The sequence below is a fragment of the Salmo trutta genome, chromosome 1, assembly GCF_901001165.1.
Source record: "Salmo trutta chromosome 1, fSalTru1.1, whole genome shotgun sequence".
Lineage (NCBI taxonomy): Eukaryota > Metazoa > Chordata > Actinopteri > Salmoniformes > Salmonidae > Salmo > Salmo trutta.
Genome location: NC_042957.1, coordinates 23,888,665 through 23,960,753, shown reverse-complemented (window position 1 = coordinate 23,960,753; position 72,089 = coordinate 23,888,665). Strand labels below are relative to the sequence as shown.

The 72,089-nt window shown below is 42.3% G+C and overlaps 1 protein-coding gene across 7 annotated transcripts; it reads right to left on the bottom strand.

The window, feature by feature from the left end:
• Positions 1-20,654: 20,654 nt before the first annotated feature.
• vegfab (vascular endothelial growth factor Ab) lies at positions 20,655-43,754 on the bottom strand. Of its 7 annotated transcripts, none has more exons than XM_029749454.1 (10): positions 42,970-43,754; positions 41,152-41,197; positions 40,495-40,635; positions 40,022-40,218; positions 35,887-35,963; positions 29,285-29,317; positions 24,249-24,323; positions 23,310-23,396; positions 22,289-22,432; positions 20,655-22,046 (listed from the first exon to the last, which is right to left on the bottom strand). In XM_029749454.1, the coding sequence occupies exons 1-10, from the start codon at positions 43,072-43,074 to the stop codon at positions 22,025-22,027; spliced, it is 927 nt and encodes a 308-aa protein (XP_029605314.1). In that variant the 5' UTR covers positions 43,075-43,754; the 3' UTR covers positions 20,655-22,024. The 7 variants fall into 7 exon arrangements, with proteins under 7 accessions (XP_029605314.1, XP_029605318.1, XP_029605327.1 ...); XM_029749506.1 differs by lacking the exon at positions 20,655-22,046 and adding an exon at positions 23,612-23,654 and having other exon boundaries at positions 22,324-22,432; XM_029749458.1 differs by lacking the exon at positions 23,310-23,396.
• Between the last annotated feature and the right edge of the window lie 28,335 nt (positions 43,755-72,089).

Genomic DNA, 72,089 nt, shown 5'->3' with positions numbered 1-72,089 from the left:
CATGGGATCATTTACACGCAGTGTGAGATTTATAAAAATGAAAGTTTGCTTGAGAATGTGCATACATTTACACAGAGCCATGGCCACACACACACACACACACACACACACACACACACACACACACACACACCTGGGTCAAACTGAGGGAGTGGTCAGAGAAGAGTAATGGTACTTTTCAATGAAATCAGCAGAAGACAGAGGTGATTTACCTAGAAGCACGTTGTCTGGACCACTGCACACGGTGTCGACCAAATAAGCACTGCAGGAGCTCCTTTACGGTAAAATCCTCTCCTACTTGCTCCTCATCTATATCTATCCATCCATCCTCACCTCATCCTCCATACTGTGCATGGTCCAGGTGTATTTCCTCCATCTCAAATAATGAGTGTCTCTAAATGATGAATGAGATGCAAGAGAAAAACAAAAACCCAGCAGAACTGCATCCCTCTACAACTGAAGTTGTGCACACCTGTTGCAGAAAAAGGTTTGTTTGCATTTGTTTCATTGTAAAAGCCAACAACTTATTGTACAATTACCTCCTAGAGCAGAGCAGCACAACAGCATGAAGTGGGTCGTTCTTTGAAAAGAGTGCCCTTTGATATTTTAATTAGAAATTGTGCATGACAATAGAATTTTAAAAGCCTGTTATATTAAATGAAGTGCCATATAATATAGACCACATGGGTTTTTGTATGAATAAAGGCTTGCTAAAGTGCCAAAATTCAGCATTTTCACATGTCCTTCCATCAACTTTGTCACTTCTAGGAAGATTTTAACCCACTTAATTCAAAAATGTCTCCAAGTTTCACCATCATTGTAAAGCCCTAGTTATTTTGTTTCTTTGACAAAGTAATTTCTGAAGATTATTATTTATTTCATGTGATTAGGGATTCATTTACATCTGTCCTTCATTTTAATGTCAACTCTGTTATGTGAACTGAACTCTCATTTTAATATGGTGAAATCATTCCTTTTGAAAGAAAAAACACATCATAACAAACATTGAACATCTAGTAGTCAAATCATAATGTAAAAGCAGGTGAGCTGGCTCTACTCTTTTTTGGCAATTTCAATTTAGCAATTACATTTTGGGGGTGAAGCTTGCATTTAATTGCCACTCCTTGTTGCACAAAGCAAGCTTCCGCTCCCCCTAGGGGATTTATGGCTGATTTAAAGATGAAATCGTCAACCCTGTTACGGTCAACCCTGTTACGGTCAACCCTGTTACTTTAATTGGCACTTAATAGGCTCTTACTATAGTCATTTCATTTTTTATTATTTAACTCTTGAGACGGGAAAACATGTTTTTTTCTGAAGTTGAACATGCTTTTCATGTCAGAATGTTAAAATTAGGTGAAACCAGAACCGTATACAGTACCAAAAGTTTGGACACACCTACTCATTCAAGGGTTTTTCTTTATTTTAATTATTTTCAATATTGTAGAATAATAGTGAAGACATCAAAACTATGAAATAACACATATGGAATCATGTAACCAAAAGAGTGTTAAACAAATCAAAATATATTTTATATTTGACATTCTTCAAAGTAGCCACCCTTTGCCTTGATGACACTCTTGGCATTCTCTCAACCAGCTTCATGATGTAGTCACCTGTAATACATTTCAATTAACAGGTGTGCCTTGTTAAAAAGTTAATTTGTGGAATTTCGTTCCTTCTTAATGCGTTTGTGCAAATCAGTTGTGTTGTGACAAGGTAGTAACCAAAAAAGTGTTAAACAAATAAAAATATATTCTATATTTGAGATTCTTCAAAGTAGCCACCCTTTACCTTGATGACAGCTTTGCACACTCTTGGCGTTCTCTCAACCAGCTTCATGAGGTAGTCAACTGGAATGCTTTCCCAACAGTCTTGAAGGAGTTACCACAAATGCTGAGCACTTGTTGAGTGCTTTTCCTTCATCTCTGTGATCCAACTCATCCTAAACAATATTAATTGGGTTGAGGTCAGGTGATTGTGGAGGCCAGGTCATCTGATGCAGCACTCCATCACTCTCCTTATAGGTCAAATAGCCCTCTCACAGCCTGGAGATGTGTTGGGTCATTGTACTGTTGAAAAACAAATGATACTCCAAGCTAAAACAGATGGGATGGCGTATCGCTGCAGAATGCTGTGGTAGCCATGCTGGTTAAGTGTGTCTTGAATTCTAAATATATTACTGATCGTGTCACCAGCAAAGCACCCCCACACCATCAAACCTCATCCTCCATGCTTCATGGTGGGAATCACACATGCAGAGATCATCCGTTCACCTACTCTGCGACTCACAAAGACACGGCTGTTGGAACAAAAAAATCGCAAATTTGGACTCATCAGACCAAAGGACAGATTTCCACCGGTCTAATGTCCATTGCTTATGTTTCTTGGCCCAAGCAAGTCTCTTCTTATTATTGGTGTCCTTTAGTAGTGGTTTCTTTTTAGCAATTCGACCCTGAAGGCCTGATTTCTTGAAGTGTCTTGTATAGAACCCAAGATGGCGTAACAGTCAGACGTCTTTGTCGTGTCCCATGTATATATCTTATATATCTTTTTTCTTCAAATATCTTTAAAAAATATTTTTCTAAACCTCAACTTCAAAATACTCTCCTGCAACCCCTCTCACCCAATGTGGTGTGGATCTGCTTTTTTCTGAAGTATTTTTCTTTACTTCTAAATTGGAACCCCCAACAGAAGCTAGCCAGCTAACTAGCTACTAGCTAGTAGTCAGCTAACCACTGCTAGCGGTCATCAGCTAACCTTTAGCTCAGAAAACTCTCGCCAGTTTGCACAACGCGATTCAAACCAGGGCATACCGGACCTATTTTCTCTCTATATCCCCAGATTCCCACCGCAAGCTCTGAACCTTTTCACCTGGATCATCGCAGCTAGCTAGCTGCAATCCGAGTGTCTACTCCTGGCTAACGTATCTGTCCCGAAATAAGTGCCAATTAGCCTGGAGCTAGCCCATGCTAGGCCCATCTCCCGGCTAGCTGAAGAGGTCCATCAGCCACTCCTGGGCTACAATACCTATACCTGGACCCCTCTTACTGCCGGTACGAACCCACGCCGATCCTTCACGACTGGACTACCGACGTAATCTGTCCCCTGAATGCCCATCTGCTAGCCTGCTAGCCGCAGCCTGCGGCCTAGCTGTCTATAGCATATCGGACTGTTAGCTGAATTTCTTGGGCCACTATACCTATTTTGCCAATTGGACTGGACCCCTTTACCACACGGAATCCTACTAATCCATCACAACTGACGAGGAGGCTCCGCACGAGGACTTCCTCTGTCGCGATGCCCCTCTAAGGCCCTTCTGCTAGCTTGCTATCCCCGGCCCGCTAGCTGTCTGAATCGCCATGTCTCCAGCCAGCCTCACTACTCACTGGACCCATATGATCACACAGCAACGCATGCCTCTCCCTAATGTCAATATGCCTTGTCCATTGCTGTTCTGGTTAGTGATTATTGTCTTATTTCACTGTAGAGCCTCTAGCCCTGCACAATAGGCCTTAGGCAACCCTTCAGTTCCAACTCCCACACATGCGGTGACATCACCTCCACTGTATTCACATCCTACCATACCTTTGTCTGTACATTATGCCTTGAATCTACTCTATCGCGCCCAGAAACATGCTCATTTTACTCTCTGTTCTGAACGTACTAGACGACCAGTTCTTATGGCCTTTAGCCATACCCTTATCCTTGTCCTCCTCTGTTCCTCTGGTGATGTAGAGGTTAATCCAGAACCTGCAGTGCCTAGCTTCACTCCTATTCCACAGGTGCTCTCATTTGTTGACTTCTTTAACCATAAAAGCCTTGGTTTCATGCATGTTAACATTAGAAGCCTCCTCCCTAAGTTTGTTTTATTCACTGCTTTAGCACACTCTACCAACCTGGATGTCCTAGCAGTGTCTGAATCCTGGCTTAGGAAGACCACCAAAATTTCCATCCCTAACTATAACATTTTCTGACAAGATAGAACTGATAAAGGGGGCGGTGTTGCAATCTACTGCAGAGATAGCCTGCTGAGTTCTGTCTTACTATCCAGGTCTGTACCCGAACAATTCGAGCTTCTACTTTTAAAAATCCACTTTTACAGAAACAAGTCTCTCACCGTTGCCGCTTGCTATAGACCAACCTCTGCCCCCAGCTGTGCCCTGGACACCATATGTGAATTGATTGCACCCATCTATCTTCAGAGCTTGTGTTGCTAGGTGACCTAAACAGGGACATGCTTAACACCACGGCAATCCTACAATCTAAGCTTGATGCCCTCAATCTCACACAAATTATCAATGAACCCATAAGGTACAACCCCAAATCCGTATACAAGGGCACCCTCATAGATATCATCCTAACCAACTTGCCCTCCAAATACACCTTTGCTGTTTTCAACCAAGATCTCAGTGATCACTGCCTCATTGCCTGCATCTGTAATGGGTCTGCGGTCAAACGACCACCCCTCATCACTGTCAAACGCTCCCTAAAACACTTCAGCGAGCAGGCCTTTCTAATCGACCTGGCCCGGGTATCCTTGAAGGATATTGACCTCATCCCATCACTAGAGGATGCCTGGTTATTCTTTAAAATTGCCTTCCTTACCATCTTAAATACGCATGCCCCATTCAAAACATTTAGAACCAGGAAATGATATAGCCCTTGGTTCACTCCAGACCTGACTGTCCTTGACCATCACAAAAACATCCTGTGGCGTTCTGCATTAGCAACGAATAGCCCCCGTGATATGGAACTTTTCAGGGAAGTTAGGAACCAATATACACAGGCAGTTAGGAAAGCTAAGGCTAGCTTTTTCAAACAGAAATGTTCATCCTGTAGCACAAACTCAAAAATGGTCTGGGCCACTGTAAAGGCCATGAAGACTAAGAGCACCTCCTCCCAGCTGACCACTGCACTGAGGCTAGGAAACTGTCACCACCGATAAATCCACAATAATTGAGAATTTCAATAAGCATTTTTCTACGGCTGGCCATGCTTTCAACCTGGCTACCCCTACCCCGGTCAACAGCCCTGCACCCCCCACAGCAACTCGCCCAAGCCTCCCCCATTTCTCCTTCACCCAAATCCAGATAGCTGATGTTCTGAAAGAGCTGCAAAATCTGGACCTATACAAATCAGCCGGGCTAGACAATCTGGACCCTCTCTTTCTAAAATGATCTGCCGAAATTGTTGCAACCCCTATTACTAGCCTGTTCAACCTCTCTTTCGAATCGTCTGAGATTCCCATAGATTGGAAAGCTGCCGCGGTCATCCCCCTCTTCAAAGGGAGACACTCTAGACCCAAACTGCTACAGACCTATATCTATTCTACCCTGCCTTTCTAAGGTCTTCGAAATCCAAGTTAACAAACAGATTTCCGACCATTTCGAATCCCACCGTACCTTCTCCGCTATGCAATTTGGTTTCAGAGCCGGTCATGGGTGCACCTCAGCCACGCTCAAGGTCCTAAACGATATCATAACCGCCATCGATAAGAGACATTACTGTGCAGCCGTATTCATCGATCTGGCCAAGGCTTTCGACTGTCAATCACCACATTCTTATCGGCAGACTCAACAGCCTTGGTTTCTCAAATGATTGCCTCGCCTGGTTCACCAACTACTTCTCTGAAAGAGTTCAGTGTGTCAAATCGGAGGGCCTGTTGTCCGGACCTCTGGCAGTCTCTATGGGGGTGCCACAGGGTTCAATTCTCGGGCCGACTCTCTTCTCTGTATACATCAATGATGTCGCTCTTGCTGTTGATGATTCTCTGATCCACCTCTACGCAGACGACACCATTCTGTATACCTCTGGCCCTTCTTTGGACACTGTGTTAACTAACCTCCAGACGAGCTTCAATGCCATACAACTCTCCTTCCGTGGCCTCCAACTGCTCTTAAATGCAAGTAAAACTAAATGCGTGCTCTTCAACCGATCGCTGCCCGCACCTGCCCACCCGTCCAGCATCACTACTCTGGACGGTTCTGACTTAGAATATGTGGACAACTACAAATACCTAGGTGTCTGGTTAGACTGTAAACTCTCTTTCTAGACTCACATTAAGCATCTCCAATCCAAAATGAAATCTAGAATTGGCTTCCTATTTCACAACAAAGCATCCTTCACTCATGCTGCCAAACATACCCTTGTAAAACTGATCATCCTACCGATCCTCGACTTCGGCCATGTCACTTACAAAATAGCCTCCAACACTCTACTCAACAAATTGGATGCAGTCTATCACAGTGCCATCCGTTTTGTCACCAAAGCCCCATATACTACCCACCACTGCGACCTGTATGCTCTCGTTGGCTGGCCCTCGCTTCACACTCGTCGACAAACCCACTGGCTCCAGGTCATCTACAAGTCTTTGATAGGTAAAGCCCTGCCTTATCTCAGCTCACTGGTCACCATAGCAGCACCCACCCATAGCACTCGCTCTAGCAGGTATATCTTGCTGGTCACCCCAAAGCCAATTCCTCATTTGGCCGCCTTTCCTTCCAGTTCTCTGCTGCCAATGACTGGAATGAACTGCCAAAATCACTGAAGCTGGAGACTCATATCTCCCTCACTAGCTTTAAGCACCAGCTGTCAGAGCAGCTCACAGATCACTGCACCTGTACATAGCCCATCTGTAAGTAGCCCATCCAACTACATCATCCCAATACTGTATTTATTTATTTATCTTGCTCCTTTGCAACCCAGTATCTCTACTTGCACATTCATCTTCTGCACATCTACCATTCCAGTGTTTTATTGCTATATTGTAATTACTTCGCCACCATGGCCTATTTATTGCCTTACCTCCCTTATCTTACCTCATTTGCACACACATTATATAGACTTTTTCTACTGTATTATTGACTGTATGTTTGTTTATTCCATGTGTAACTCTGTGTTGTTGTATGTGTCGAAATGCTTTGCTTTATATTGGCCAGGTCGCAGTTGCAAATGAGAACTTGTTCACAACTAGCCTACCTGGTTAAATAAAGGTGAAATAAAACAATTAAATAAAAATTCACACAGTCTCTGAACAGTTGATGTTGAGATGTGGCTGTTACTCTGTGAAGCATTTATTTGTGCTGCAATCTGCAGTTGATTGCCAATTACTGAGGCTTGTAACTCTAATGAACTTATCCTCTGCAGCAGAGGTAACTCTGGGTCTTCCTTTCCTGTGGTAGTCCTCATGAGTGCCAGTTTCATCAAAGCGCTTGATGGTTTTTGCTACTGAACATGAAGAAACTTTCCCATTTTTTGACATTTTCCGTATTGACTGACCTTCATGTCTTAAAGTAATGATGGGCTGTCATTTCTCTTTGCTTATTTGAGCTGTTCTTGTCATATTATGGATTTGGTCTTTTACCAAATAGGTATATCTTCTGTATACCACCCCTACCTTGTCACAACACAACTGATTGGCACAAACGCATTAAGAAGGAACAAAATTCCACAAATTAACTTTTTAACAAGGCACACCTGTTAATTGAAATGCATTACAGGTGACTACATCATGAAGCTGGTTGAGAGAATGCCAAGAGTGTCATCAAGGCAAAGGGTGGCTACTTTGAAGAATGTCAAATATAAAATATATTTTGATTTGTTATTTCATAGTTTTGATGTCTTCACTATTATTATACAATGTAGAACATATAAAAAATAAAGAAAAACCCTGGAATGAGTAGGTGTGTCCAAACTTTTGACTGGTACTGTATATATATTTTCTTTACAAAGTTACGCTTTTCAAAACGTACTTAACGGGTGGATTGACCCAAGTACTGAGTTCCATTAGTGTCTGACTCAAGGAATGTGTCTCTCCAGTCCTCTCCCTTCCCCGAGAGAGCTTCCGTCAGATAAGACTGTGTGCTCTGATTAATCATGTAATGAAACGCTTGTGACACCATTCTAAAGGAGGGTTATCCAGGGAAAGTGGGCCACGGTGGAGATGAATGTGTAGGCCAAGAAGACTGGGATGAGATTTATTGCTGTCCAAAAGATACCACTAGGTCTGGGGTCTCTTTTGAGAAAAGAGAGCCACGGAAGTTTTTTATCACTGTCCACCACCAAACACAATTTTGAGAAATTCAGGAGAAAGAAAAAAAGAAGAATACAGACAGAAAGACAGGTACACTCCGAGTGGGACAAGTGATCTATGAATAACACAATAGACAAATAGGGTACAATGAGTGTTCCCAACCATTATAAGTGGATGAGCATTGACACTGGGGAAACGCTTACAAAAAATGTACCATGATATTTTTTTCATTGTGCTACCATGGTACAGTTTTTGAACTATTTTGTTTTTTTGGTCACTACCATGGCAGGAAAATATCATGTTACTGGTGCAAACATCATGGTATTTTCCTGCCATGGCAGTGACCAAAAAAAATATGATATTTTTGTACAAGCTAACATGGTACAAAAATTAACCATGGTAGTACAATGAAAAAAAGACCATGGTTTTGTTCAGTTAAGAAAAAAATCTTATTTACAATGACGGACTACCAAAAGGCCTCCTGCAGGGACGGGGGCTGGTTTTAAAAATAAAAAATAAAATAAAAATATTGGACAAAACACACATCACAACAAGAGAGACACCACAACACTACATGAAGAGAGACCTAAGAAAACAACACAGCATGGCAGGAACACATGACAACACAGCATTGTAGCAACAAAACGTGACAACAACATGGTAGCAACACAACATGGCAGCAGCCCAACATGGTAAAACATGGTACAAACATTATTGGGCACATACAACAACACAAAGGGCAAGAAGGTAGAGACAACAATATATATCATGCAAAGCAGCCACAACTGTCAGTAAGAGTGTCCATGATTGATTCTTTGAATGAAGAGTCGGAGATAAAACTATCCAGTTTGAGTATTTGTTGCAGCTCGTTCCAGTCGCTAGCTGCAGCGAACTGAAAAGAGGAGTGACGCAGGGATGTGTGTGCTTTGGAGACCTTTAACAGAATGTAACTGGCAGAATGGGTGTTGTACAGTGCCTTGCAAAAGTATTCATCCCCCTTGGCGTTTATCCTATTTTGTTGCATTACAACCTGTAATTTAAATGAATTTTTATTTGGATTTCATGTAATGGACATACACAAAATAGTCCAAATTGGTAAAGTGAAATGAAAAAAATTAAGTTTAAAAAAATGATTCAAAATAAAAACCAGAAAAGTGGTGCGTGCATATGTATTCACCCCCTTTGCTATTACGCCCCTAAATAAGATCTGGTGCAACCAATTACCTTCAGAAGTGACATAAATGGTTAAATAAAGTCCACCTGTGTGCAGTCTAAGTGTCACATGATCTGTCACATGATCTCAGTATATATACATCTGTTCTGAAAGGCCCCAGAGTCTGCAACACCACTAAGCAAGGGGCACCACCAAGCAAGCCGGCACCATGAAGACCAAGGAGCTCTCCAAACAGATAAGGGACAAAGTTGTGGAGAAGTACAGATCAGGGTTGGGTTATGAAAACATATCCAAAACTTTGAACATCCCACGGAGCACCATTAAATCCATTAAATCCATTATTAAAAAAATTAAAGAATATGGCACCACAACGAACCTACCAAGAGAGGGCCACCCACCAAAAATCACAGACCAGGCAAGGAGGGCAATAATCAGAGAGACAACAAAGAGACCAAAGATAACCCTGAAGGAGCTGCAAAGCTCCACAGCGGAGATTGGAGTATCTGTCCATGGGACCACTTTAAGCCATACACTCCACAGAGCTGGGCTTTATGGAAGAGTGGCCAAAAAGAAAGCCATTGCTTGAAGAAAGAAATAAGCAAACACGTTTGGTGTTCGCCAAAAGGCATGTGGGAGACTCCCCAAACATATGGAAGAAGGTACTGTGGTCAGATGAGACAAAGATGTTGCTTTTTGGCCATCAAGGAAAACACTATGTCTGGCGTTAACCCAACACCTCTCATCACCCCGAGGACACCATCCCCACAGTGAAGCATGGTGGTGGCAGCATCATGCTGTGGGGATGTTTTTCATCGGCAGGGACTTGGAAACTGGTCAGAATTGAAGGAATGATGGATGGCGCTAAATACTTAGGAAATTCTTGAGGGAAACCTGTTTCAGTCTTCCAGAGATTTGAGACTGGGACAGAGGTTCACCTTCCAGCAGGACAATGACCCTAAGCATACTGCTAAAGCAACACTTGAGTGGTTTAAGGAGAAACATTTAAATGTCTTGATATGGCCTAGTCAAAGCCCAGACCTCAATCCATTTGAGAATCTGTGGTAAGACCTTAAAGATTGCGGTACACCAGGGGAACCCATCCAACTTGAAGGAGCTGGAGCAGTTTTGCCTTGAAGAATGGGCAAAAATCCCAGTGGCTAGATGTGCCAAGCTTATAGAGACATACCCCAAGAGACTGTAACTGCAGCAAAAGGTGGCTCTATAAAGTATTGCCTTTGGGGGGGGGGGGGGGGGGGTGAATAGTTATGCATGCCCAAGTTTTCTGTTTTTTTGTCTTATTTCTTGTTTGTTTCACAATATAAAATATTTTGCATCTTCAGTGGTAGGCATCTTGTGTAAATCAAATGATACAAACCCCCCCAGAAATCTATTTTAATTCCAGGTTGTAAGGCAACAAAATAGGAAAAATGCCAAGGGGGGTGAATACTTTCACAAGCCACTGTATGTGGAGGATAAGGGCTGCAGTAGGTATCTCAGATAGGAGGGAGTGTGGCCTAAGAGGGTTTTATAAATAAGCATAAACCAGTGGGTCTTGCGACGGGTATACAGAGATGACCAGTTTACAGAGGGGTGGCAGGTAACCTAATGGTTAGAGTGTTGGACTAGTAACCGGAAGGTTGCATGATCAAACCCCCGAGCTGACAAAGTAAAAATCTGTCGTTCTGCCCCTGAACAAGGCAGTTAACCCACTGTTCCTAGGCCATCATTGAAAATAAGAATTTGTTCTTAACTGACTTGCCTAGTTAAATAAAGGTTAAAAAAAAAAAAAAATTGAGTGCAGGGATGTGTCTTATAAGGAGCATTGGTGGCAAATCTGATGGCCAAATGGTAAAGAACATCTAGTTGTTTGAGAGCACCCTTACCTGCCAATCTATAAATTACATCTCTGTAATCTAGCATGGGTAGGATGGTCATCTGAATCAGGGTTAGTTTGGCAGCTGGAGTGAAAGAGGAGTGATTACGAATGAGGAAAACAAATCTAGATTTAACCCACTAGCAGCATATGTGAAACATAAAAGCAAGATACACTATGTATGTGGACACCCCTTCATTGATTGCGACAAACATTGGCAGTAGAATGGCCTTACTGAAGAGCTCAGTGACTTTCAATGTGGCACCGTCATAGGATGCCACCTTTCCAACAGGTCAGTTCATTGAATTTCTGCCCTGCTAGAGCTGCCCCGGTCAACTGTAAGTGCAGTTACTGTGAAGTGGAAATGTCTAGGAGCAACAACGGCTCAGCTTCAAAGTGGTAGGCCACACAAGCTCACAGAATGGGACAGCTGAGTGCTAAAGCTCATAAAAATTCTGTCCTTGGTTGCCACCGAGTTCCAAACTGCCTCTGGAAGCAATGTCAGCACAATTACTGTTCGTTGGGAGCTTCATGAAATGAGTTTCCATGGCCGAGCAGCCACACACAACCCTAAGATCACCATACACAATGCCAAGTGTCGGCTGGAGTGGTGTAAAGCTCACCACCATTGGACTCTGGAGCAGTGGAAATGCCTTCTCTGGAGTGATAAATCACGCTTCACCACGGACAAGTCTGTGTTTGGCCGACGCAAGGAGAACGCTACCTGCCCCAATGGATAGTGCCAACTGCAGAGTTTGGTGGAGGACGAGTAATGGTCTGGGGCTGTTTTTCAGGGTTTAGACTAGGCCCCTTAGTTCCAGTGAAGGGAAATCTTAACACTACAGCATACAATGACATTCTAGATGATACTGTGCTTCCAACTTTGTGGGAACAGTTTGGGGAAGACCCTTTCCTGTTTCAGCATGACAATGCCCCTGTTCACAAAGCGAGGTCCATACAGAAATGGTTTGTCGAGATCAGTGTGGATGAACTTGACCGGCCTACACAGAGCACTGACTTCAACCCCATCGAACACCTTTGGGATGAATTGGAACGCTGACTACAAGTCAGGCCTAACCGTCCAACATCAGTGCCCGACCTTACTAATGCTCTTGTGGCTGAATGGAAGCAAGTCCCCACAGCAATGTTCCAACATCTAGTGGAAAGCCTTCCCATAAGAGTGGAGGCTGGGGACCAACTCCATATTAATGCCCATGATTTTGGAATGATATGTTCGACAAGCAGGTGTCCACATACTTTTGGTCATGTAGTGTAGTTATTCCCGATCTATTATGATGGTCTGTGTCCCACCGTTTTTCAGTTAAAGTGACAAAACAATGTAGTAATTTATGGTACTCACATAATGTAACATTGACTTCTCGCTCTGTAATGGCAAGTCGTAGGCTTAGTACCCTCTTAAACCCCTTTAGCTCATAGTGAACAACCACAACACACATGGTTATGGTCTTCAACCTTAGGACCTGGATAGGGTATGGTGAGAACAATGAAGGAGTCTGAAACCTTAGTTTTAAAATAGTTTATCTGGTGCTTCTCTCTTCAATACAGTTTTCAGTTGGCTCTCTCTCATTCAACTGTCTGGGCTACTCTTATACAATTCTATATAGCAACACACACAACAAAAACATATATTTTTTTAAGTTATCTTACCTCATGAATACATTTACCAGTAATTATCAACGTCTCCCTAACAACAGCAAGTTCCAATGTTTCCTTTTGTTTACACTGGTCGTGTTCGTAAATTCAGTCTGGATTGCCATCCTGCGCTCAGTGTGCGCTCGTAAATTAAGAGCGTTGTCAGATTGTCCTTGTATATTCAGAGCGCACACTGGACGCTCTGGCCGAGGAGTAGGATTGATCTTTTCGTAAATGTATCAGTTATTCTGCGCTCTGGCACACTCAGACGAGAGTGTTCTGAAATAGGAGTAGATAGCTAGAGTGATTTTACGAACGCACCGAACGTTTGTTGGTCCTGTTGCCATGACTAATCCGTTACATGTAAGGGATTACAAAAAAAACGTAACTATAATCTGATAAATTACCAGCAAACATATTGTAATCAGATTACAGATACGTTTGAAAACTAAATGATTTCTTCGAGGATTACTTTAAAATTCAGAAAGGATGTTTTCGAAAAAAAATATTTGACACTTCTCTGTTTTATCAATGACATTCAAATCAGTATTGAAAAAGGCGCACATTTCAATTTGTTCCACCTGAGCGAGTCTGACCACAAGTCAGATCATTATGATGACACACCAAATGTGTTTGATGGATCGCGGGAAAAGAGCAGGAATAGGCTTTTGTAGGCTACAGTCCAAACTGTCTCCCAATGGAGCAACTGCTGTCGGCATCCAAAGATGATCCTATTTGAATAAACGCTTGGAGGTAAGGATGACAGCAGTGGTGTAGTCTACGGTGATACGGATATCACTTATTATTGATATCTATATAGCGCACTGATGTGAATCACACTGCTGCTCTCTCATTTACAGTGGGGGAAAAAAGTATTTGATCCCCTGCTGATTTTGTACGTTTGCCCACTTACAAAGAAATTATCAGTCTATAATTTTAATGGTAGATTTATATGAACAGTGAGAGACAGAATAACAACAAATAAAATCCAGAAAAACGCATGTCAAAAACGTTATAAAATGATTTCCATTTTAATGAGGGAAATAAGTATTTGACCCCTCTGCGAAACATGACTTAGTACTTGGTGGCAAAACCCTTGTTGGCAATAAGAGGTCAGACGTTTCTTGTAGTTGGCCACCAGGTTTGCACACATCTCAGGAGGGATTTTGTCCCACTCCTCTTTGCAGATCTTCTCCAAGTCATTAAGGTTTCGAGGCTGACGTTTGGCAACTCGAACCTTCAGCTCCCTCCACAGATTTTCTATGGGATTAAGGTCTGGAGACTGGCTAGGCCACTCCAGGACCTTAATGTGCTTCTTCTTGAGCCACTCCTTTGTTGCCTTGGATGTGTGTTTTGGGTCATTGTCATGCTGGAATACCCATCCACGACCCATTTTCAATGCCCTGGCTGAGGGAAGGAGGTTCTCACCCAAGAAAAACACCCCCAAAGGATAATGTTTCCACCTCCATGTTTGACAGTGGAGATGGTGTTCTTGGGGTCATAGGCAGCATTCCTCCTCCTCCAAACACGGCGAGTTGAGTTGATGCCAAAGAGCTCCATTTTGGTCTCATCTGACCACAACACTTTCACCCAGTTGTCCTCTGAATCATTCAGATGTTCATTGGCAAACTTCAGACGGGCATGTATATGTATTCTTGAGCAGGGGGACCTTGCGGGTGCTGCAGGATTTCAGTCCCTTACGGCGTAGTGTGTTACCAATTGTTTTCTTGGTGACTATGGTCCCAGCTGCCTTGAGATCATTGACAAGATCCTCCCGTGTAGTTCTGGGATGATTCCTCACCGGTCTTATGATCCTTGCAACCCCACGAGGTGAGATCTTGCATGGAACCCCAGGCCGAGGGATATTGACAGTTCTTTTGTGTTCTTCCATTTGCGAATAATCGCACCAAATGTTGTCACCTTCTCACCAAGCTGCTTGGCGATGGTCTTGTAGCCCATTCCAGCCTTGTGTAGGTCTACAATTTTGTCCATGACATCCTTGGAGAGTTCTTTGGTCTTGGCCATGGTGGAGAGTTTGGAATCTGATTGATTGATTGCTTCTGTGGACATGTGTCACACTCTTCTTCGTCAGATGATAAAGAAAAATCATTGTCGGACCAAAACGCAGCGGGGTTATGTGCACTCATCTTCTTTTATTGAATTGGCAAAGAAGGAAAAAACAAAATAAACACGTACACAAAACACAATGACGAATAACAGGCCGGTAAGGCATTAAGGCTATACCTAGCACAATCTCCCACAAACTACAAACACACACACATACCTATATATAGGACTCTCAATCAGAGGCAACTAGGAAACACCTGCCTCCAATTGAGAGTCCAACACCCAATGACCTAAACAAAGAAATACTAATACTAGAATGAACATAGAAATACAAAACATAACATAGCCCAAAACCCGGAAATAATAAATCAAACACCCTTCTAAACAACCAACCACCCCGAACCACATAAAACAAATACCCCCTGCCACGTCCTAACCAAACTACAATACAAATAACCCCTATTACTGGTCAGGACGTGACAACATGTGTCTTTTTTACAGGTAACAAGCTGTGGTTAGGAGCACTCCCTTTAAGAGTGTGCTCCTATTCTCAGCTCGTTACCTGTATAAAAGACACCTGCGAGCCAGAAATCTTTCTGATTGAGAGGGGGTCAAATACTTATTTCCCTCATTAAAATGAAAATCAATTTATAACATTGTTTTTTTTCTGGATATTTTTGTTGTTATTCTGTCTCTCACTGTTCAAATAAACCTACCATTCAAATTATAGACTGATCCTTTCTTTATCAGTGGGCAAACATACAAAATCAGCAGGGGATCAAATACTTTTTTCCCCACTGTAGCTATTTGCGCCCTATACGGATTGTGGTTGTTGTGGATGGCTGTTCACAAATCTAAATGTGCATCAAAGCCAACAATGGTTGAATTTTTAACAGTGGACAGCCAGTGAAAATGCACTCTTGCAACAGCTAAATATTGCAGATCCAAGCCTACGGAATAAGAATTGGGATTTTATTGCTCTATCTAGTTCATGCTGATCCCCAAAAAATCCATAGGCCTAATGGACACATGCTCAAACTTTCAATAGTCTTAAAAGGGGCAATCTGTAGTTGCTACATCCATTTTTGGATTTATAAATTATATATATCCATTGATTCTTGAAGAAAGTAACTTCTAAATGCCTCATGAGCTTACTTCAACTGTCACACTACATGAGAACCCAAAATATAAGTTTGTAGCTTCATAACATGGTTAAAAAATATATATATAATGGAAGGTCAGTCCTTGCATCCATAGCTCTGTCTATTAATCTGAGAGTGGTTACATTTCTCCACACCCATCCCTCAGTTTTTTACCAAAACAGAGGCCCTCAGCTTTTTACCAAAACAGAGGGGGGCCAACCATTTTGTTATTGTTTCATCTGTGGATTTGCCCTTTAAACAGCTGCATATTATCAAGATATCAAAGTGTCACCAACAAAACAGTAAACAATAAGCCTATAGCAAATGCAGCATATGGCATTCATTTTTTCACATGTAAATAGCACTTTTCAGTAGTGCTCAAAGCATGCCATTCCATGAGCGCAGCTTTTTTAAACTCGAATCAATGAGCCCAATCAGTCCTCTATGACAACAAAATCATAAACAACAGAGTAGGGCTGGCTAATAAATCCATGGTTTTGGCGTCATGCTCAGGTAAAACAATTTGGCTAATCTATACTTCCATATTTCAAAGTCCTATTATTGAAGATCAAGGTGTGTAACATTTATTGGAATGACTGAAATTCTGATAGACTTTGTTTTTTAATGTAAAGATTTAATTTAATCGTATTATTATATGTAGTAGAAAGTGATGGGTTAGAAGCCTACATAATCAATCCATAAAGTAAAATTTAACATCCATATATGGCCAGCTATGTAAACTTTAACATTGATTTATCCTGCAATAGATGTAATTCAATTGGTAACATACATTTTTCTCTTCTTCTAATACCTATTAAAAGGGGAAAGTAATCTAAAAGTAACGGAATGTAATATGATTACGTTACTGAGTTTGTGTAATCCAAAAGTTACGTTACTGATTACAATTTTGGACAGCTAACTAGTAACTTTAACGGATTACATTTAAAAAGTAACCTACCCATATACACAACCAAAAGTATGCGGACACCTGCTTGTGGAACATCTCATTCCAAATTCACAGGCGTTAATATGGAGTTGATCCCACCTTTGCTGCTATAACAGCCTCCACTCATCTGGGAAGGCTTTCCACTAGATGTTGGAACATTGCTGCAGGGACTTGCTTCCATTCAGCCACAAGAGCATTAGTGAGGTCGGCAACTAATGTTGGGTGATTAGGCCTGGCTCTCAGTCGGCGTTCCAATTCATCCCAAAGATGTTCGATAGGGTTGAGGTCAGGGCTCTATGTAGGCTAGTCAACTTCTTCCACACCGATCGACAAACCATTCTACCATAGAATGGTACCATGGTACTGCCATCATACTTCAAAGCTAAAATCACAGTACATTTCCATGATTCAGACTATACCATGGTATAAGTGAAAGTACCATGGTATGAATGAAAGTACCATAGTAGTACCATTGTACATTTTTGTAAGGGAAAAGTCGTAATTTTCTGTATTTCTGAAGAGTTACTAAAAGCAATAAACCAGATATGTATAGACAAAGTAGTAAAATAACTATGTGTTGACTAAAAGACAAAACAAAATAAAAAAAACATAATTCTGGACTTCCCATCATATTTTCCCTCCATTAGGGGGCTTGGATCACACATTAAACTATCCTTTATATAAACAATCCAATCTGTCACAGACTCACCATTGTAAAGCAACAGAGTAAAGTCCAGCGGGTCTGCTAGCTAACTTGTTAGGCTACGTTTACATAGCTAGATTGGGGAGACAAACAGATGGCTAGCTCACTCACATCCCCTGGATTCAAGAGTAAATCACAGATTTAATCGTTTACTGCATTCTTAAGGGTGTTTAGCCATGCAAGGGCTATTTGGGATTAACTGGGTCTATGGTATATTTCATGAGTAGCATAAATTGTTGGGTTGAAGAAGTGTTTTCACACAACTGCATTAGCTAGCGCTCTGGTCTAATAGGTAATCAGGCAGGAAATGGCAACCTCTGGGACTAAGAGGGTGCCTGTTTAAAAACAAACATGGCCAAAGACCCAACAACCTCCCCGTAATCCGAATTTACAGGGGGATTAGGCTTTCTGGCCAACATGGGTTACTAAAATAATTAGCAGGGTTGGTTCAGAAGGTGTTATGCAAATGCTGGTGTAGTGGATGTTGTTGGTAGGTGTATTGGATTTAATTGGTAGGTGTATTGGATGTAGTTGGTTGGTGGTGTATGTAGTTGGTTGGTGGTGTATGTAGTTGGTTGGTGGAGTGTATGTAGTTGGTTGGTGGTGTATGTAGTTGGTTGGTGGAGTGTATGTAGTTGGTTGGTGGAGTGTATGTAGTTGGTTGGTGGAGTGTATGTAGTTGGTTGGTGGAGTGTATGTAGTTGGTTGGTGGTGTATGTAGTTGGTTGGTGGAGTGTATGTAGTTGGTTGGTGGAGTGTATGTAGTTGGTTGGTGGTGTATGTAGTTGGTTGGTGGAGTGTATGTAGTTGGTTGGTGGTGTATGTAGTTAGTTGGTGGAGTGTATGTAGTTGGTTGGTGGAGTGTATGTAGTTGGTTGGTGGAGGGTATGTAGTTGGTTGGTGGTGTATGTAGTTAGTTGGTGGAGTGTATGTAGTTGGTTGGTGGAGTGTATGTAGTTGGTTGGTGGAGTGTATGTAGTTGGTTGGTGGAGTGTATGTAGTTGGTTGGTGGAGGGTATGTAGTTGGTTGGTGGTGTATGTAGTTGGTTGGTGGAGTGTATGTAGTTGGTTGGTGGAGTGTATGTAGTTGGTTGGTGGTGTATGTAGTTGGTTGGTGGAGTGTATGTAGTTGGTTGGTGGAGTGTATGTAGTTGGTTGGTGGAGTGTATGTAGTTGGTTGGTGGAGTGTATGTAGTTGGTTGGTGGAGTGTATGTAGTTGGTTGGTGGTGTATGTAGTTGGTTGGTGGAGTGTATGTAGTTGGTTGGTGGAGTGTATGAAGTTGGTTGGTGGAGTGTATGTAGTTGGTTGGTGGAGTGTATGTAGTTGGTTGGTGGTGTATGTAGTTGGTTGGTGGTGTATGTAGTTGGTTGGTGGAGTGTATGTAGTTGGTTGGTGGAGTGTATGTAGTTGGTTGGTGGTGTATGTAGTTGGTTGGTGGAGTGTATGTAGTTGGTTGGTGGAGTGTATGTAGTTGGTTGGTGGAGTGTATGTAGTTGGTTGGTGGAGTGTATGTAGTTGGTTGGTGGAGTGTATGTAGTTGGTTGGTGGAGTGTATGTAGTTGGTTGTGGTGTATGTAGTTGGTTGGTGGAGTGTATGTAGTTGGTTGGTGGAGTGTATGTAGTTGGTTGGTGGAGTGTATGTAGTTGGTTGGTGGTGTATGTAGTTGGTTGGTGGAGTGTATGTAGTTGGTTGGTGGAGTGTATGTAGTTGGTTGGTGGTGTATGTAGTTGGTTGGTGGTGTATGTAGTTGGTTGGTGGAGTGTATGTAGTTGGTTGGTGGAGTGTATGTAGTTGGTTGGTGGAGTGTATGTAGTTAGTTGGTGGAGTGTATGTAGTTGGTTGGTGGAGTGAATGTAGTTGGTTGGTGGAGTGTATGTAGTTGGTTGGTGGAGTGTATGTAGTTGGTTGGTGGAGTGTATGTAGTTGGTTGGTGGAGTGTATGTAGTTGATAGACTAGTAAGGTGTTGTATCAAAGCAGTTTTATATAAAAAAAAACTATAGAATTTGTAAATAATATGCTTTACTACTTTACACTGTCACAGAAAAAAAACATGCTATCATTGAAAAATAAACAATAAGTACTAGGTAATTAGCCTAGTGGTTAAGAGTGTTGGGCCAATCAGGCCTTTATGGTAGAGTGGCCAGACTGAAGACACTCAGTAAAAGGCACTAGACAGCCTGCTTGGAGTTTGCCAAAAGGCACCTAAACACACTCGGACCATGAGAAACAAGATTCTCTGGTCGGATGAAACCTAGATTAAACACTTTGGCCTGAATGCCAAGCGTCACGTCTGGAGGAAACCTGGCACCATCCCTTCGGTGAAGCATGGGGGTGGCAGCATCATGCTGTGGGGATGTTTTTCAGAGGCAGGGACTGGGAGACTAGTCAGGATCGAGGGAAAGATGAATGGAGAAAATTACTGAGAGATACTGCTCCAGAGCGCTCAGGACCTCAGTCAGGGGAGATGGTTCACCTTCCAACAGGAAAACGACCCTAAGGACACAGCAAAGACAACACAGGAGCGGCTTCAGAACAAGTCTCTGAATGTCCTTGAGTGGCCCAGCCAGAGCATGGACTTGAACCCGATCGAACATCTCTGGAGAGACCTGAAAATAGCTGTGCAGCGACGCTCCCCATCCAACCTGACAAAGCTTGAGAGGATCTGCAGTGAAGAATGGGAGAAACTGCCCAAATACAGGTGTGCCAAGCTTGTAGTATCGTACCCAAGAAGACTCGAGGCTGTAATCGCTGCCAAAGGTGCTTCAACAAAGTACTGAGTAAAGGGTCTGAATACTTACGTAAAATGTGATTTCAACTTTTTTTATATATATACATTTGCAAACATTTCTAGAAACCTGTTTTTGCTTTGTCATTATGGGGTAGTGTCTGTAGATTGATAAGGGGGGAAACAATTTAATTCATTTTAGAATAAGGCCGTAACGTAACAAAATGTGGAAAAGGTCAAGGGGTCTGAATACTTTCCGAATGTACTGTAGGTTGCAGATTGCTAGCTGTAATACAAACACAAAATGGAAGCATTGACTTGGTAGGCCGAGCTTTCTTTTAGCAAGGGTTTATTGTTATTTGCGTGGTGGAGCTCAAGACAAGCATAAGCCTACTCTGCCTGTAACACACACACACACACACACACACACACACACACACACACACACACACACACACACACACACACACACACACACACACACACACACACACACACACACACACACACAGCACCCCCACCCTAAAAAGGCTGTCCATACAAATGATCCATTTGAGGAATGTTTACATAAAGATTTTCTTTTCTTATAAAAGCCAAGAGCAGTGTCTCCTTGTAGCTAGACAGAGAGGAGACGATAATGACATCACATAGCGGGGAGGGGGGAAACCCAAAAGAACATAACACTGTATATATAAATAGATCAAATTAAATACGGGTAGAGGACTGAATACTGAAAATACTCTAACATTATAAATTATCTATAGCGGACTATGACATAAGGGATATTAAGTATGTATAGTATATATACAGACAGACAGCTTGCCATCGATACTATTGCATTCTGTATTGAGTTCAACCGCAGACAGCGTACCATCCCCCTCCCCTCTGAAAAAATACAATAATTTAAGAAGCAGATTCAGGATTTCTCACTCTGAAGTGATCAGCACAGTTTGTGAGGCACAGTTTCTCAATGGAATCAAGCTACAGTATCAGTTGTTTCTAGAGGTTTCCATGTATACCAAAATCAATCATCAGTATCCCTTTAGAAGTATTATGGCACTCCAAATCCATTTCCACTGCTAGAAAGGGCAGCAAAAGACAAGTTCTACGCATCAGTTCTAGAACTTGCTTTCAGGTAAAATAAATTGTCACAAAAGGGACAGATCCCCGTTTTCCCATTGGCTGTCCTGCCATTGCAATTGGGTTCCTGCAACGGGAGTCTATGGGTCAGTACTTTCCATCCCTCCAAGAATGTTCTCCCTTCTTCTCTTCCTCCTCTTTTCTGCTGATATATGTATCACATAGCTAGGTTGTTGTTTCTGAATCGACACATAACCACTCATATATATCCAGTGAAGAATTAGCATAAATGAAATTACAACAAAACTGCAGTCCGGTCACACGCCAGTGAAATACAAAACCACACAGCTGTTTGCTTTTTTTATAATGATGGGTTTTAGTTAGTTTTCTTTTAGCAGCAATAAAAATTCTGTACTTTTAGTATATACTTTAGTATATACAGATCTACATTGGGATGATTTTTCTGTCTGTTCATTTTCTTTCTCTTTCTCTCTCTGCTGTTTATCAGTCAGTCCAGAGGAATGCTTTCCACAGAGAAAATGAGCTTAGAGTTTAAAGTTCAAAGTGCTGAGCTGTGAAACATCTTGTGAATATTCCATCATGCCATCTGAAGTTTGGCCTCTCATCTTCTTGGCTTGTCACATCTGGGGGACAAAGAGAAGACGGGCATTAAAAACAGAGAAGTAGGGCTGTATGGTTGTATGAAACACACACTTGATCTCGTGCTCTGGGAACTGAGCGTCAATGTCTTGGTCAGGTTCTTGGCTAATGGTAGGCTCTTATGTGGTCAAGAAATGTCACCAAACACCATCTTGGTTATCATACCGAGTTATGAGGTCAAGAGTGATAAAACAAAAGTCCTCCTGACAACCACACACAAACACACCTGCAGGTCCTCTCGTTGAGCTCCAGGTAACGCGCCCGGCAGTGGGCATTGGAGTTTCTGCAGGAACACTGGCAGGTCAGAGGGTCCTGGATGAACCCCTGCTTCCTCCTCTCTGAACAGCCATCACAACATGGCTTGCACTGACTATAGACAGACAGAGAGAGGAGAGGAAAAAGTGAAGGATGATGAAGAGGAGAGTGGAGGAGGAGAGATAGAAAGGATGTTTATTAGAATGGTGTTAATATGGAAACAACCTTGGAAGTGTTTTTCTGACAACCCACACATGCTGCAACTTCATACTCCCAGTGTCACTGCCTATGTGAATGTTCTATATGTGTGGGTATGTAAAGGAGGAGGAATTGTAGCATGTGACTGGAGGGTTGGACAAAAATGGACACATTGCAAGCAGTAGAATTACCCCCAAAACCATCACCCTCTCCCCAACTCATCCTATGGTGGCAGGGTGACCTCCTCCTACTGTCTCGTAGGGTGGTAGGGGGGAGTGATTCCTGATGATTGGCTTGCCCATGTACAGTATGCATTGTTTCGGTTAGACATGCACCAGCAAGCTTTGGCAGGGACGTGAGGCTTACAACACAAAACACTGTCAAATTCAACACATCCCAAAACTCTCTTTTTACATAGTCAAATAAAACTCAGAGGTCGTCTTTGTGCGTAAAGATACAGGATTCGATTTTATTGAATTAAAATATTAAAAGTATTGTTTTTCCCATTCAGATGTATGATCTTAATATGATCACTCATTTGTTGCTCAGAACTTTCCTGCACAGCAGGAAAACTTGCAGTGCGAGTTAAAATTTCAGACTTGATTTGCCGTAACAAAAAATGTATGAACCCATTAATTATAATCCACATTTCCTGTTGCTGCAAGATTATTTTCCTGCTGTAGCAAACTGGCTCAAGTTAAGATCCTACACCTGTACACACAGATCAGATAGAGAACCAGTAGATAAGAGAATAGATCTGGTTTAAATGATAAAGAACACTAGAGAGACTGTACCATTCTGTTTCCACACAGAGGGGTTGATAGTGGACCAAACCATTTTCACAGAGTATGGGGGATGACAGACAGACATTCCATTGAGAACTAAAGGAACAGCAACGTGAACAGAACAACTCTATTATTTGACATTAAACCCATTGCAGAAACATGAGCAACTCTTTCTATTGAAAACTAAACATTTTTGTTGTTGAGACTCATGGAGACAAAAAGAATGCACAAATAGAACGGGCTAAACAACTTGTTGGTTTACATAACCCAGAAAGAAACAACAATGTGATTGCCATCCCTCATATGCTCACATTGCAAACAAAGCCCAGATATGGCAGACGGAACAGCAAAAACCTGTTTGGAGAGATGAAAAGAAACAGAAGAAGAAAGGGGGAAAATGGCGAGTGTGAGACACAGCAAAGCGAGACAGACTCAACACTGATGTAGGCCTTGGATGATCCCCACAACAGATACCGGATTAGTAAGATCGTCAGCAAAAAGCCATGCTGGTTGGTTCAGTTCTGTTATCTTTACCCTATCATTCCATACTTTCCCTCCATCCCTCCCTAGGGTTCCTTATCACCAGGGGGGTGGGGTGAGGGTGGCAGTGAGGTATGGAGGCAGGGTTATGGGCGAATCGCGTGCGTTGTAGTGATTTGAGGTTGAAGTCACCCCTAACCATAGATATAGGATCAGATGTTATTTATTATTCAGGGACGACTTCTACCTACTCCGGTGGGGTGGGGGTTCAGAAAAACCTCATGCCAATTGATGCATGTGGTGGGATTGGGTGGTGGTGGTATTGGGTGGAGTGGTGGGGCTGTGAATAGTGAGTGAGCAAATTAATTAATTAAAAAGGGGCAAATTAACTCCTCCCAAATAAGCTTAACAATCAGAAGTGTCACACTCAAGTGCAGGTTGGGAGAGGAGAAGGCCGAGCTGACATACGCTTCACGATTCTTTTGGTCATGGTTTTTCTTTCGCTTTCTCTTTTGGCCTTTGCCCTTGCCTTTCCGGGGTTTTCTGGAAAAAAGAGAAAGAAGCACAACAACGCTGATACATCTGAGAGGAGGAGGAAAAGAGACACATGTCAACCGAAAAGAGAGTTTCGAGTTCAGTTAGTCAGTAAATCAATCGATCAATTGATCGTTCATTCACACAGATGCTATAGGAGTGAGAGAATCGACTGAAATAGAATCAAATGGTCTCAATAAATCTAGTAAATAAGAATTGGACAAGTAAGCCTTGTCCGAGCCAGAACGGCCCATGAATCTAGAAGTTAAAACTTTTTCACTGTTGTAGCAAAATAAATTATCAAAAGAACACTGGCTTCTAGACATTCGTAGACCAAAAAAGAAAGGGTTTCACAAGTTTAATATTTTAAGTTTGGCTGTGTAAGCTGTTTTTTTTGCCCAAACACCCCCTCAGCTACTCTTAACATTCCCAAATGAATACTGGACTATAGATGGGTTGGTTGTTTAGCAACAAAACCGGCACTTGTGCAACTATGGGGCAAAATGGACAGGGTTGGCTTAGATTGTTGACAACATGTAAACTATACTGAACAAAAATATAAACGCAACATGTAAAGCGTTGGTCCCATGTTTCATGAGCTGAAATAAACGATCCCAGAAATGTTTAATATGCACAAATTAATTTACATCCCTGTTAGTGAGAATTTCTCCTTTACCAAGATAATCCAACCACCTGACAGGTATGGCATATAAAGAAGCTGATTAAGCAGCATGGTCATTACACAGGTGCACCTGCTGCTGGGGACAATAAAAGACCACTCTAAAATGTACAGTTTTGTCACAACACAATGCCACAGATGTCTCAAATTGAGGGAGCCCGCAATTGGCATGCTGACTGTAGCAATGTCCACCAGAGTTGTTTCCAGAGAATTGAATGTTCATTTCAATTTGAAAGTCCATCCAACCGGCCTCACAACCGCAGACCACGTGTAACCACGCTTGCCCAGGGCTTCCACATCCTGCTTCTTCACCTGATGGATAATATGAGACCAGCCACCTGGACAGCAGATGAAACTGTGGGCAGATGGCAGACAGCATGTATGGTGTCGTGTGGGCGAGCGGTTAGCAGATGTCAACGTTGTGAACAGAGTGCCCCATGGTGGCGGTGGGGTTATGGAATGGACAGGCATAAGCTACGGACAACGAACACAATTGCATTTTATCAATGGCAATTTGAATGCACAGAGATATCGTGTTGAGATCCTGAGGCCCATTGTGTCGTGCCATTCATCCACTGCCATCATCTGGAAGCTGAAAATGTCCCAGTCCTTCCATGGCCTGCATACTCACCAGACATGTCACCCATTGAGCAAGTTTGGGATGCTCTGGATCGCCGTGTACGACAACGTGTTCTGGTTTCCACCAATAAACAACAACTTTGCAAAGCCATTGAAGAGGAATGGGACAACATTCCACAGGCCACAATCAACAACCTGATCAACTCTATGCGAAGGAGATGTTGCGCTGCATGAGGCAAATGGTGGTCACACCAGATACTGACTGGTCTTCTGATCCATGCCCCCATCTTTTTTTAAAGGTATCTGTGACCAACAGATGCATAGTCACGCGAAATCCATAGATTAGAGCTTAATGAATTTATTTCAATTCACTGATTTCCTTATATGAATTGTAACTCAGTAAAATCTTTGAAATGCTTGCATGTTGTGTTTATATTTTTTTTCAGTGTATATTTTTGGTTAGTCTCCAATGTTAATTGAAAACATTTGCAAAATGAGCAGTTGTTGTCTCAAATACATCTTTACAGTTGTTGGTTGGCTAGCTAGCTCTAGACATATTATCATTGACATGAACATCGGTCAAAACAACTCAAAACAAGACTTGGTATCAAGAACAAGATGAAACTAGCTGTAACAAGTCACTTATGATTCCCCACATGGTGGTTTCTTGTTATTGTTGGTAGCTATCTGGCCATCCAAAATCACAACTGAAGGACTTCTGCCCCATTTAAGAGTGCACATAGATGGGTTAGCTGACAATGTCATGAAAACTATAAGGGTCAGCCTAGTTCTCTTTCAACTAATCTGGGTCACCAGTCTTGGCTGATGGAACTCAACAAGCTCACTGCATAATTAGACATTTTTGCACTTCTCAAAATGTTGAAGTTGTTCCAAATGTCACATTTCGAAGGGTTAAGGTTTTGGATGGGATTAAAATAACAAATGAGGGTCCACCACTGGGAATAAACATGAAACCTTCTGATCCAGAGTCATAGGATGACGGCTATCCACCACCCCCGTCCACAACACCCTAGCAAAACCCAAGCCTAATTGATGGTAATAGCGCCCACTGTTGCCCCTAGTGTCCAGTTTTGAAGGCATTTCCCGACACCCTCAGGACACTGACAGACGTCCAATTTCGAAGTTAACCTTGAGCGATCTGCCTGTTTAAGTTGTTTGAAATAACAGTACAATGAGCTCCAGGTAGTGTATTCACTTCCAGCAGATTTAACAGATGCAGGGTATATAACAAAATGTGACAAAGGAACATTTCCGTACAATGATTGGGTGAACCTAGACTAGAGTTAGCTTCCATAGGATGACTGATCAAGCCCATTGATATTCAGAGTTCTTTTGTACCATCATTAACACCACTGTGACTAACTACTAAAGGTCCTCCGATTAATCGGCATGGCCGATTAATTAGGGCTGATTTCAATTTTCATAACAATCGGTAATCGGCATTTTTGGACGCTGATTATGGCGGATTACATTGCACTCCATGAGGAGACTGCGTGGCAGGCTGACCACCTGTTACGCGAGTGCAGCAAGGAGCCAAGGTAAGTTGCTAGCTAGCATTAAACTTATCTTATAAAAAACAATCAATCTTCACATAATCACTAGTTAACTACACATGGTTGATGATATTACTAGTTTAACTAGCTTGTCCTGCGTTGCATATTATCAATGCGGTGCCTGTTCATTTATCATCGAATCACAGCCTACTTTGCCAAACGGGTGATTTAACAAGCGCATTCGTGAAAAAAAGCACTGTCGTTGCACCAATGTACCTAACCATAAACATCAATGCCTTTCTAAAAATCAATACACAAGTATTTTTTTTTAAACCTGCATATTTAGTTAAAAGAAATTCATGTTAGCAGGCAATATTAACTAGGGAAATTGTGTCACTTCTCTTGCGTTCTGTGCAAGCAGAGTCAGGGTATATGCAGCAGTTTGGGCCGCCTGGCTCGTTGCGAACTGTGTGAAGACCATTTCTTCCTAACAAAGACCGATATTAATTGGACTGAATTTTAAATAATAATGACATAACATTGAAGGTTGTGCAATGTAACAGCAATATTTAGACTTATGGATGCCACCCGTTCGATAAAATTCGGAACGGTTCCGTATTTCACTGAAATTATAGTTTCAGTCTGACTGAGCGGTGGTAGGAGGCAGCATGCTCGTAAGCATTCATTCAAACAGCACTTTCCAGCCATTTTATGACTTCAAGCCTACCAACTCCCGAGATTAGGCTGGCAATACTATAGTGCCTATAAGAACATCCAATAGTCAAAGGTATATGAAATACAAATGGTATAGAGAGAAATAGTCCTATAATTCCTATAATGACTACAACCTAAAACTTCTTATCTGGGAATATTGAAGACTCATGTTAAAAGGAACCCCCTGCTTTCATATGTTCTCATGTTCTGAGCAAGGAACTTAAACGTTATCTTTTTTACCAATAACTCCAATAATCGGTATCGGCGTTAAAAAAATCATAATCGGTCAACCTCTACTAACTCCCCAGGAGGCCCCTCACCCAGGGCCTGATTAATGCAGGGGCTTACATGGGTTGAAGCCCGGGGGCCCAAGGCCGTAGGGGGCCCTTGAAGCAGAGCTACATTTAAATGTGTATATATATTTTTCTTACTGCAACCGCCAAGAGGCAGATAACTTTCAAAATAAACATTTTCACAGTTAAATTACATCTTTATTAGGCTCATAAAAAAAGTGTCCACTTGCAAGCGCGTGTACACATATGAAACGGGGAGGGGTGCCCTAGAAAATATCTAAGCCCCAGGGCCTATGATTTCTTAATCCAGCCCTGCCGTCACCACAGCATGGTCAGATGTAAAAGTTGAGCAAACAGTAAAGCACGGTAGGATCAAAAACAAGAGTTGAATGTCCCCTGGGGCATCTCAGTGTAGAAACATGGTGGCAGGGAGCACTAAAGCCATCAGCCTTCAGACTCATAAATGGTTAAAACACGGTCGGTCAGATAGGGTCTCAGAAACAAACCCTTATCTATACCGCTGGACACATGACATATAAAACCTAAATACAACCAAAGACCCTCGTAATCCTATAGGCTTAGGCAATAGGACAACTAGACAATCCCATGTAGAGGTGGACAAATAAGTTGAACAAAAACAAGAAATCCACTAAAGCTAGACTCATTAACACACACAGAAAATGGTTAAAGGGGGTTTCTAAAAACACACAGTTATCTACACATCACAGGATCCTGTAAAACATAAGTAAATAAATGAACCCTGAGCCATACTTAAAGGCAGGTACAGAGAGAAGGAATGTAAACAGAGGAATGTAACAGCGGAATGTAAGGAGGTGTATATAAAATGACATTAGATGACAGGAGCAGAGGACATTGACCTCATCAGGTGTCACTTATTCACCTGGGTGAAGCACTCAAGGGGTTTTCCGTGTGTCTCACCTGAGAGCTCAAAGGGCCATGAAATTAGAATGAATGAAATGGATGTGATTCTTTGTGAGTTCCAGGAAGTTCATTGGATCGGTGCCACATGGTAGTGTGAGTGATCATTTGATATGCTGTGTGTAATAACACACATTTTAAGAGAGAAATGCTAAAAATGTGTGAGAACAGTGAAAGATAGAAGTAGAAAGACAATGACAAAGAGATAGACATCGCTTCTCAAATCAACACAGAGCAAGAGTCTGTACTCACTTTTGTCTCTGTTCTTTCACTTCTTTCTTTGGCCTGAAAGATAGAAACAAACATGTTACCTTACAGCCCTTACATTACTAATAAGCATGCACCTGTTAAGAAAATGACTGTAAGAACTGTTAAATCCCATTGCATTGATGAGGAATTGAAAAATGGTAGGATGAGGAAAAAGGATGAGGAAAAAGGTATGCCATATAAATCTGGCATTACAACCGATTGGCAAACATACTGCAAATTGAGAAATCTAAATAAAAAGAAGAGTTACTATACTATGAAACAAAAATAAATGCTATGAAGAATGACAGTAAAAAGCTTTGGAGCACCTTAAATTACATTTTGGGCAAAAGGGCAAACTTGGCTCCATCATTCATTGAATCAGATGGCTCGTTCATCACAAAACCCACTGTTATTGCCAATTACTTTAATGATTTTTTCATTGGCAAGATTAGCAAAGTTAGGCATTACATGCCAGCAACAAACACTGACACTACACATCCTAGTATATTTGACCAAATTATGGACAAGCATTGTGCTTTTGAATAACGTAAAGTGAGTGTGGAAGAAGTGAAAAAAGTATTATTGTCTATCAACATTTACAACCTGGATGGAGGGTTACTGAGGATAATAGCGGACGATATTGCCACTCCTATTTGACATATCTTCAAATTAAGCCTACTAGAAAGTGTGTGCCCTCAGGCCTGGAGGGAAGCTAAAGTCATTCAGCTACCAAAGAATAGTAAAGCCCCCTTTACTGGCTTAAATAGCCAACCAATCAGCCTTTTAGCAACCCTTAGTAAACCTTTGGAAGAAAATTGTCTTTGACCAGATACAATGCTATTTTAAAGTAAACAAATTGACAACAGACTTTCAGCACGCTTATAGGGAAGGATATTCAACAAGCACAGCACTTACACAAATGACTGATGATTGGCTGAGAGAAATTGATGATAAAAAGATAGTGGGGGCTGTTTTGTTAGACTTCAGTGTGGCTTTTGACATTATCGATCAATGTCTGCTGCTAGAAAAATGTATGTGTTTTGGCAGTACACCCCCTGCTATATTGTGGATAAAGATTTACGTCTATACGGTAGGCACCATTTTACGGGCACCTAACCAATTGTGCTATTGTGTGTGTTTTTTCACATTATTTGTAACTTATTTTGTACATAATGTTTCTGCCACCGTCTCTTATGACCGACAAGAGCTTCTGGATATCAGGACAGCAGTTACTCACCTCGTACTGGACAAAGATTTTTCTTTAACATGTCTGATGCGAAGGATTTACTTCAGACACCTGACAAGACCAAAATCCCCATAATTCGCATGAAGAAGAGACTGAGATATCGGGGACATAGGTCGGGATGCCTTGTAAGGATCCGACGGGGAGTGAGTAATCCGCCTTTACCATCAGTCTTATTAGCCAACGTGCAATCATTGGATAATAAAATGGACGAGCTCCGATCGAGACTTTCCTACCAACGGGACATTAAAAACTGTAATATCTTATGTTCCACCGAGTCGTGGCTGAACGACGACATGGATAACATACAGCTGGCTGGGTTTTTGGTCCATTGGCAAGATAGAACAGCTGCCTCTGGTACAACAAGGGGTGGCCGTGTGTGTATATTTGTAAATAACAGCTGGTGAGCGAAATCTAATATTAAGGAAGTCTCGAGGTTTTGCTCGCCTGAGGTAGAGTATCTCATAAGCTGTAGACCACACTATTTACCTAGAGAGTTTATCTATATTTTTCGTAGTTGTCCATTTACCACCACAAAACAATGCTGGCAGTAAGACGGCACTCAAAGAGCTGTATAAGGCCATACGCAAACAAGAAAATGCTCATCCAGAGGTGGCATTCCTAGTGGCTGGGGACTTGAATGCAGGGAAACTTAAATCTGTTTGACCTAATTTCTACCAGCATGCTACATGTGCAACCAGAGGGAAAAAAAACACTAGACCAGCTTTAGTCCACACACAGAGATGAGTACAAAGCTCTGCACTCACCCTCCAATTGGCAAATCTGACCATAAACTATCCTCCTGATTCCTGCTTACAAGAGAACTTGTAAGTACCAGTGACTCGATCAATAAGGAAGTGGTCAGATGACGCAGATGCTAAGCCACAGGACTGTTTTGCTAGGACAGACTGGAATATGTTCGGGGATTCATTGGATGGCATTGAGGAGTACACCACACCAATCACTGCCTTCATCAATAAGTGCATCGATAACGTCGTCCCCACAGTTACTGTACGTACATACCCCAACCAGAAGCCATGAATTACAGGCAACATCCGCACTGAGCTAACGGCTAGAGCTGCCACTTTCAAGAAGTTGGACTCTAACCCGGATGCTAAAAAGAAATCCTGCTATGCCCTCCGACGAACCATCAAAAAGGCAAAGCGTCAACACAGGACTAAGATTGAATCGTATTACACCGGCTCCGACAGTCGTCGGATGTGGCAGGGCTTGCAAACTATTACGGACTACAAAGGGAAACACAGCCGTGAGCTGCCCAGTGACACGAGCCTACCAAACGAGCTAAATAGGTTCTATGCTTGCTTCGAGGCAAGCAACACTGAAGCATGCGTGAGAGTATCAGCTGTTCCAGACGACTGTGTGATCACGCTCTCCGTAGCCGATGTGAGTAAGACCTTTAAACAGGTCAACATTCACAAGGCCGCAGGGCAAGACAGATTACCAGGACATGCACTCTGAGCATGCGCTGACCAATGGACAAGTGTCTTCACTGACATTTTCAAACTGTCCCTGACCGAGTCTGTAATACCAACATGTTTCAAGCAGACCACCATAGTCCATGTGCCCAAGAGTCCCAAAGTAACGTAAATGACTACGGAACCGTAGCACTCACGTCTGTAGCCATGAAGTGCTTTGAAAGGCTGGTCATGGCTCACATCAACACCAACATCCCAGAAACCCTAGACCCACTCCAATTTGCATACCGTCCCAACAGATGCACAGATGATGCAATCCCTATTGCACTTCACACTGTCCTTTCCCACCTGGACAAAAGGAATACCTACATGAGAATGCTATTCATTACCTACAGCTAAGCGTTCAACACCATAGTGCCCTCAAAGCTTATCAAAAAGCTAAGAACCCTGGGACTAAACACCTGCCTCTGCAACTGGATCCTGGACTTCCTGACGGGCCGCCTCCAGGTGGTAAGGGTAGGTAACAACACATCTACCACACTGATCCTCAACACGGGAGCCCTCAGGGGTGCGTACTCAATCCTCTCCTGTACTCCCTGTTCACCCATGACTGCATGGACAAGTATGACTCCAACACCATCTTTAAAGTTTGCCGACGACACAACAGGCCTGATCACCGACAACGATGGGACAGTCTATAGGAAGGAGGTCAGAGACCTGGCAGTGAGGTACCAGGACAACAACCTCTCCCTCAACATGATCAAGACAAATTAGATGATTGTGGACTACAGGTAAAGGAGGACCGAGCACGCCCCCATTAACATCGACGGGGCTGTAGTGGAGCAGGTTGAGAGCTTAAAGTTCCTTGGTGTCCAAATCACCAAAAACTATCAAAGGTCCAAACACACCAAGACAGTCGTGAAGAGGGCACGCCTATACCCCTCAGGAGACTGAAAACATTTGGCATGGGTCCTCAGATACTCAAAAAGTTCTACAACTGCACCATTGAGAGCATCCTGACTGGTTGCATCACTGCCTGGTATGGAAACTGCTCGCCCTCCGACCGCAAGGCACTACAGAGGGTAGTGTGTACAGCCCAGTACATCACTGGAGCAAAGCTTCCTGCCCTCCAGGACCTTTATACCAGGCGGTGTGAGAGGAAGGCCCTAAAAGTTGCCAAAGACTCCAGCCACAATAGTCATAGACTGTTCTCTCTGCTACCGCACAGCAGGTGGTACCGGATCGCCAAGTCTAGGTCAAAAAGGCTTCTTTTAACAGCTTCTAAACCCTAAGCCATGAGACTCCTGATCAGTTTATCAAATGGCTATCTGAACTATTTGCATTGCCCCCCCCCCCTGTTTATTATCCATGCATAGTCACTTTACCTCTACCTACATTTACATATTATCTCAATTACCTCGACTAACCTGTGCACCCGCACATTGACTCTGTACCGGTACCCCCTGTATATAACCTCGCTACAGTTATTTTATTGGTTGCTCCTTAATGATTTTTTTTCTTTATTTAAAATTTTATTTTTCTTAAATGGCATTGTTGGTTAAGGGCTTGTAAGTAAGCATTTCACTGTAAGGTCTACACCTGTTGTATTCAGCGCATGTGACAAATAAAATTTGATTTGAACAGAACACAGAGGGTGTTCTTTAATGAAAGCCTCTCCAACATAATCCAGGTAGAATCCGTAAATCCCTAGGGCATCTGTCTAGGCCCCTTAACTTTTTCTAATCTTTACCAACGACATGCCACTGGCTTTGAGTAAAGCCAGTGTGTCTATGTATGCGGATGACTCAACACTATACACATCAGTTACTACAATGACTGCAACACTTAACAAAGAGCTTCAGTTAGTTTCAGAATGGATGGCAAGGAATAACTTAGTCCTAAATATTTCAAAAACTAAAAGCATTGTATTTGGGACAAATCATTTACTAAACCCTAAATCTCAACTAAATCTTGTAATGCATAATGTGGAAATTGAGCAAGTTGAGGTGAATAAACTGCTCGGAGTAACCCTGGATTGTAAACTGTCATGGTCAAAACATATTGATACAACAGTAGCTAAGATGGGGAGAAGACTGTCCATAATAAAGTTCTGCTCTGCCTTCTTAACAGCACTATCAACAAGGCAGGTCCTACAGGCCCTAGTTGTCACACCTGGACTACTGTTCCGTTGTGTGGTCAGGTGCCACAAAGAGGGAATTAGGAAAATTACAATTGGCTCAGAACAGGGCAGCACAGCTGACCTTTAATACACGGGGAGCTAACATTAATGACATGCATGTCAATCTCTCATGGCTCAAAGTGGAAAAGAGATTGACTTCATCACTACTTGTTTCTATAAGAAGTGTTGACATGCTGAATGTACCGTGCGGTCTGTTTAAACTACTAGCACACAGCTCGGACACCCATGCATACCCCACAAGACATGCCACCAGAGGTCTCTTCACAATCCCCAAGTCCAGACGAGACTATGGGAGCCGCACAGTACTACATAGAGCCATGACTACATGGAACTCTATTCCACATCAGGTAACTGACACAAGCAGTAGAGTCAGATTTAAAAAAACAAAAAAAACAGGTAATAATACACCTTATGGAACACAGGAACTGAAGAGACACACAAAGGTACAGACACACGCATACGCACACAAGTGCTAGCACATGCACTCTACACACACGTACATTGTAATATTGTTGTATGGTGGTATTATACATTTTGTTTTGTAGATTTGTAGTGGTGTAATAATGTCATATGATGTACTGTTTTTTGTATATGTAATGTAAGTGCCTTAATGTGTTTGGACCCCAGGAAGACTACTGTAGCTGCTGCCTTGGCAACAGCTAATGAGATTCCCTAATAAATACAAAATCTAGCCCACCGTTTGTTTCTTTGTAAACAGATTCAGATCATCAACAGTGGACAGATAGATAGACATAGGCAGGATTCAGCTTGGGTGGCCCTGTAGCACTCTAGTAGTCATGACAAGGATGGCTTTCACCCTGGCTTATCTCCTTGATTTGTTTTCAAACACACACACACACAGGCACACAAACACACACACACACACAATATCTGATAACAATAGCTGATTCTCAATTCTATTTTGTTGCTCAACTTCACAGCTCATTTCACTATAACTGATTATGGAGCAACGAATCCTCTGGCTCACAGCTAATCCAGTGTGTACAGGAGGCCAAGAATTGTGAAACGTCACATTTCATTTCACAGTACTCTCAATAGGTTCGTAGAAAACCATGTAAAACATTGCAGTCTACTTATAAACTAGTTAGAGTCGTGAAAAGTGATTTACAAAGAGTTTATTAATGGTTAACAAACTATGAATGAATGGTTTGAGCAGTTTATATGGTGGTTATGAAAAGGTGGAAAATTATACACACTGAATGTAGGATAGAAACCTTTATAAAACGTTAAATAAATGAATAGCTATGGCGTTAAAAGGAAAAGCTGATACATGGTTCATACATATCACATTTCTGTGCCTTGCAAAGTGTCTCAGAGTAGGAGTGCAGATCTACAGTAGGATCAGTTTTGCCTTAAGATCATAATGAATACAATAATATGGACAGGAGGGATCTGATCCTAAATCAGCACTCCTACTCTGAGACACTTTGTGGATACAGGCCCTGATCAGTGCTCAGTGTGATTGTAGATGGCACCCGGAAGTAGGAACGGACTCTTAGTTATCTAACAGAGACAATCAATATCGCTGTTTACAGTAAATGCCCCTGAATTCCTCGTAGAAGACCTCCATATGCCCTGAACTGAGAACACTGGATTAGATAGTAGGTGTGTGTGTGTGTGTGTGTGTGTGTGTGTGTGTGTGTGTGTGTGTGTGTGTGTGTGTACATGCAGCAAGTGTAAAAAATAATACTTAAACACATCTTACCTGCATTCACATGCACTGTGTTCTGTAAAACTCATAAAGATATCATTTTCTTGCCTTTGGGGTTTTATTCTTTTTATCTGTGGAAACAAAAACAAGAGTAGACAGAGTCTAATATAGAACGGTCAAACATACTCACACATATAGACTCTCTCCTTTCCCACCATATACTAAAATATACTATACACACACATATATTGTTTACACATTTTTATACAACGGGTGAGTCTAATCCTGAATGCTGATTGGTTAAAACCGCATTCCAGCCGGTGTCTATTCCACAAGTTGTCACCGGCTAAATCTATGATGTTAAAATGCCTATTTACCCCGTTCCACTGTCTCATCAGCCCAGCCAGGCAACTTATAAACTTGATCTCCTCTATAAAAAGCATCTAGACATTATCTCACATTTCTTTTAGACTAACATTTCGTTTTCAACAGCGGAGATTTGAAAAAACCTTCAATCTGTCTCTCCGACATTTGCAACATTGTTTCAATATTCAAATTTGATCTCCCGCTGTCCCATAGTAATGAACGAGTCGGGACAAGAGACAGGTGGGCAACATTTCTCAGCCAGTTGAAATCAGGAATCAGCTACAATAATTTTTATGGATATATACAAAAAAATGTCAATTGAAAAAAGATAAAAACGAAACGCAGATAATTTGCAGTCTTTCCAGCTTCAGTTTGAAGTGATTGTGTTACTGTAGCTGTGTTGTTGGCTAGCTCCACTGAACAACAGTGTCCTGATGAGTGAGCACATTTTCTATGCCAGGTGAAATCGAGCCTCATTAGCTCATTGTAATGGATATAGCCAAATAAATGTCAATAGAAAACAGCTTAAACAAATGCAGCTACATTGCTGTTATTCTGGCTGCACTTTTTGACGTGACTAAGTTAGCCGTAGTTGGCTGGCTAGCTAGCAAGAAAGGGATAAGAACGTTGCTAGCCAGTATGGAACATTTAGATCGAATGACTGGGTTGCGTCCATAGATGCAGAACAAAAAGACTGAACGACTGGGTCGCATCTCTAGCAACCCTAGATTTGTGTCGGGACTATATCTTGTGGAAGGATGAAATAGTATGAATAAATTCATAAAAACGTTTTTTAATGAAAATATGTCAATCATAATTTGAATACGTTGGTAACCCGTTGTATAAAAGTGATAACGCCCTCGAAGACAGTGTTTGGAGGATATATTGGCACGGTTTGCCGGCCCGAGACGAAATCCTCCAAACACCGGCTTCTCGGGCATTATCACTTAATTATACTATTGCATTGTTGAATACCTGTTTCTGATTGGCTTGAAGGGCATTCTAGAGCATGCATTATTTCCCTATAACGCACAGTATATTTGCGCGGTAGAATTTAATGGCTATAGTTCATTCATACATGTTCTATGTTTGAGCTACTTTTGAAAGAAAAAGTCAAATTGAAAACATGAATTGGCATTGTTGAATTCAATTTTCATAATGTCGAGCTAGGACTGATGGTTTGGTTAGTTAAACTAGCAAGTCTGTTTACCACGGCAACTACTGTAGCTAGTTGCCAATATATTTGGTATATTTGCACGGTAGAATTCAATGGCTATCGTCAGAGATGGGGACTCAAGTCACGTGACTTGGACTTGAGTACTACTCAAGTCACAAATTTTGTGACTTAAGATTTTACGTGGCAAAAATAAAAAACACTTGACACTTGACTTTGACTTGAGCATCTATGACTTGTCACTTAACTTGGACTTGAGCTGTATGACTCGATATGTCATCTCGCACACTATGTAAGCCTATCTGTCCTTCATATCAGAGTGCTGCAGGTTCTGTGCATTCTGTTCTGTCTTGAACAATCAGATTCACGGAAATCACAGGTTGCGCAGGCCAGGTACAAAGCACATCACTTAGCAAAGCGCACGCCGCCCCACTGTCCTACAGTATTTATTTAGCAAATGTGATTACACATCACTACCGACATACACAAGCAAAAACTTCACAGAAATGTTGCAGCAGCCTACACCAAAACTGTATGGGAAGAAAACGAGACAATTTCTCAGTTTGATCAACTTGGCTACTGCATAGGCAACTACAGCCGGCAGCTGCATAGGCTACAGCCAATGCGCCATGTCCCCTTTCGCCAGAGTTCTGTAGCCTATTTATAGCCGATATATTTGTGTTAGGAGAAAATGTGAACTTCATCAAATTTGGTTTAGGCTATATTCAAACTTGGGCTGGCTGGCTAGGCTACCATGAACTTTTCAATCTAAAAGTATTAAATGAAATGAATCAAACAACACAATACTGATTACATAAATAGACTGTGTGAGTTACTTTTAATTGCAGTTGCATAGGCCGATACAATGCAAACCTGCATAAAGCAAGCTCAACCCTGTGAGTCCTATTGTCCAATTGCAATGGTTGTGTCTGTGTAAAGGAAAGTATAGTTTTAAAATATAATTCATATTAACAAGTACAAGGTTGCTGCAGTCTGACAGGGTTTCCATCCTCCCTAGTGCCAAAACCATTTGACCTGTTTAGAAAATATCTGTATACCTAGGTGGCAGGTAGCCTAGTGGATAAGGGTGTTGAGCCAGTAACCGAAAGGTCAATGGTTCAAATCCCTGGGCCAACTAGGTGAAATATCTGTTGGTGTGCCCTTGACCAAGGCACTTAACCCTAATTGCTCTGGATAAGAGCGTCTGCTAAATGACTAAAATGTAAATCTGGTCCCATTGCCCATATAAATAAATACCTTTTTAAAACTACTAATTATTCACTGTCAGACCCTATAAGGTCCTTATTTATACCTGGTTTGGTTACCAGATTAGGAAAACTCTGGGCCCCAGGGAAAACAATTTGCCCCACTACTCTGGGACCTAGTGCCACCTGTGCATTAAGTCATTATTGGTCCCAAAAATTGTTGCATTCGGTTTCAAAGACTATGTGGTAGTGGGGGGGAAAGGATGCAGTTTGTAAAACATGTCAGTCCAAAATCACAGATGCATTGCAATTGCAATGAAATTGGCATAAAACACAACCCAAAATTAGGGACTTGTGACTTGACTCGACCTGAGCTGTGGAACTTTACTTGAGACTTGCCCATTATTACTTGGGACTTGACTCGAAACTCAAAGATTAAGACTTGCAAAATGGTGACTTGGTCCCATCTTTGGCTAACATGTTCTATGTTTGAGCTGCATTTGAAAGCAAAAGTCAAATTGAAAACATTATTGGCATTGTTGAATTTGATTTTCATAATGGCAAGCTAGGACTGATTGTTTGGTTAGCTAAACTAGCAAGTGAGTGTGTGTTTGGTTACCATGGCAACTACTGTAGCTAGCTACTTCAGTGGATGTTGAACACATTTCTACCTGCAAATGAACACATTTCTAGCGGCAATGTGTCAAATTATAGCCATGGTATAAAAGGGCTAATCAATTTGGGCTCTATGTGTTCTCTGGAAAATAATGCAAGTCCGTGGAAGCTTCCACGTCGTTCATTATTGTCCATAGAACGCATAGCCCCTCGTTGATTATCCCTTACATATATCTACATACATAGACCCACATAACTTGAGACACGCATGTAGCATAAGGGTATATGGATTGTGAGAAAGAGGCTGGAGAGATTCCTGAAAGGGATGTTATAGTATTGTGAGGATAGGGGGAGGTTAGAGGCTTATGGAAAGGGAGATACCTAGTCAGTTGTCCAACTGAATGTATTCAACTGAAATGTGTCTTCCGCATTTAACCCAATCCCTCTGAATCAGAGTGGTGAGGGGGCTGCCTTAATCCATATCCACGTCTTCGGCGGCCGGGGAACAGTGGGTTAATATATGGGGTTAAAGTTTAAAGGGCTCTCACCTCCATAGAGATGTTACTGTGTTGTGAGGGGACATGGGGGATAGAGGAATTAACACAAAGAGAAAGAAGCATAGGGTTAAGTGTTTCACCTCCATTATGTTATAAATGCCATTTTGGGGAGGTGTCCAGTCTAAATGTAAGAGGTAAGGGGTTAAACAGTCAAAGGTCAGAGGTCAGTATCTCACCTCCTTGGTGATGTAACCGGTATATGTAGAAGTAGGGTGGTAGAAGAAGTGTAATGGAGATGTAAGGGTTCAAATATAAAACGCTCTGTCTCTCACCTCCATGGTTATGTTATGCGTGGAGGTTGGTGTGCACTCTAGCATCTCATCGTTGCAGCATCCTGCGCAGCGCGTCAGCACCACACAGGATGGGATGAAGATATGTTCTACCTCCTCTGGGTACTCCTGTGCGATCTCTACCAGCAGCTCCCTGGGCTGACATAGGCTCTTATTGTACACCTCCATGAAGGATATCACTGAGGAGAGACATACACACACATTTAGTATACCAAGGACCTATACACACATACTGTAAATGATCAACAAACACAGGGCTGTTGTGGCAAGATCACACATGCATATTTCAAAATATACATCTAGTACATTAACTTCCCTTCAACAACCAGCATCTCTCATTGGGATCACCTATACGAAAATGTATGCACGCATTACTGTAAGTCGCTATAGATAAAAGCATCTACTACAGTACATGCCATATGTACATTATATATTTTATTATTATATTATCTCACCCATCAAGGTGTCTCGCTCATTTCCTCTCTCACTGTGGCTCTGGTATGCTTCTGTACTGACTCCCTCTTTCAATCCCTCTCTCAGCCCCACAAAGCTTGGTACCTTCTGCACTGAAGCACTAAAAACATTGTAGCCTGGGGCTGCACATGTTGGGAAAGACATTGAGACACCACAGACAGACAATAACTCTGATTCCTCTTGGAGAGTAAAGGAGAAATGGGAAATCATAGCACACCCCCTGCAGTGTCCTATACCAGCCAAACCAAACATAGTATGAAACAATATCACATAACATTCAGCTTCTGATCGAAAGCAGCTCCTTTCCAAATATATTGTGCAACTTATGCTTGTGTAAAGTACCCATTAAGGCCAGAGACTCAATTCCATTCTATAAAAACCTCACACAATATTTCAAATGGAATTCATGGATATTTTAAGTGAAAATTGACAACATTCTATTTGAAATGTGTTACTATGGCTTCAATGTTGGAGCCCATTCAGCCAATCTGAGGACCTAGTGCAGTTACACTACAGTCCACTAGAAGGTGTGGGTCTCCCTGTGCTCTCAATGTGAACCACACAAACCCTGTTTCCTTGGCAGTTTGCCTTCGAGGGAGCCAAATGAAAGCCCTTTTCCCACGGTGCCTTACACCTACCGCCGTCATGCGAAATCCTCCATCCTTCTTTCGGTATGTGGGCACTCTGCACGGGAGAAAGGAAAAGGGGCACACAAATTGGAGGTTAGATTGTAGCCTTACATTTTTGAATGTCATATTCCAGTGCAGTTCACATTCACTTAAGTGTAACCAAAGAGGCTCCGTGGCGCAGACAGGATATGACATTGGCGCTGTCAAAGATCAACCGGTTTGTTTGTTTTGTTTCAAAGCCAAGGCCTACATTGTCATTCACTGTGAAGATTGAAGAAGTTGTAAGCCTGCGTTTGCAAATGTTACCATTTAATTCTCTATGCGAGTGTAGGCTACGCAACTCAACAGACCACACTTGTTAATTGTTGCTACAATGACCCATATCCAGCCCACAGTTTGCGACATTTCTCCACGGTGGGGATTGCTGTCAGCAGTCCTCCCACAGTGGTTGGCATCTATCCACTCATATGCAAGCACGTACGTACACAGGCACACACACCATCATCATCACACACACACACACACACTTGTGCAATTTCTGCCCAGGATTGCATGAGGCCTGGAGATTCATTTCCAAGTGGCTTTCACTGAGGACTACTGAGTTTAGTCAGAACAATGCAAGCGCATAATATCAACCTCCACCTGTGACCGCTGCTACCGGATCTCACAGTCTCACGTCAGAATTACACGTTAATCCATGTTTTAAACGTTAAATGTCAACGTTGTTCAAAACGTCAAATTTCAAAGTGTTTAAGGTTATGTTTCGGCATTAATTCCAAATGTTTAAGGTTAGGCATCAACTTCGAATGGTTAAGGTTTGGGACAGGCTTAAAAAAATATTAAAATCGCTGGATTCAAACTTGCAATATTTGTAATCAGAGGTAGATGCTTATGCCCATCCACAATCCCTGTCCACAACACTGAAACCTACTTGAAGGTATTCATTGAAAATTTGAATTTGTTCTTAACTGACACGCCAAGTTAAATAAAAGGTAAAAAAGAAAAGAAAAAAGGTAACAACACCCACTTTTTGCCCTAGTGGCCAGTTTCCACATCATTTCCTGACTTCCTCTGACATGGACAGAGAATACTGACTTGACGTAGAATACTGACTTGTATCACGGGTGACTTGGCTGGACCATTTTCACCCCAACCTGAAAAGTCTCCTAAAGAGCTATATTGGTTGGGGGTTTTGTATTATCATGAAAACTTTTGCTCAAGGGTCATGTGGGGGCTTCAAAATTTGTATTAATGATTTGCAAACCAGTATAGACCTACATCAATGTCTACCTTTTAATTAATTAAAGTAATGTTAAAGCCTTAATAAAATATGAAGCCAATGCACTATTTTTTCAGAAATGTTATTTAAAATGTAGGTGGGTAGTGGTATTCCGATAGTGCCTATTAAAATGAAACTGTAGGATCGAATGTGCAGGCAGCGAACCTGCTGCCATATCTCTGCAAATTCAAAATGCCGCTGCGCCTTTAAAAGCGTAATAATATCGCCAAGGTGGTTCTGAGCAGGCCCGCAATCACCAGTCTAGACTAAAGTTTATAACATTCGTTCAAAAACATTAGATAAGCCTATTCCACCTCTGAACGACAAACGCACCACACCAGACAGTAAATACATGAAGTTGGAACAGTGTCAGATTTGCTATTTAAATATATCCGATGCCACGAAACAGTTTGAGGTTGTTAAAACATGAGCAATGACCTAACAAGGGGAGCGACAAGGACGACCTACACTTGACCATATTTCACAAATATAATACATTTCTTGACGTCCATTTAGAGACCCTGGGTCTGTTATGATACATCATTTACCTTGACAGCTGACAAATACAGAAGCGTCAGGAGAAATAAGGTTATCAAACTGTCAACAAAGTTCATGATTGAAATTCCAAATGCAAATGTCGATTTAAAATCCATGCGGGTCGTCTTGCGATTTCTTCCAAAGCATTTGTCAAATTTAAAACCGTAGGTTAATAACAAAGTGTAAGAACTGTTAGAACTTCTGTTTTAATGGGGGACGGGGGGTTGCAGTGGCGTCAAATCCATTTTGGTCCCACGGTCGGAGAAGGCAAGACACCTGAGCAGAAATCCCTTGAGCATAGCGACTTTCAGCTGTTGCCAATAATTTTCAAGATATCCAGAAACATGAAAATCCAGGACGCGTATCTTCTCACATTGTTCTGAAGTAGACCTTTATTTTTTTCAAATAAAATTGCAATCCACATTACAGAAGTAATTCCATAGGTCTACTTGGTGTACCAGGGGTCTCCAAATGCGTGTCCATTGGAAAAAGGGAACATGCGACTACAGAAACTCCCACTCCTACTGTATGTCAACCCCAGAATTGTGCTTACAATAACATTCAATGTATATACTCTGTTTTACGAGATCTGTCAAAACTTCCAAACATGACATAAACTGCCGTTTACTTTCGCGTTCTGCTCGTTCTCCCGGTTTGAGTGATCCCAGCTCTCATCTAACCTACTGTCGCTAACGCATCACTGTAAAATAGTTCTGGAGGTCTACAACGTGTCCCCCTGGTTCCGTCTCTCGAGCGGCGAATATACTGTCGGTCGAATGTCGTGCAGCACAGAGGGATTGGAAGCCCAGGGTGAGAATTTCAATTGCATTGGCTACTCCTCGGGTCCTCTCTCCTCACCTCCTTCGCAAAACCCATTGGATGAGAAAGCCAGAGGTCCCTCCTCTCTGACATTCTCTTCCAATGGGTTTTGAGAAGGAGGCGAGGAGCGAGGAGAGGACGCAAAGAGGTTGAAATTGAGAAAAGTACCGAAAGTGGTTCATTGGCTAAAAGGAGGGGTGGGCGTGGTTACCCAATCCTGACAGATGTGCAGTGAGATTCATCAATCAAACCTTGACAATGACCGTGTGGATCAAATCCTTAGTATATCATGGGTAAATTCAGACTGACTGACTAACAAATAATAATGAATATTAAGATGCCGGACTGTAGAGTCAGTCGGACTACAATGGCGAACAAGCCCTTTAACCATAGGCTGAGTTTGGGTTTCAAGTTTGGGAAAGCAAATTTTCAAAATAAAAATTCACCTTTATAATAAAGCATTCCATGCATCTTTGCATTTGCAGACTTCTAGCCTAGTATTCTTAATGTTATAATTTGATTGGAAAGTCATGTGGCTAATAATATAACTCAATCACTGTTTGCAAAAAAATATTGTTTAATGCAGGGTGTAGTGGCATAGAGTAGGCTTAGGCTATATCAGATACGTTTATTCTCTTTTCTTTGTACAGGAAAATGTTGGCCTTTTAGAAACACATTTAATGAAATTTTACTACAATTATATTACTGGAGATATTACCAGAATCTTTTTTAATACGACAAACATTTCAGGATAGCCTACTCTGCTGACACTGACAAACAGTTCAATAAAAATTAAATGATCTGATCCATATAATAGGCCTACGAAAAGGGGAGACACAAATACTCACACCCTGATCTGTTTCACCTGTCTTTGTGATTGTTTCCACCCCCTCCAGGTGTCCCCATCTTCCCCATTATCCCTGTGTATTTATACCTGTGTTCTCTGTTTGTCTGTTGCCATTTCGTTTTGTTCGTCAAACCTACCAGTGTTTGTTTTCCTGCTCCTGCCTGTTTTCCTGCTCCTGTTTTTTAGTCCTTCCCGTTTTTTTGACTGTTCTGCCTGCCCTGACCCTGAGACTGCCTGCTGTTTTGTACCTTAACCTACCATTCTGGATTATTGACCCCTGCCTGCCCTGACCCTGAGACTGCCTGCCGTTCTTGACCCTTTATGCCTTCTCTGGATTATTGACCCCTGACCTGTCATTTGCTTGCCTCTGTTGTTAGGAATAAACTTCTGTTTCTTCAACTCTGTCTGCATCTGAGTCATAACTCAAACGTGATAGTACGAACTTGCCATGACTGACCCAGCAGTCTCAGACCAGCTCCGCAACACCATCTCCTCACAAGGAGCCACCATTGGAAGGCACAAGGAGTTGCTTAGCGGGCTTATGGAAGGGTTCCAGACCTTGGCCGAATGCCATGACCATGTCTTGAACACTTGCTGGAGCAATTCCGCGGCTTGTCTGTCAGGCAGGCTACCACGACGGTAACCTCCCAGCCCGCCTTCCTGGTCACCCCAGTGTCCCGAGAACCCTGCTTACCACCTCTGGAGCACTACGATGGAGATTCCGGGACCTGCCGGGCCTTTCTCTCCCAGTGATCCCTCATTTTTGAGCTGCAGCCTGCTTCGTTCCCCTCAGACTGTACATCATTATGCTGATGTCCGGGAGGGCACTTACCTGGGCCACGGCAGTGTGGGAGCAACAATCCGCCGTCTGCCTCAGTCTGGAGGTGTTCGTGGAGGAAGTTCAGAAGATGTTTGATTCTCTGTTGTCTCTGGTGGGCCATACCCAGAACTTTTCCTCTCCCCTTACTCACATTCCTTTTCATGCCATGTTGCTGTGAGGGTACCAGTCAAAATCTCTCCGGGTACTCATTGACTCTGGGGCTGATGAGAGCTTTATGGACGCTACCCTGGCTTCCGAGCTGGATATCCCCACTCAGCCCCTCCATTCCCATGGACATTAGAGCACTGGACGGGCGTTCTATTGGCCGGGTCACCCACAATACCACCCCCATCAACCTACGTGTGTCAGGGAACCACAGCGAGACGATCCAGTTCCTGCTCATTAAGTCTCCTCAGGTTCCCGTGGTGTTGGGTTTCTCCTGGCTCCAGCGACACAATCCCCTCATTGACTGGTCTGCCGATGCTATCATGGGCTGTAGCCCATTCTGCCACACCCACTGCCTGAAGTCAGATAAGTGGAAGACTTCCTTCAACACAGCCAGCGGCCACTACAAGTACCTGGTCACGCCCTTTGGCCTTACCAATGCCCCTGCTGTGTTCCAGGCTCTGGTTAATGATGTTCTCCGTGACATGTTGAACAGGTTCGACTTCATCTACCTCGATTACATCCTCGTCTTCTCCCACTCCACCAAAGAACACGTGCTCCACGTCTGACAGGTTCTCCAACACCTCCTGGAGAACCAGCTTTTTGTAAAAGCTGAGAAGTGCGAATTCCATCGCTCCACCATCCCCTTTCTGGGTTACATCATCACTGCAGGGAGCGTACAGATATATCCCAGGAAGGTGAGAGCGGTCATGGATTGGCCCCAGCCCACGTCCAGAGTCCAGCTGCAGGGGTTCCTGGGCTTCGCCAACTTTTATCATCGCTTTATGCAGGGCTACAGCACCCTGGCTTCCCCCCTGTCTGCACTCACCTCTCCCAAGGTTCTGTTCACGTGGTCTCCAGCTGCTGATCGGGCGTTCCGGGATCTCAAACACCTCTTCACCACAGCTCCCATCTTGGTTCATCATGACCCGTCCCGCCAGTTTGTGGTGGAGGCCGATGCTTCTGATGTTGGAGTGGGGCCTGCCCTGACCCTGAGACTGTCTGCCGTTTTGTACCTTACCCCACCGTTCTGGATCATACCTCAAACGTGATAAACACAATATGACATCCATCTAACCTGGAGGAGGAAATTATTGTCCAAAAACAAACAAGTGGCACTGACCAAATGATAAAGATAATGAATATGCTCAATTATGTTGAAAATGTTGATATCTAAAAGACAGAGTTTTCATTGTCTTCTCTTTACAGCAAGAGCCATTTGCTTCAAAACTGTTTTTCCGCGATTGTATTTTTAAATATTGCGATAAGCCTGGCTGGGTCTCTCTGCTTTTCTCTCTGACAGTTGCAACTCAACATTAATCTATTTGGCAGTTGACGCAGGCACTGCTGAAATTGCAGGCCCTTTGGACTGTAGGCAATGCGATTTAAAACATTCCACACTTTTGTTTTTTAAAGAAGCTAACTATCATTTGTGGCAAAATCAAGTTTTCTTGTGTAGTAGCCTATTTTGAATGATTTTATTTCTGTATAGTTAGGAGTAAGCGAATTACTCTATCATTTTGACATTTATTTAAATTTACTTTAGGGAAAGCTTAGCTTTGCCTAGCCTTATAGCCGCTTATGCCTTTGACTTTGTCACTTTAATGTAGCAGGCGTAAAATAAACATCTGAGAGGGGTCCCTACATCTGAGAGCGGTCCCTACATCTGAGAGGGGTCCCTACTTCTGAGAGGGGTCCCTACATCTGAGAGCGGTCCCTACATCTGAGAGGGGTCCCTACTTCTGAGAGGGGTCCCTACATCTGAGAGGGGTCCCTACTTCTGAGAGGGGTCCCTACATCTGAGAGGGGTCCCTACATCTGAGAGGGGTCCCAACATCTGACAGGGGTCCCTACTTCTGAGAGGGGTCCCTACATCTGAGAGGGGTCCCTACATCTGAGATGGGTCCCAACATCTGAAAGGGGTCCCTACTTCTGAGAGGGGTCCCTACATCTGAGAGGGGTCCCTACTTCTGAGAGGGGTCTCTACATCTGAGAGGGGTCCCTACATCTGAGAGGGGTCCCTACTTCTGAGAGGGGTCCATACTTTAGGGGAAAAGGAAAGTATATTGAACAAAAATAAAAATGAAACATGCAACAATTTCAAAGATTGATTTCAGTCAATTGAAATCAATTAATTTGGCCTATGGATTTCACATGGCTGGGAATACAGATAGGATTCTGTTGATCACAAAAAAAGTTAGGGGCGTGGATCAGAAAACCAAACAGTGTCTGGTATTACCACCATTTGCCTCATGCAACGCGACACATCTCCTTTGCATAGAGTTGATCAGGCTGTTGATTGTGGCCTGTGAAATGTTGTCCCACTCCTCTTCAATGGCTGTGCGAAGTTGCTGGATATTGGCGGGAACTAGAATACGCTGTCGTACACGTCGATCCAGAGCATCCTGAACATGCTCAATGTGTGACATGTCTGATGAGTATGCAGGCCTGTGCATTCCTTTCCCTTTCAAATTGCCATCGATAAAATGCCACTGTGTTTGTTGTCTGTAGCTTATGCCTGCCCATACCATAACTCCATTGTCACCACAGGGGACTTTGTTCACAACGTTGACATCAGCTAACCGCTCACCCACACGACACCATGCATGCTGTCTGCCATCTGCCTGGTAGAGTTACAACAGGGATTCATCCATGAAGACCACACTTCTTCTGGGTGACAGTGGCCTATCGAAGGTGAGCATTTGCCCACTGAAATCGGTTACGACGCCGAACTGCAGTCAGGAGGTCAATACCCTGGTGAGGACAACGAGCACGCAGATGAGTTCCCTTAGACGGTTTCTGACAGTTTGTGCAGAAATGATTTGGTTCTGCAAATCCACAGTTTCATCAGCTCGTCTTAGACGATTCCACAGGTGTAGAAACTGGATGTGGAGGTTCTAGGCTGGCGTGGTTACACGTGGTTTGCGGTTGTGCCAGCCGGTTGGACGTCCTGCCACATTCTCTAAAACAACATTAGAGGTGGCTTATGGTAGAGAAATTAACATTAAATCTCTGGCAACAGCTCTGGTGGACAGTCCTGCAGTCAGCATGCCAATTGCACGCTCCCTCAAAACTTGAGACATCTGTGGCATTGCGTTGTGTTACCAAACTGCACATTTTGGAGTGGCCCTTTATTGTACCCAGCACAAGGTGCACCTGTGTAATGATAATGCTGTTCAATCAGCTTCTTGATATGCCACACCTGTCAGGTGGATGGATTATATTGACAAAGGAGAAATGCTCACTGACAGGGATGCAAACAAATTTGTGCAAAACCTTTGAAAGAAATAAGCTTTTTGTGTGTATGGAATATTTCTGGGATCTTACTTCAGCTCATTAAGAATGTGACCAACACTTTACATGTTACATTTATATTTTTGATGAGATTAGGTTGAAGATACTGTCTCCTTTAAAACCGGATATTCTATGCCTCAACCAAGGGTACTTTGGAGGGAAGTTTCATCCCCCTCCTCTCCCCTGTAACTATTCCCCAGGTCATTGCTGTAAATGAGAATGTGTTCTCAGTCAACTTACCTGGTCAAATAAGGGTTAAATACAAATAAATAAAAAATATCCTCAGGCTACTGTAAAAGTCAAAATGGTCTTTGTTGCTATGATTTATTGTTTTGTTGTGTGCGGTGTGTGTTGCAATATGTCCTGAAGAGAAATAGTCTATATTACATTATAATAAACGGTGAAACTGCTGCTTCCTCAATAATCAATAAGAACAAAACTGACAGTAATAGCCTATTCATTTACTTTATTCAGTTCTAAAAGTTGTTACCACAACTATCATCCCCATAATAAACGACATATATAAAAGTCGAATTACGCACAGAAAGATCCCCAGTGAGGATGGAATATGCCACCATGCCCATCATAAATGAAGGAATGCATTGTGTTGACAATCTGTAATGTATTATATTATCCAATAAGCATCCGATGTGCCCTATTGCCTACATACGGTGATTCAATTTTGAAATATAGTTATGTATCTTTGCGCACAAAACATTTGAAAACCATCTGGAAGCGCCTGCAACCGATGAATTCCCCAGTCGAACTACAATGTTGCCTGGACAGCGGGAACCGTTTAACCGAATCTGGACGTGGGAGTGAGCGTGTGTGTCCACCACAACATACAGGTAGGTGTGTGTTCGTGCGTTCGGGGACACCACCAGCCCTGCTCGTTCCAGTGCGCGCTGTCTGGGCATGTGAGCGGTGGTCAGCCCGGCCAACTGGCGGTGGCCAGCGTCACTGTGCGTTGTCAAGGAAAGTTGGAACGTGCGTGCCGTGGCTTCCCCTTTTCACCAGTGTGTAAGAGGGAGATAAAAGGATTCTCAGTTTTCCCTCGAAGCTAGCTCACAGCAGGTGCCAACAGACCACCTGACAGATGGACAGATGGACTGACCGGCCTTTTAAAATATCTCAGCACCGAACGTGCGCGACACCACAGCTGTTGAATGAGGAGAGGAAAAAAGGGAAACATAATTTCCCGCTGTGATGATGGTATTTCTCTCCATAGGTTACAGCTCTTCCTTTTCCAATTACAACTCTCAATATAAGGATATGGATCAAAACATTGTGACAACTTTCTCATGATCATCTGATCTTTTCTGAGTCTAGAGGCATCAGGCATTTATCTCTACCCCCTTTCATTAAAATCAATATTTTGACATGGTGTATTAGATGTAGCTGTTAGATGTATGCCCAATTTCACATGAATGCAGTTCTGCCCTCTGCTCGTGATGTGTGGTACTACAGGCTTGAACTGCAAGCATGTATGCAGAACATACAGTACAAACAGGGATTTTAAACTAGATTCAGCCACGGGCAAATTTTTTCTTGAGCAGATGGTCAGGGAGCCAGAACATAATTACAAATAATTTGTAGACTGCAAATTGACAGCAAGAAGCCCAACAGATATAATATGTGACTAAAACATAATCATTTCAAACTTCCAGTTTTATACGATCACATACTGTATATCTCTCTATTATGCGTGGGAATACTTTGGAACAGATTCCCAACATTAAAATCACTTGGAGTTGATTTGCTGGTGTTTATTTGTTTTGCTCAGAAAACAAGGGGGGGGCAAATAAAATCACCCACCAGTTGGGGAACCCTGCAGCACAGTAAGCCTCTGTTGCCTCCGCTGCTCTGACAGACTGACTGACATAAAGGAGGTCTATAGTAGAGATAAGAATGTAGTGACATAACTCATCAGCCATCTGGCGATATGTTAGACCCACCTATGGGTGGAGGATGGCAGGGGACAAATAGAGAGGGGGTAAAGAAAAATTATGGAAAAAAATGAATTTTATATATATAAAATTCATTTTTTTCCATAATTTTTTATATATACATATATATATAAAATTCATTTTTTTCCATAATTTTTTTTTATTACCCCCTCTCTATTTGTCCCCTGAGAGAGAGAAGCAAAGAGTTAAGAGAAGAATATAGTTGAGAGTGGGAGAGAGTGAGAAAGGGATTTGGCAATCATGTAACTTGAGCAGGGCTAAGGAGAGTTCTTTAGCTCGGAACTCATCCATAGTTTAATTGAAGAATAACACACAGGTTCATCGGCTGTGTCACTAAGCTCCTGTTTCTGCTGACTCAGTGCGCGTCCGCTTGTGTGTGTGTAAGGGTATGTATGTGAAAGAATGTAGGTGACGAGTGTGTATCCTATTTTATGTTGACATTTTGAGAATTAGTGTCACACACACGCACACACACATGGTCGACTTAATGAGATCTCAACTCCTACAGTTAGCATAGAAAACAACTTCACCCAGAAACACAAACACACAAACACACAAACACACACAGACACACACACACACACACACACACACACACACAGCTACTATCTAATTCAGTGTTCAGTGCATTCAGGAAGTATTCAGACCCCTTAACTTTTTCCACATTTTGTTATGTTAAAGCCTTATTCTAAAACGGATTAAATTGTTTTTTCCCCTCGTCAATCCACACAGAATACCCCATAATGACAAAGCGAAAACAGTTTTTTTTGTGCAAATTTATATATATAAAAACAACATAAATATCACATTTACATAAGTATTCAGTCCCTTTTACTCAGTACTTTATTGAAGCACATTTGCCAGCGATTACAGTCTCAAGTTTTCTTGGGTATGACGCTACAAGCTTGGCACACCTGTATTTGGGGAGTTTGTTCAATTCCTCTCTGCAGACCCTCTCAAGCTCCATCAGGTCAGGTTGCTGCCCAGCTGTTTTCAGGTCTCTCTAGAGATGTTCTGTTGGGTTCAAGTCCGGGCTCTGGCTGGGCCACTTAATGATATTCAGAGACCTGTCCCAAAGCCACTACTGCATTGTCTTGGCTGTGTGCTTAGGGTCATTGTCCTGTTGGAAGGTGAACCTTTGCCCCAGTCTGAGGTCCTGGGTGCTCCGGAGCAGGTTTACATCAAGGATCTTTCTGTAATTTGCTCCGTTCATCTTTCCCTCAAGCCTGACTTGTCTCCCAGTCCCTGCGCTGAAAAACATCCCCACAGCTTGATGCTGCCACCACCATGCTTGACCGTAAGGATGGTGCAGGGTTTCCCCCAGACGTGACGCTTGGCATTCAGGTCAAAGAGTTCAATCTTGCTTTCATCAGACCAGAAAATGTTGTTTCTCATGGTCTGAGAGCCCTTTAGGTACCTTTTGGCAAACTCCAAGCGGACTGTCATGTGCCTTTTACTGAGGAGTGGCTTCCGTCTGGCTACTCTACCATAAGGCCTGATTGGTGGAGTGCTGCAGAGATGGTTGTCCTTCTGGAAGGTTCTTCTATCTCCACAGAGGAACTCTGGAGCTCTGTTAGAGTGACCATTGGGTTCTTGGTCACCTCCCTGACCAAGGCCCTTCTCCCCCGATTGCTGAGTTTGGCCAGGCGGCCAGCTCTAGGAAGAGTCTTGGTTGTTCCAAACTTCAACCATTTAAGAATGTGGGAGGCCTCTGTGTTATTGGGGACCTTCAATGCTGCATACAATTTCTGGTACCCTTCCACTGATCTGTGCCTCAATACAATCCTGTCTCGGAGGTCTACGGACAATTCCTTCAACCTCATGGCTTAGTTTTTGCTCTGACATGCACCGTCAACTGTGGGACCTTATATAGACAGGTGTGTGCCTTTCCAAATCATGTCCAATCAATTGAATTTACTACAGGTGGGACTCCAATCAAGTTGTAGAAACATCTCAAGAATGATCATTGGAAACAGGATGCACTTGAGCTCAATTTCGAGTCTCATAGCAAAAGGTCTGAATACTTAGTTTTTTATTTTTAATGCATTTGCAAAAAAAAACATGTTTTCGCTTTGTCATTATGGGGTATTGTGTGTAGATTGATGATTTAATTTAAAAAAATCCATTTCAGATTAAGGCTGTAACAAAACAAAATGTGGAAATAGCGAAGGGGTCTGAATACTTTCCAAATTTACGTCTGTTGTATTACAAGGAAGTCTTCCAACCCCATAATGCCTATCATGACCACAGTATTCCAAGGCACTGTTGATGCTTCCTGTAACCGTTGATAAGAAAACCTCCCACAATAGGTACTTCTCTGCCGTAACCTGTTGATTCTATTACAGACTGTCCAATGGCCTCAGGATCCCGTCACGGTATCTCTGTGCATTCAAAATGCCATCAATAAAATTCAATTGTGTTCATTCTCCATAGCTTATGCCTGCCCATACCATAACCCCACCACCACCATGGGGCACTCTGTTGACAACACTGACATCAGCAAAAAGCTTGCCCACACAACACCATACACGATGTCTGCCATCTGCCCGGTACAGTTGAAACCGAGATTCACCCGTTAAGAGCACACTTCTCTAGCGTGCCAGTGGCCATTGAAGGTGAGCATTTGCCCACTGAAGTCGGTTACAAAACCGAACTGCAGTCAGGTGAGGATGACGAACACGCAGATGAGCTTCTCTGAGACGGTTTCTGACAGTTTGTGCAGAAATTCTTTGGTTGTGCAAACGCAGTTTCATCAGCTCTCCGGGTAGATGGTCTCAGACGATCCCGCAGGTGAAGAAGCCGGATGTGGAGATCCTGTGCGGTTACATGTGGTCTGCGGTTGCGAGGCCGGTTGGACGTACTGCCACATTTTTTAATCGTCGTTGGAGGTGGCTTATGGTAGAGAAATGGACATTAAATTCTCTAGCAACAGCTCTGGTGGACATTTCTGCAGTCTGCATGCCAATTGCACGCTCCCTTAAAACTTGAGAAATCTGTGGCATTGTGTTGTGTGACCAAACTGCACATTTTCGATTGGCCTTTTATTGCCCCCAACACAAGGTGCACCTGTGTATGGATAATGCTGTTTAATCAGCTTCTTGATATGCCACACCTGGATGGATTATCTTGGCAAAGGAGAATTGCTCACCAACATGGAAGTAAACAAATGTATGCACAAAATTGAGAGAAATAAGCTTTTTGTGCATAAAACATTTCTGGGATCTTTTATTTCATCTCATGAAACATGGGACCATATATTTTTGTTCAGTGTACTTACACAATAGACATGTAATGTAATAATAGTAGACGGCACTACTGTAAATGAACACTTGCACTTACATTTAGGCCTACTTGTAAACAAAGTCCGTCCGTATATCTTGATTGAAGGCCTCAGTGACTAAACTGTAAAACTCCTTCCTGTTGGCCTTCCCTTTTAAAAGTCTCTCGGTCTTGAATCTCGATGGAGATGATGGCAATGGATGAGATTCGTCCTTGATCGGTCCGGTTTTGACTGTATGTCTTTATCGGTTTCAGCGCAGGAAATTACTTCTTGAGGCCTCCCGAGTGGCGCAGTGGTCTAAGCCACTGCATTGCAGTGCTAGCTGTGCCACTAGAGATTGTGGGTTTGAGTCCAGGCTCTGTCGCAGCCGACTGTGACCGGGAGACCCATGGGGCTGTGCAAAATTGGCCCAGCGTTGTCTGGGTTAGGGGAGGGTTTGGCCGGCAGGGATATCCTTTTCCCATCATGCACTAGCGACTCCTGTGGCGGGCCTGGCGCATTGCACGCTGACACGGTTGCCAGGTGTACAGTGTTTCCTCCGACACATTGGTGCGGCTGGCTTCCGGGTTAAGTGGGCATTGTGTCAAGAGTCAGTGCGGCTTGGTTGGGTTGTGTTTTAGAGGTCTCGTGGCTCTGGACCTTCACCTCTCCCGAGTCCGTACGGGAGTTGCAGCGATGAGACAAGACTGTAACTACCAATTGGACACCATGAAATTGGAGAGAAAAATTGCTAAAGAAATACAAATTTAAAATTATAAGAAAATGACTTCTCAATGGATTCTGTTGTGGCTGGTATAGTGAGGACCAGCTGCAGTAACTTTGTCGACTTGGGGACAGTCTGCGTCAGGTCATACTGGAACAAAAAGCTGAGGAGCTATCCAGGTGATTTGTACCATTTGTGAACTGTACAATCTGACAAGATTAGCCTTAAGTCTAACAAAATTGAAGTACTTGGCATTATATTGACAAGCTGTCGTTTGCTGGTGTCAAACTTTTGTGACATAGTTTAGACTTTTTAGCATTCCACTAAGCCAAGGAAATGAAGTTCACCAAAGTGGTCAAACTTGGCTTTCATCTGAACATTGATATTGTCCAGTATGTTGTCGCAGATTCGGTCTCTCTACTTTGGTCGGCTGTTTATTACGGGTTTTGCTTTTTGCCAGGCCCAGTTCATTGCATTTCTGCTCGAATCGCTCATAGAAACTCATAGAATCAGTCTTGCCACTGCCGTTCCAGTGCTTTCACTGTGTCTCTGATACGAGTACAGCAAAAACCTATATCCACAATTTCTTGAGACAATATGTGTGGGCATAGGCAGACGTTGCAATTGGAGGATACATTTTATGCATATTCTAAAATAATATTTAATAGACTATATCTCTCGGTACAAACCTAGATTGAAGAATTATGCTCCTGCACCTAAAAAAATAGCACTACACCACTGCTTGCTTACTTTTTCCATGTGGTTTCTTCCTTCACAGACTCCATGAAATTCTGACCTCTTCCTAAATAAATGGTCACATGATACATTTTGTGTATGGTTTCCTACAAACAAGGGGTGGCTCAACTAACCCTTTGGCTCAACTTACTCCACTCTCCTCTGCTGTACCCCAAGCATATTTCCTCTAATACTGTAAACAAAGAATTGTGTAAGAATGCAACTTTATCTCAAAGAGCGTTTTTTTACAGAGAGCGGGAATGTCTCATGGCTTACTGCCATCTTCTGTTTCACCTAAATCCAAATTAAAACATGTCTCTCCTTCTTTCTCTCTCTTCTCTCCCTTTTCTCTCTTTTTTCGATTAGGGCTGAGAAGTGAACAATCACTCCTTGGCAGTGGTTGTGTGTGTGAGGGTAAGCCCTTGGTATGTCTGTGGAATGGACTGATGGAGAATGAAATGTGTTTGTGAGTGAAATATCTACAGTACCACTCCCTCCAGTAATCTTATATAAATTAAACTGAATGAACCTTCAGCTACAGCCCTGATAACATTTACAGACCAACACCACGTGAGAGACAAGGTGTGTGTTTGTGTATGTGTATGTGTATGTGTGTGTGTGTGTGTGTGTGTGTGTGTGTGTGTGTGTGTGTGTGTGTGTGTGTGTGTGTGTGTGTGTGTGTGTGTGTGTGTGTGTGTGTGTCTGTGTGTGTGTGTGTGTGTATACTGTACCAAGGTGTACAGTACGCACACCTACAAGCATGAATGACTGAGGGTTTCTTTGTATGTGTGTCGGTGACTGTGTGTCACACAATACAATGAGTATTGTAGATGGAATGGGGGGGTGTATTTCAGGTCAGGATGTCCTGAGAGAGAGAGAGAGAGAGAGAGAGAGAGCGAGAGAGAGAGAGAGAGAGAAAGACACTTTCAAGGCTGAATCAATTAACAAAACAACAACAAAAATCACAAAAAAGTACATTCACAAAAAATTGCTTCCTCTCCACCCTTAAACTGACCACTAAAGAAACAAATGATCTCAAGCCCCAGAATATCTCAAATTCCAAACCTCCATCTATCTTTACTGTTTATTCTCCTTAACTGTTCTCTGTCATATTCTATAGCATGTCTCTACGTCTGTACTGTATGTAGGGAACATTGAGAGGGGGGAATCTTCCCATTCCTGTCCCGTAACAGCCAGCTACAAATGTTTCTGTTCCATCTCTGCTCCCTAAACAGGACTGACAGAGTCTTGGACACCAAGCACAGCAGATGAATTCAGTCATTACAGACAGCCATTCTATGAATCATCGGCCAAACCACTCTTAGCGTTTTGACCTTTCTCCTGGGACAGCTGTGGAGAGCGTGCCATGGAGAGGAAGCGCACGTCTACATGACCGCCGACAAACTTTAGGAGATCCCCCCTGCCTCATCCATCCTTTAAAATAACTGAGAAGAGGACCAAGGGATCAAATGCCAAATGGGAAATACAGTATCTCTCAAGCTTGTTCCATCCTTCTCACACCCTCACTTTCTCTCTCCTTCCCTCCCTCCCTCCCTCTCTCTCTCTCACTCTCTCTCTCCCACTAACCCCCTCTCTACCTCTGTTTCCATCCATATTCTTAGCGTATTTCCAGTAAGTGAGTGAGTTCATGGGCCTTGTTATTTTTACAGTCTAGTTTAGAGGGTTCAGTGGCTTAGAGAGGAAGACAAACAAAGTGAAAGTGAAAGGAAAGTCAAGAGAATATACTCAAATCTGACAAAGTGTCAGCCACACTTCACCGTAAAGAAGTAGACTACATAGCATTGAACATGCATGCCCATAAAACAGATGTAACAGGTGTTGATGTCTCACACAAGAGGTGAGAGTTCAGTCAGTGACCACTTATAACTGCCTTAGATAGCAAAAGCCCTCAGGCACATGGAAATATGATATATACAGTGCCTTCGGAAAGTATTCAGACCCCTTGACTTTTTCCACATTTTGTTATGGTACAGCCTTATTCTAAAATGGATTAAATAAATACAAATCCTCAGCAATCTACACACAATATCCCATGACAAAGCAAAAACAGGTTTTTAGAAATGTTTGCATACACACCTGTCTATATAAGGTCCCACAGTTGACAGTGCATGTCAGAGCAAAAACCGAGCCACGAGGTTAAAGGAACTGTCTGTAGAGCTCTGAGACAGGATTGTGTCGAGGCACAGATCTGGGGAAGGGTGCCAAAAAATGTCTGCAGCATTGAAGGTCACTAAGAACACAGTGGCCTCCATCATTCTTGAATGGAAGAAGTTTGGGACCACCAAGACTCTTCCTAGAGCTGGCCGCCTGGCCAAACTGAGTGATCGGGGGAGAAGGGCCTTAGTCAGGGAGGTGACCAAGAACCCGATTGTCACTCTGACAGAGGTCTAGAGTTCCTCTGTGGAGATGGGAGAACCTTACAACAGAACAACCATCTCTGCAGCACTCCACCAATCATGCCTTTATGGTAGAGTGGCCAGATGGAAGCCACTCCTCAGTAAAAGGCACATGACAGCCCGCTTGGAATTTGCCAAAAGGCACCTAAAGACTCCCAGACCATGAGAAACCAGATTCTCTGGTCTGATGAAACCAAGATTTAACTCTTTGGCCTGAATTCCAAGCGTCTGGAGGAAACCTGGTACCATCCCTACGGTGAAGCACGGTGGTGGCAGCATCATGTTGTGGGGATGTTTTTCAGCTGCAGGGACTGGGAGACTAGTCAGGATCGAGGCAAAGATGAATGGAGCAAAGTAAAGAGAGATCTTTGATGAAAACCTGCTCCAGAGCTCTCAGGACCTCAGACTGGGGCAACGGTTCACCTTCCAACAGGACAACAACCCTAAGCACACAGCCAAGACAACGCAGGAGTGGCTTCAGGGCCAAGTCTCTGAATGTCCTTGAGTGGCCCAGCCAGAGCCTGGACTTGAACCCGATCGAACATCTCTGGAGAGACCTGAAAATAGCTGTGCAGCAATGCTCCCCATCCAACCTGACAGAGCTTGAGAGGATCTGCAGAGAAGAATGGGAGAAACTCCCCAAATGCAAGTGTGCCAAGCTTGTAGCATCATACCCAAGAAGACTCAAGGCTGTAGTCGCTGCCAAAGCATAGCTGCTTCAACAAAGTACTGAGTAAAGGGTCTGAACACTTATGTAAATGTTATATTGAACTTCTTTTTTTTTATACATTTGCATTTTTTTGAATAAAAAACAGTTTTTGCTTTGTCATTATGGGGTATTGTGTGTAGATTGATGATGAAAAAAACTATTTAATCAATTTTATAATATAACTGTATCATAACAAATTGTGGAAAAAGTCAAGGGGTCTGAATACCTTCAGAATGCACTGTACATACACCCTATGTAAAACAATGTACATATAGTATACCTTATGTAAAATAAATCCCTTATTATTCAATTGATTTGTGATTTAATCTAGCCCAGTGTTTCCCCTGCCACGACTTTGGGTAGGGTAGACTAGCTTTGTTGACCCAAATTTAATCTTCTCTCTTATGGGAATATCTCAGTGTTGTCTAAGACCCATGTGTGATGTTGCTCAGGAACTCTCTGTGGCAAACACACTCTCCATACCGATGCCATTCTTGTATACTTGAAAAGATGCGCACACACACAGGCATGCTCGTTTACTATCCTTTTTGGGACCAAACAATTGATTCCCGTTAATAATCCTATTTTCCCTAACCACCGTTACTATTCCACTTCCATTCTGACCTTGCAAACATTCAGTGCTGTCAGGGGAGAAAAAAAACACTCCTCGCTTTGAAGACACACCTTGCAGTCATGTGATTAGCCAAATTCTAATGATCCTAAAAATAGTTTCACTCCTCTTTATCCCAGGCTTGACCAGGCCAATTTGCCTTACAGAGTGGAGATCAAAAGGTGAGCCCCCGCCCCCAGCCCCAGCGCCAGCCCCTCCTGTGAGGTAGCGCGTAGCCCTACCCACACCGCCTGACGTATCTCCAACAACACCAGATTTATGACTGTCAGAAAGGGGGGATGGTCAAAGATTGTAAATTATATTTACAAGATGGTCGAGTGACCACTCTAACAATCGCTGGGCTGTTGCTGTGAAAGATTCAGCCGGCTACTGGCATTACACACCTAGCTTAAAGACTACTGTAGCTCTGTTGGTGTAACATTTATAGCTTTGACACTTTTTGGAAACAGAAGATGCTCTACAGAATGACAGAGTCCATCCACATAATTTTGGCTCCTGGACCCATTTCAATGATTTATCAGTGACCCAAGCCATACTCAGATAATCCCTACCATTGTGTCGCTGAGTTGTCCTAGTGCTGCAGCAAATGTACATTGTCCCAGGGGCGTTGGCAGTCAAAATGTAAGTAACGTAATTTATGTCCCTCTAACTCTGAATGCCTCTGTCAATCCTACAGCTACTGTACTGTATGTAGTAATAATGCGCCTATGAACCTGAGATATACTGTTAACACTAAGGCGGTTTGCCCTAGTAGGAAGTCCACTGTGTGCAGCTCACCCTGCACCTTCAGCTCAAACATAAATATCATTGTCATGTCTACCTGTGATAAGCCTCCCAGTGAAGCAATAAAAACTGTCAAGAATTCCAGAAAGTGCTAAAAATTCCCCACATTAACATACGTAGCCTAAGAAACAAGGTTCATGAAATCGATAACTTGCTAGTAACAGATAACATTAATATACTGACTATGTCTGAAACTCACTTAAATAACACATTTGAAGATTCAATGGTAGTAATACATGGTTTCAACATCTTCAGAGGAGATGTTCAGAGTAATATTCCTGTAAATCTTAGAGAGGATCTCATGTCAAATGCAATTGAAGTAATATGGCTTATGGCTACAGGTTCACCTGCTTCACCTAAAGCCCCTTCTTGTGGGAAGCTGCTATAGACCCCCAAGTGCTAACAGTCTGTATATGGATAATATATGTGAAATGCTTGATAATGTACAGTATGTGATATCAACAGAGCGGTATATTTTCTGGGTGACTTAAATATTGACTGGCTTTCGTCAAGCTGCCCACTCAAGAAAAAGCTTCAAACTGTAACTAGTGCCTGCAACCTGGTTCATGTTATTAGTTAACCTACCAGGGTATTTACAAACAGCAAAGGAATGAAATCATCCACATCTAATGATCACGTCTTTACTAATGCTGTAGAAATCTGCTTTAAAGCAGTATCTAAATCCATCAAGTGTACTGATCATATAGTAAAACCAAAGTTCCAAAGGCTGGGCCTAATATAGTGTTTAAGAGGTCAAACAATACGTTTTGTAGTGATTTCTATGTTGAACATGTGAAGACTATTTGTGAGTCTGTGGTCTGTAATTGGGAGCAACAAGATGCTGCACTTGACACATTTATGAAATTGATTATTCCAGTTACTAATAAGCATGCAGCCATGAAGAAAATGACTGTAAAATCTGTTAAATCCCTGTAGATTGATGAGGAATTCAAAAACTGTATGGTTGAGAGGGATGAGGCAAAAGGAATGGCAAATAAGTTTGAACAAAAATAAGAAGAAACTGTATTTTGAAACAAAGATAAATGATAGTAAAAAGCTTGGAGCACCTTCAATTATTTTTTTGCCAAAAAGGCGAATTCGGCTCCATCATTCATTGAATCAGATGAATCACACATCCCACTGATATTGCCAACTACTTTAATTACTTTTTATTTTCAAGATTAGCAAACTTAAGCATTACTTGCCACCAACAAATTTTGAACCTTGACATCCATGCGTAACTGACCTAATTATTCTGTAAAGTGAGTGTGGAAGTGGTGAAACAATTATTGTTGTCTATCAACAATGACAAGCCACCTGGGTCTGACAACTTGGATGGAAAATTACTGAGGATAATAGCGGACGATATTGCTACTCCTATTTGCCTCTCTTCAATCTAAGTCTTCAGGAAAGTGTGCCATCAGGCCTGGAGGGAAGTAAAAGTCATTCCGCTCCCCAAGAATAGCAAAGCAAACTTTTACTGGCTCAAACAGCTGACCAATCAGCCTGTTACCAACCATTTGTAAACTTTTGGAAAAAATTGTGGCTGACCAGATACAATACTATTTCACAGTAATCAAATGAACAACAGATTTTAAGCATGCTTATAGGGAAGGGCGTTTAACATGAACAGCACTTACACAAATGGCTGATGATTGGCTGAGAGAAATTGATAATACAAATATTGTGGGAGCTGTTTTGTTAGACTTCAATGCAGCTTTTGACATTATCGATCATAATCTGCTGCTGGAAACACGTATGTGTGTTATGGCTTTACATCCATCCCTTACTATATTGTGGATCGAGAGTTACGTATATAACAGAGCACAGTGGGTGTTCTTTAAAGAAGCCTCTCCAACATAATCCAGGTAGAGTCAGGCATTCCCCAGGGCAGCTGTTATGGCCCCTTAATTTTTACAATCTTTACTAATGACCTGCCACTGGCTCTGAGTAAAGCCTGTGTGTCTATGTTTGCTGAAGACTCAACACTATACACATCAGTTACCACAGCAAGTGAAATCCCAGCAACACTTAACAAAGAGCTGCAGTCAGTTTCAGAATGGGTGGCAAGAAATAAGTTTGTCCTAAATATTTCAAAAACTAAAAGTGGTGCATTTGGGATATTTGCTAAACACTAAACCCTAAATCTCAACTAAATATTGTAATGAATAATGTGGAAATTGAGAAAGTTGAGGACACTAAACTGCTTGGAGTGACACTGGATCCTAAACTGTCATGGTCAAAACATATTGATGCAGCAGTAGTACATCACGGGGGCCAAGCTTCCTGCCATCCAGGACCTCTATACCAGTTGGTGTCAGAGGAAGCCCCTAAAAATGGTCAAAGACTGCAGCCACCCTGGTCATAGACTGTTCTCACTGCTACCGCATGGCAAGTGGTATCGGAGCTCCAAGCCTAGGTACAAAAGGCTCTGTCGTGACGTGACTATCATTCATCTGATGACTATTATTATTTTAACTAACTATGTTCAATTGAAAATAAGAATTTGTTCTTAACTGACTTGTCGAGTTAAATAAAGGTAAAATGAATCATTAAATGAATCATGTAACAATTAACTCATTAAGAATTTGGGGCACCACGGGAAAAGTTGTTTAACGAGTTATTGTCTCCTGACTTAAACTCTAAAGATATATAGATATCTCTTACATCAATAACAGTCAATTATTAATTATTACCTCATTAGTCTCATTCTGAACGTTGCATAATCATAAACAGCAATACACAAATTGGCAAAATGATTTACTTACTAACTAACTAAATAATAACACAGAATACACATACCCACTTACATGAAATAAAAGTCCCCAGTGGACTGACATGATATGACAGCTTGTTACACAGTGGAAAGATAAGAGGGAGAGACAAAGAGAGTCAACTTATCGTAAAAAATGTATTTTTTTTAACCTTTATTTAACTAGGCAAGTCATTTAAGAACAAATTCTACAGTCAGGTTTAGAGCTAGGATTCAGGAATTTGGTTTGATGTGTTGTCTGCAATTATTGAAGCAGGACACTTGATATGCAGGAAAAAAAGAGAGAGTGAATATGACATTAATGGTTAAAGTTATTACACTATTCATGAAGAAAAAAATACCAACTTCATAATGTGATAATGAACACATAATGTCAAAATTATTACATTACGCGCAAAATGTTATTACGTTATGCGTTCGGCATGTTATATTATTGGCAATTTATTACATTATCAGCATTTCTTACTTTATAAATTCACAAGTTATTACATTATTAGCAGCTATTACATTACTGCCATTTTATTACATTATCAGTTGCTACACCCCTGTCCCCATCCCCCCAACAGAGACAGAAATCCAGATTATACCCCTCATCAGCACCTTCTCAAACACAAACTTCTTCACTCAAGACTCAAAGATACATTCACCCACACACAACACACACTGCATATACAAAACATTAAGAAAGCCTGCTCATTCCATGACATAGACTGACCAGAGGAATCCAGGTGAAAGCTATGATCCCTTGTTTAAGCAACTTGTTTAATCCATTTCAATCAGTGTAGATGAAGTGTAGGAGACAGGTTAAATAAGGATTTTTAAGCCTTGAGACAATTGAGACATGGCTTGTGTATGTGTGCCATTCAGAGGGTGAATGGGCAAGACAAAATATTTAAGCGCCTTTGAACAGGGTATGGCAGTAGGTGGCAGGTGCACTGATTTGTGTCAATAACTGCAATGCTTCTGGGTTTTTCACAGTCAACAGTTTCCTGTGTGGATCATAACTTGACACAACTGTGGGAAGTATTTGAGACAACATGGGCCAGCATCCCTGTGGAAAGCTTTCGACACCTTGTAGAGTCTATGGCCTGACGTATTGAGGCTGTTCAGAGGGCAAAAGGCAGGTGTGCAACTCAATATTAGGAAAGTGAATCTTATGTTTGGGATACTCAGTGTACATTCCCCCACTCCAGGACTTCAGACCTGTATCAGCCTACCGCAGAAACCCCAATCTGAAGAACCCAGAGTGTTTTCCAACACTCCCGGTCAAACACTTTCAAACCCACCCCACAACCTCCCCCCACATCACAGATCTGGAGATCAAAGCCTTCTGTGCCTTATCCCAGAGAAGAGCGGCTGAATCCAGGTGGATTGCCAAAACTTGGTTTGAATGGTAAGGAATAGTATACAGCCTTGACATGTAGGGGTTGGTGGGGGCCCAATTAGGAGAGCCAGAGGGGATAGCAACATGAGGAGGAAGTTCAGATTTTAAAAATTTTATTCGCCCAGTCTTGTTTTGTCTTTTATAGTCATTAAATGTTCTTATATTAACACTTATTTTTACAACCAACTCTTAATGCCTAAATCCCTTTATCCCTTGATGTGATTTTCCATCATTTACAATATTATTTGCTTATTCAATGATTTATCTATTAATTTATTGATCCAGCTTGCATGCTTTATTATTATTATTATTGTTGTTATTATATTTTCTACTTGTTTACCCTCAGCACTTTATCAACACTTGTTTTCCTCTCATTGTTGTTTTCCTCTCATTGAACCATCGCATGTGACCCCTCTGAGCTCTCGACCTCCATTGATCCCTCAGGCAAATAACCGCTCAATGTTCTCCCACCCTGTCCAGACCGGACTGACTTGCAATATGCAGACAGAGCAGGAAGTTAAACCTTATGGGGATTGGCAAAATGTCCCCTCTTGTCTTAATTTTCCTTGTTTTGCTATCCTTGTGAGGACTTCAGGGCCCAGATTCAAAAAAACATATCTTACACAAAAACTTAAAAAGCTTCTCAAGAAAATTCAAAAGCAATACTGAAACATTCATATGAAGTTTGTGAGTCAATTAAACATGTTTACTGCTTTCATTAGCTTATTTTCTTATTTTCCTAGTTTAAGACAAGGGTTTAGCTATCTTGAAATTAAGAAAACTGTTTTTTAAGAATCAAATTTCTTCTTAACTATTTTCTTAAGAAATAACATAGGAATAAATGTAAGAACATTTTCAATAACTTTTTTGAAGAATATCAACTTTTCGTTAAGTTCCTTATTAAATTTAAAGTTATGGAAAAAATTGCGCTTCAGAAGAAATTTCATCTTAAGAAGGTTTTGTGAATCCAGCCCCTGGTCCCCACAAGGATAGTAAAAACAAACAACAACAAAAAACACACACACCTTATCTGTACCCTTCACCACAAACATGCTATTAGCCATTTCCAGGTTTGACCTCAGATACAGTCCAGATAATTTATCTGAGTTTTAACAACTCCAACCACCTGGTTCCTAACCTTGAATCTCTCTGATGGTGGACTCACTGGTTGACTTACAAACTGACCCTAGACCTGTAGTCAATGACCTTCTTTCTCAAAAGTAAACTCAATGACATTCAGGGTTGGGCACAATTCCATTTCAATTAATTTAATCGAGGAGAAAAACTGGGCTCTAGTTATAGACTCTCACCTGGTCAAGTAAAACTCCTGCCTTCTTATGTTAACTGAAACACTTTTTGTTTACAATTGACTGAATATAATTGTATTTACAGTGCCTTTGGAAAGTATTCAGATCCCTTGACTCTTTCCACATTTGTTACATTACAGCCTTATTCTAAAATGGATAAAAAAATTTCCCCCCTCATCAATCTACACACAATACCCCATAATGACAAAGTGAAAACAGGTTTTGAGAAATGTTTACAAATGTATTAAAAATAAAAAACTGAAATACCTTATTTACATAATTATTCAGACCCTTTGCTATGAGACTCGAAATTGAGCTCAGGTGCATCTTGTTTCTATTGACCATCCTTGAGATGTTTATACAACTTGATTGGAGTCCACCTGTGGTCAATTCAATTGATGACATGATTTGGAAAGGCACACACCTGTCTATATAAGGTCCCACAGTTGACAGTGCATGTCAGAGCAAAAACCAAACCATGAGGTCGAAGGAATTGTCTGTAGAGCTCCGAGACAGGATTGTGTCGAGGCACAGATCTGGGGAAGGGTACCAAAACATTTCTGCAGCATTTAAGGTCCCCAAGAACACAGTCTCTCCATCATTCTAAAATTGAAGAAGTTTGGAACCACCAAGACTCTTCCTAGAGCTGGCTACCTGGCCAAACTGAGCAATCGGGGGAGAAGGGCCTTGGTCAGGGAGGTGACCAAGAACACGATGGTCACTCTGACAGAGCTCTAAAGTTCCTCTGCGGAGATGGAAGAACCTTTCAGAAGGACAACCATCTCTGCAGCACTCCATCAAATAGGCCTTTATGGTAGAGTGGCCAGACGGTAAAAGGCACATGACAGCCCGCTTGGAGTTTGCCAAAAGGCACCTTAAGACTCTCAGACCATGAGAAACAAAATTCTCTTTGGCCTGAATGCCAAGCATCAGGTCTGGAGGAAACCATCCCTACAGTGAAGCACGGTGATGGCAACATCATGCTGTGGGGATGTTTTTCAGCGGCAGGGACTGGGACACAAACATTGACAACACAGACATTGGCACACACACACACACACACACACACACACACACACACACACACACACACACACACACACACACACACACACACACACACACACACACACACACACACACGCACACACACACACACACGTGGTAGTGGTGGAGTAGGGGCCTGAGGCCATACAGTGTGTTGTGAAATCTGTGCATGTATTGTAATTTTTTAACATTTTATAAATTGCCTTAATTTTGCTGGACCCCAGGAAAAGTAGCTGCTGCTTTGGTAGCAGCAAATGGGGATCCATAATAAAGACAGCAAAAAAAATACAATACTGGAAGACTAATCAGGATCGAGGCAAAGATGAACGGAACAAAGGACAGAGGGATCCTTGATGAAAACCTGCTCCAGAGCTCTCAGGACCTAAGACTGGGGTGAAGGTTCCCCTTCCAACAAGACAACGACCCAAAGCACACAGCCAAGACAAAGCAGGAGTGGCTTCGGGACAAGTCTCTGAATGTTCTTGAGTGGCCCAGCCAGAGCCTGGACTTGAACCCGATTGAACATCTCCTGAGAGACCTGAAAATAGCTGTGCAGCAACGCTCCCCATCCAACCTGACAGAGTTTGAGAGGATCTGCAGAGAAGAATGGGAGAAACTCCCCAAATACAGGTGTGCCAAGCTTGTAGCGTCATACCCAAGTAGACTCAATGCTGTAATCGCTGCCAAAGGTGCTTCAACAAAGTACTGAGTAAAGGGTCTGAATACTTATGTAAATGTGATATTTCCGTTTTTATTTTTAATACATTTGCAAAAATGTATAAATTTATTTTTTTGCTTTGTCATTCTGGGTTTATTGTGTATAGATTGATGAGGAAAAAGGCAAAGTATAGTGTCATACTGTAAGCTCTTTTGAAGCACGCTAACCCTCGTTGAACTCATTCTACAAATATTTACTTAACTGCCATTGAAAGCACCTTGCCCTTACAATGCAACACTGGCAGCCATTTCACCATAAAAGCCCTGTTTATATATTTGACTATAAACTTTATAACATGAAACACTGCAATAACCCTGGTCTTGGGTCGATGTACAGTATAATGTCATAACAGATTGTAAAACTGAAGTGCTGTTGCAGTAACATTATTGCTGTATTGGGTTTACATACTCTTTGTGTTGTTTGTACATGTTTATTCTGTATTCAGCTTTGATTTGAATAAGTGTGGACTCTGCTATAAAAGCTGAAATTCCTTCTTATCAAGGTCATAGAAATGTACCAGGTAGTGAGAGAGGCAGGTACCCCCCCCCCCACCGCCTACACACACACACCCACAGACATGCAGGCAACGGTCCAAAACACAGACCAAGGGGCACGCCTGAACACAATAAGATCTGCCAAATGTTGGAGCGGCATAAATGCTCGGTTAGAGAGGGATGTTTCCAATTAGGCCTTTATTTACATTGCTCCGCTTGACAGCACTGGGACTGACAAACATGCAGGCATGCACACATACAAGAGGGAGAAAATGTGATATTACCACTTTCCTCCTTCGTGCATGGCTCTGTTTTAGCTGTTAATGACACACCACTTCTCTCTCACAGCAAGAGGTTCTGCCGCACAACCATAAACACACTGTCATACATCCTGCACTTTGCTCTGGATCTGTCGTTTAACTATAGAGCACCCCACAATTATGAATGAACATGTCACCACTCAATTAGTAAGCCAGAAGTTGTGAATGAAACATTACTTGGTACACACCTGTATTAATCCCTATGTTAGGTCTATGTGAATCCTACTGATATAGTGCCTTCGGAAAGAATTTGTTAAGTTACAGCCTTATTCTAACATGTATTAGCTTATTTTTTCCCCTCATCAATCTACACACAATAACCCATAATGGCAAAGCAAAAACAGGTTTTAATAAATTTAAGCACATTTAAAAAAAACTTAAACAACAAAAATATCACATTTACATAAGTGTTCAGACTCTTTACTCAGTACAGCTTTGGCAGGAACTACAGCCTTGAGTCTTCTTGGGTATGATGCTACAAGCTTGGCAGACCTGTATTTGGAGAGTTTCTCCCATTCTTCTCTGCAGATCCTCTCAAGCTCTGTCAGGTTGGATGGGTAGTGTTGCTGCACAGCTATTTTCAGGTCTCTCCAGAGATGTTCGATTGGGTTCTGGTCCGGGCTCTGGCTGGGCCACTCAAGGCCATTCAGAGACCTGTCCCAAAGCTACTCCTGCGTTGACTTGGCTGTGTGCTAAGGGTTGTTGTCCTGTTGGAAGGTGAACCATCGCCCCAGTCTTAGGTCCTGAGTGCTCTGGAGTAGGTTTAAATCAAGGATCTCTCTGTCCTTTGCTCCATTCATCTTTGCCTCGATCCTGACGAGTCTCCCAGTCCCTGCCGCTAAAAAATCATGCTACCACCACCATGCTTCACCATAGGCATGGTGCCAGGTTTCCTCCAGACGTGACGCTTGGCATTCAGGCCAAAGACTTCAATCTTGGTTTCATCAGACCAGAGAATCTTGTTTCTCATGGTCTGAGAGCCCTTTCGGTAACTTTTTGGCAAACTCCAAGTGGGCTGTCATGTGCCTTTTACTGAGGAGTGGCTTCCGTCTGGCCACTCTACCATAAAGGCCTGATTGGTGGAGTGCTACAGAGATGGTTGTCCTTCTGGAAGGTTCTCCCATCTCCACAGAGGAACTCTAGAGCTCTGTCAGAGTGACCATCAGGTTTTTGGTCACCTCCAAGACCAAGGCCCTTCTCCCCTGATTGCTCAGTTTGGTTGGGCGGCCAGCTCTTGGAAGAGTCTTGGTGGTTCCTGTCACGGATCCCTCCGGAACAGTGTCATTACGCACACTTGGTCCCTATTCCCATTGATTAGTAATTGTATAAGTGTGCCCTTTGTTCACCATTGTCCTGTCGATTATTGTTACAATGTCCGTTGGTCGTGCGAGTACCTGTGCTGTATTGTTTTGGCTTTCGTGCCGCTTGTATTGTGCAGATGATTACGTGTTTCGTCCCGTGTGGGATCATTGTGTGCGTGTATGTTCCGGGTCTCGCCCTGGTGTATTTATTCGAGGTACTCCTCGCTCTTTTGTTTGGGTTTCAACCCTGTGTTTTGTATACGTGTTTGTTTGGTCTTTGTCCCCGTGCACGCTGTAATTTGGGTCAATAATAACCCTTATTATGCATTCCAGTGCCTGTCTCCCGATCCCTTTATACCAACGTGACAGTTCCAAACGTATTTCATTTAAGAATGATAGAGGGCACTGTGTTCTTGGGGACCTTAAATGCTGCAGAAATGTTTTGTTACCCTTCCCCAGATCTGTGCTCATCCATATATTTATATATTCTTAATTTCAGTACTTTACTTAGATTTGTGTATATTGTGTGTATTGTTGTGAAATTGTTAGATATTGCTTGTTAGATATTACTGCACTGTTGAAGCTAGAAACAAAAGCATTTCGCTCCACCCACAATAACATCTGCTAAACATGTGTATGTGACCAATGGCATTTGATTTGATTTGACACACTCTTGTCTCTGAGCTCTGCGGACAATTCCTTCGACCTCATGGCTTGGTTTTTGCTGTGACATGCACTGTCAACTTTGGGAACTTTTATAGACAGTTATGTGCCTCTCTAAATCATGTCCAATCAATTATATTTACCACAGGAAAATTCCTTATCAATGGAAACAGGATGCACCTGAGCCCAATTTCGAGTTTCATAGCAAAGGGTCTGAATACTTATGTAAATAAGGTATTTCTGTTTTTAATAAATTAGCTGCAATTTCAAAAAACCTGTTTTCACTTTGTCATTATGGGGTATTGTGTGTAGATTGCTGAGGAAATGTTTTTATTTAATCCATTTTAGAATAAAACTAAATTATGAAAAAGTCAAGGGGTCTGAATACTTTCCGAAGGCACTGTATATGGGTAATTTCATTAATCTGTTGGTGTAGCGTCATTGACAATGAATCACTGTCCCCGGCCTTGGTTGTCTTTAATGTAATGCCGAGCCTAATTGATTAGGACAAGTGCAAACAAGGTCTAATTGGTGACTTGTAGGCTATAGGCTACTCTCCCTCTCTATCTCACACACACAACATACACATGCACGCAAGTAAATACACACACACCACACATAAACACACACCCACACATACGCACAGGACAATAAGGGAATTTAATCCTCTTTTAGAAGGCATTCCCCCATTGTGGACATGGACACACTTCATTAAGAGCTTCACTTTGGAGGGAGAGAATTCCAACATCTACCACTAACTGCTAACACTTTGGTGTACACACACTAGCTCTCTCCTCCTGTTACACACAGAAGCCCCATTTATACCTAGTTCTAACTTGCGTCCTTTGTCCAGATCTTGTCCACACTTGTCACGCCCTGACCTTAGAGAGCCTTTTTATTTCTCTATTTGGTTAGGTCAGGGTGTGATTTGGGTGGGCATTCTAGTTTTTCTATTTCTTTATTTGCCGGGTATGGTTCCCAGTCAGAGGCAGCTGTCTATCGTTGTCTCTGATTGGGGATCATACTAAGGCAGCCTTTTTCCCACCTTAGTTTGTGGGATCTTGTTTTTGGTACTGTGCTGTATGCCCTACTGAACGGTACGTTTTCGTTTGTATTTGTTTTGTTTCGGTGTTCATTTAAATACATTTAAAATGTACGCCTACCACACTGCACCTTGGTCCGATCCTTCCATTGACGAACGTAACAACATTCTGATTGTGCCCAGATTTTTAGACAGGTTTAAACAATTAAAAGACACATTGTGATCTGTCTGTGATCAGATTATCCTGCCCACCTCCAGAGGTAGTCAGACATGCATTGTACAGATCTGGATAGAGAAACCATTTAAATCATAATTTTTCCACCCTCTAAAATCATTGACAGGTGGCACCATTGACTGATTACGTTAATATGTAATCTGGTGACAATGCAGCCACAATGGATGGATAACAAAAACATTTTAATACCAAGTGCAGACACATTTCTGGAAATATGGGCACAATCAGAATGTAGACAAGATCAGGACAAAGGACCCATGTTAGTAGCAGTTATAAACGGGGCATTGTGTGGTATATGTTGCTTTGTTTGTATGCTTTAGAGAGATGTTATTTTTATTTTTTATTTCACCTTTATTTAACCAGGTAGGCTAGTTGAGAACAAGTTCTCATTTACAACTGCGAACTGGCCAAGATAAAGCAAAGCAGTGCGACACAAACAACAACAAAGATAAAGACAAAGTGAGTGTAACATCTTAGTATAACAGTTGCCAACACCCTGTTTGTTTCCCCTGGCCTAAAAACCTATATATGGGACACAGGCAACAGTATGGCTTACATAGAAATTACAGTGCCTTGCAAAAGTATTCATCCCCCTTGGCGTTTTTCCTATTTTGTTGCATTACAACCTGTAATTTAAATTGATTTTTTATTTGGAACCATGCAATGGACATACACAA

Coding starts and splice junctions, on each gene's coding strand:
- vegfab (XM_029749454.1), bottom strand. CDS start 43,074: ATGGATTTTAAATCGACATTTGCATTTGGAATTTCAATCATGAACTTT. Junction 40,636..41,151: donor GAGGATTTCGCATGACGGCG/GTAGGTGTAAGG, acceptor CAACATGTGCAG/CCCCAGGCTACAATGTTTTT. Junction 23,397..24,248: donor GACCAAAAGAATCGTGAAGC/GTATGTCAGCTC, acceptor CTGTTCCTTTAG/TTCTCAATGGAATGTCTGTC.